General features: G+C 49.3%; 3 protein-coding genes and 6 long non-coding RNA genes across 21 annotated transcripts; 5 read left to right on the top strand and 4 right to left on the bottom strand.

Moving 5' to 3' along the window:
* Nucleotides 1-668: 668 nt before the first annotated feature.
* ING4 (inhibitor of growth family member 4) lies at nucleotides 669-14487 on the top strand. 4 transcript variants are annotated; one of them, XR_010356811.1, is made up of 10 exons: nucleotides 669-846; nucleotides 11302-11373; nucleotides 11568-11734; nucleotides 11974-12088; nucleotides 12409-12517; nucleotides 12816-12963; nucleotides 13341-13402; nucleotides 13620-13794; nucleotides 13888-13952; nucleotides 14101-14487. XR_010356811.1 is itself a non-coding variant. In XM_064410445.1 (8 exons), exons 1-8 carry the CDS (start codon nucleotides 684-686, stop codon nucleotides 13657-13659), a joined length of 876 nt encoding a protein of 291 aa, XP_064266515.1. In that variant the 5' UTR covers nucleotides 669-683; the 3' UTR covers nucleotides 13660-14487. The 4 variants fall into 4 exon arrangements, 1 of the variants encoding a protein (XP_064266515.1); XR_010356809.1 differs by having other exon boundaries at nucleotides 13888-14487; XR_010356810.1 differs by having other exon boundaries at nucleotides 13620-13952.
* Nucleotides 861-6494, top strand: LOC135294766 (uncharacterized). The gene is made up of 2 exons (XR_010356815.1): nucleotides 861-3691; nucleotides 4494-6494. It is a non-coding gene; the product is annotated as an uncharacterized LOC135294766 (long non-coding RNA).
* Nucleotides 14488-15593: 1106 nt separating the features above from the next.
* Nucleotides 15594-21299, bottom strand: LOC135294761 (uncharacterized). Its single transcript, XR_010356808.1, has 3 exons — nucleotides 18206-21299; nucleotides 17693-17744; nucleotides 15594-16610 (listed from the first exon to the last, which is right to left on the bottom strand). It is a non-coding gene; the product is annotated as an uncharacterized LOC135294761 (long non-coding RNA).
* An 853-nt stretch (nucleotides 21300-22152) lies between these two features.
* On the top strand, nucleotides 22153-33255 carry ACRBP (acrosin binding protein). Its single transcript, XM_064410422.1, has 10 exons — nucleotides 22153-22219; nucleotides 23044-23259; nucleotides 25821-25915; nucleotides 26025-26130; nucleotides 26348-26624; nucleotides 31719-31851; nucleotides 32029-32208; nucleotides 32316-32483; nucleotides 32558-32644; nucleotides 33108-33255. The coding sequence occupies exons 1-10, from the start codon at nucleotides 22174-22176 to the stop codon at nucleotides 33234-33236; spliced, it is 1437 nt and encodes a 478-aa protein (XP_064266492.1). The 5' UTR covers nucleotides 22153-22173; the 3' UTR covers nucleotides 33237-33255.
* Nucleotides 23378-25927, bottom strand: LOC135294759 (uncharacterized). Its single transcript, XR_010356806.1, has 2 exons — nucleotides 24521-25927; nucleotides 23378-24408 (listed from the first exon to the last, which is right to left on the bottom strand). It is a non-coding gene; the product is annotated as an uncharacterized LOC135294759 (long non-coding RNA).
* Nucleotides 33256-38371: 5116 nt separating the features above from the next.
* LPAR5 (lysophosphatidic acid receptor 5) lies at nucleotides 38372-48324 on the top strand. Of its 10 annotated transcripts, none has more exons than XM_064410426.1 (3): nucleotides 38372-38967; nucleotides 39475-39702; nucleotides 45644-48324. In XM_064410426.1, the coding sequence occupies exon 3, from the start codon at nucleotides 45947-45949 to the stop codon at nucleotides 47084-47086; it is 1140 nt and encodes a 379-aa protein (XP_064266496.1). In that variant the 5' UTR covers nucleotides 38372-38967; nucleotides 39475-39702; nucleotides 45644-45946; the 3' UTR covers nucleotides 47087-48324. The 10 variants fall into 10 exon arrangements, with proteins under 10 accessions (XP_064266496.1, XP_064266500.1, XP_064266498.1 ...); XM_064410432.1 differs by lacking the exons at nucleotides 38372-38967; nucleotides 39475-39702 and adding exons at nucleotides 44172-44189; nucleotides 44567-45129; XM_064410425.1 differs by lacking the exons at nucleotides 38372-38967; nucleotides 39475-39702 and adding exons at nucleotides 44199-44330; nucleotides 44567-45129.
* On the bottom strand, nucleotides 42796-44024 carry LOC135294760 (uncharacterized). Its single transcript, XR_010356807.1, has 2 exons — nucleotides 43951-44024; nucleotides 42796-43728 (listed from the first exon to the last, which is right to left on the bottom strand). It is a non-coding gene; the product is annotated as an uncharacterized LOC135294760 (long non-coding RNA).
* Nucleotides 48325-51785: 3461 nt separating the features above from the next.
* LOC135294757 (uncharacterized) lies at nucleotides 51786-56030 on the bottom strand. The gene is made up of 2 exons (XR_010356804.1): nucleotides 52744-56030; nucleotides 51786-52099 (listed from the first exon to the last, which is right to left on the bottom strand). It is a non-coding gene; the product is annotated as an uncharacterized LOC135294757 (long non-coding RNA).
* LOC135294758 (uncharacterized) lies at nucleotides 52412-58024 on the top strand. The gene is made up of 3 exons (XR_010356805.1): nucleotides 52412-52584; nucleotides 56026-56299; nucleotides 56804-58024. It is a non-coding gene; the product is annotated as an uncharacterized LOC135294758 (long non-coding RNA).
* The last annotated feature ends 1686 nt before the right edge of the window (nucleotides 58025-59710 follow it).

Below are 59710 nucleotides of genomic sequence, written 5' to 3'. Positions count from 1 at the left end.
AAAAGAGAGAAAAAGAAATCTAATCACTGCTCCTTGTGGCCAGAATCTGGAGCATTCAGTCCTGATCAATGGCTGTCTTTACATGGATTGCCAGGATAAAGCAGGATGCTGTAGGTGGCTAGGCAGGAGAAAGGTGGATGAAATGTAGTATTTACCAAACCTAGTGCCTCCCAAACTGTATAGGATGCTAAATAGGTGCTGACCTCTTGGAAAAAACAACCCTGCATGTCTTGGAAGCTAAGGACCAACAGAAGTGAGGTGATTTTGTCTCAGTTCCTCCACAATGACGTGTGACTTCACGACACCACACCGTGTGGTGCGCGTAGCAAAGGACGGCGGGGGACGGGCTCTAAACCTGCAAGTGGCTCTGGCACGATGAAGAGAAAGCGAGCAGGGCCGTGTGTTGGACTGGGGTGCCTTTGTTGGTCTGTGGGAAGAGTTTCCTGGTGCCCGTCCCGCACAGCACAGACCCTCCATCTATCTGTGTTATTGCTCATGTTCGGGTGGAACTTCCCGCGCCTCCGTTTCTGCCTAGGGCCTGGCACCGCCCAGGAGAGGCTCACGCTCTCCTTTTAGATGCTCGCAGACACGGACGGGGTCCCCTCTCAGTGTCCTGAGCCTCCAGGGCTGCAGAGCCCAGCTCGTGAGCCATTCCCCGCAGGAGCGATGTCGCAGGGCCCGAAATGGCGGCGGGCGCGGGGCGGAAGCGCCGGGGCAGGCGGGCGGAAGCGGCTTCGCGGCCGGGCAGCGCCGCTTCCGGGGCCCGCGCGCGGCCGGCCCCGCCGGAAGCGGCGGCGCGCGGGGCCAAGATGGCGGCGGGGATGTACCTGGAGCACTACCTGGACAGTAAGAGCCGCCGGGCGGGGCCGGGCCGGGGCCGAGCCGGCACGGGGGGCACGGGCGGGCCCAGGGGCGGGGCCCCGCGGCGCCGAGCGCTGCCCGCCCCTCGGGCGCTGCCCGGCCCGGGCCGTGGGGCAAGGCTCGGCTGCAGCGTCTGCGGGAGCCCCGAGAGCGCGGCTGGTTTGTCCCCTGAGAGAGGAGCCCGGGGCAGCCCCAGCTGCGGGAGCCTGGCTGGCTCTGGTTTCCCGGGAATGACATGGAGCCGCAGATAACTTGTGGATCTGTGCGGCGGTGGTTATGGTAGCTTTCCACGCTGTCAGTGTACAAATGCAGCCCTGATCTCTGGCCGAAGAGGAGCTCTGTACACGCTAATGGAGATGGCAGCGGTATCAGAGCCCTCCTATGATACCTCGTATTTTACCGTCCTGCCTTAAGGGGCTTAAAACTTGGTAAAACTGTGCCCTTTGGGGATGAGGCTTTCAGTGCGTGTTTTACCCACGCGTTCTTAGAATAGCCGAGCAGATCCATCGGAGGAGTTGCTCCCCAATGAGGGGGCTAATGAGTGAAGGTTGAATGAGCTGTTCTGTGGGGAATGCTGTTCTCTGTTTTCCTGCTGGTCAGGTGTGGGCACTAGAGCCAGGGCAGGAGTTCACGGGATGGTGTCTGTGAAGGTTCTGGTAGTGTGTCTTCTGCCTCGCTGCACCCAGCCAGCTAAATCCCTCCCTGTTTGCTTGCATATGCATGGAAAGCAAATGGAGTTTGGCTGCTGAGATGTCCTGCTGCACGGGGTTCTTCCAGCACAGCACTGACAGGGACACAGGTGTCTCGTTCCTCGTGTCCTCGGTGCTCCTTTTGTCTCTAGGAGAGGAAATGTCTCTAAGAATGTTCAAGAACCGCAGTAAATGTCAGTGAAAGCTGAAAAGAAGCTGCAGTTGAACAGGCAAGGTGCAAGGAAGGAGGCAGAAGCCAGGAAGAAGAGTTGGATGAGGAGGCAGGTTGGAGGGCAGCGAAGGTTTGTGTTCTTGTGCAGTTCTCAGTGCCTGGCAGAAGGCTGCAGTGACTGAGGCTCCTCTGCTGGGAGCGAGGAGAAGGAGGCAGATGGACCAGGAATAAGTGCACAGGGGCATGCAGGGTTTTCCTGCTGGGAGGGCAGAGATGTACTTCGGGTGAGAGCTGCAGGGCAGAGAGAGAGGAGCCAAAGCCTGGGATGTGCAGCTGGAGAGCAGGGAAGGCTGTGGCTGGAGAACGCTCCTGCCAAAGTCAGACACCTCTGGATCATGTCATCAGAGTCAAGTAAAATCAGCCAGCCTGGGAGCTCCTCTTCCTCTCCTGTACAGGCAGAGGAAATGCCAAAGACTCCTCCCTCAGCTGAGAGTTGTGGTCCTGCAGCTGGATTGGAGATTCCCGTCCTGTTGAAGGTGGATATTAATACAGGAGAGTCAGTGTTGTTGTTGAGGTGTCTTGCTTAAAAAAATAATGTGAAAGTGATGTGCACAATCTAAAAGTCCTTAAAACCATCTGGTTGCAAAGATTTTTAGGAAGAAGAAAACGTTCCTTGCTGTGATGGTTTGGCCTCTTTTGCTTGCCCTTAGATCTCTAAGGCCTTTTTCAGTTTTGTCTGTGTACATAACTTGCTGTTATTAGCTACTCATGAGACACTTGCTGTGCTTATTCTAGGTTTGTTTCAGGAAAGCAGGTATGCATTGTGAGCTTGGCATCAGAGAGCAGCCACCAGAGCCTTCAGTAGGCTAGGCTGCTGATAGGTAATAGCACACATTTCTAATTACCCATTTTGCTCTTCTCTGAGCCTGCCCTCCTCTCCTGGCCTTCTGCCTGACTCCTGGCTCTGGGAAATGCTTGCAGTGTTTTAGACACGAGTGTTCTTCTTGATGCTGACTGACTGACAGCATTCAGTTTCCTACTTGCTCCTCCCCTTTTTTTCCCACATTATTTCAGTGTTTTAAAAACATCCATTTCCATTTTAAAGTAGTTCACCAATATCCTGAAACTTCCTGAATTTTGATAGAAATAAGAAGTCCAGAACTTCTGGTCATCTCTCATAAAAAGTGTCTAATTCTTAATTTACATCTGTGTCTTGCAACAGGATTCTTTTAGTAGTATAGTGCTCTTGCAGACACAGTTTTCAGTTGAATGTCTTTGTCCTTCCCACAGAGATTCTCGTTCCTGTGGTTTTCTACCTGGATCTGCTCAGGGAGTGAATGAGGAATGTGTGATGAAAGAGGGCAGTTATTTGTAGGATCTCTTCATATCTTTGAATAAAGGAAGGTGTGTAAGGAATTATGTGAAAATTGTAGGAAGAAAAAAGGTGGCCTCCTGTTTGAAGCAACTGAATATCACTCTGCCAAAGTGAGTTTGGGGTGTTTTATGTCGTGAGTCCCACTTTATTCAGGTTTTCCTTGCTTGGATTGTGCTTCCCTCAGATTAAGAGTGGAAATTTTTAGCCAGAGGAGCAGATGTGCAGAACGCTCATAGCTGCAGCTGGAGTCTGCCTGGAACAGATAAATCTCAAAAGTCATGCTATGAAGCATTTTTTGCACTTTTCAAGAGGAGAGTTTGTAATTCACTGGCCTTTTGGCTTTAATCTCCTGGCCTCAGTAAATCTCGTGGCCTTCATTCTGTTGGTGAGGGAAATGGGCCACTCCACTGCAGCATTGTGACAACACTTCATTGTCACAACAGTGAACTCCTGGAAAAGCTGGTTACAAAGTCTGTTTTCACACTGAGCTCTGGGTCTGAGCATGTGACTCTGTGTTGAGCAAAGAGAATAAAATACAGCTTTGAATCAGTGCTCAGTCACTGGGGATGAGAAACACCTTGTATGAAACATCATGTGAGTAGGTGATTAAAAACTCTATGCTAAAATGCACGAGCAGTCTGACACAGTTAGGCATACAGCCCCAGCTGTTTCAGTTCATATATTTTGAGCCCTCTGCTTTAGGCATCTAAAGTTCTTTTCCATTATTTTTTGGTGGAACAGAAGAGTTCTCTTAGTAAAAGGTGTCTAGAAGCTTCTTAGGTCAGGTATTTCAGCAGCTTTCAAGTCTTGCTGTATTTGAAACTGGGTTTGGACCTAGGATTAGGCATGCCCTTTTCCTTGGCTTTAAGCTGTTAATTACAAAGTAAATCTCTCTGAGATGTGTTGTGCTCTTGGCAGATGCTTTTGCAGCAGAAAAATACACACATCCCTGCTGTGCTGAGCATCCTGACAGGGAAACTCCATATCTTGTCTACTCTGATCCCCTTCATTCCTTCATCCTGCTTACTGAGCCAGAGGATTCAGGGAATGGGACAAGAGGAATGTCTCTTGTTCCACTTTTCTTCCTGAGTGTTTTTCTCCAGTGGCTGAATTTAAACATAAAAAGATTTCCATGTTTTCAAATATTGTCCTCCTTCTGGTTTCTAAACTGTTTTATTCCTGGTTTTGAGGGGAGAAAGCAAGAAAAAAAGGGCTTTCCCTCAAGCAGAAACACAGTGCAGCTTTAGTAAGGAAAAACCTACGGGTGCAGAGGAGTTAGAGATGTAGAAATGAATGGAAGAAGGGAGAAAACAGTGTTTTGTGATTAAAAGATGGAATGTGCATAAAGACTCAAGAGTTTTGCTTGCTCGAGCTTGAGTTCCTGTGTTTGGCTCAGTGCTGGCCCTCAAACAAGGCTGGAAATGCTGTAGTGGAGGTGATGGAGGAGACCTCAGCTGGTAAGTTAACGTGGTACAATGCATCAATATTCCTTGGGTTTTTCCTCTTTGTTACCCTGGTCAGGGAGGCATCGGGTTTGCTTTTCTTCTTCTGTTTGCATTTGTCAGCAGGCACACAGAGATGCACCATCAGGGCTTCTCACTGCTGGAAGACTTGAGCCAGCATAAGCACAGAGCAATAGAAGCAGCACATGTCCTCATGGAAGTCTTCTTTCTCCCACAGCTGGCATGGGAATGTCCTTTCATTCCTTGATAACATTAGCTAACCTAGTAAAATAGGATTTTTCTTTCGGAATGGCTACATCTGCCTGGGTTTTCCTCTGTATGGATTCATCACATGAGGGTGTGATAAGTATTGCAATCTTAAAGCTCTTAGAGGACATGGGTGTGATGTTGGGAATTGCTGTAGGCGAGCCCTTGTTTCCTTCCCAGACCTGGCTGTGTTCCAATTTCCCCAGCAGTTCTTTTATCTCTTGCATTCCCTGCCTTCATTACTCTTATCCCTTCCCCAGTGTAGCATGCAGCCATACCCCTGTCCCTGCCTCTAGAGTTTCTCACATCATTCTTCAGAAACGCAAGCCTCTTAATAAATCATTTCTCTGCTTGTCACTGTTCTAGAGTAGTGAAAGATGCCTTTCACCTTACAGAGACTTTGCATTAGTTACACCTGTGATGCACCACACATGATCTATGGAAAATTACAAAACATTTCATGCAGGGGAGAGAATTTGGTGATTCATAGGCATCATTTGTTGCTGTGTGAAAGCTACTGGCACAGCCCACACTGAGCTGATACATTTAATGACCAATTCATTTAGAATTGGTTTTGTTGTTGGCTGATATTTTTATTGGAGCTGATACAAGATAGCTTTACATGGCAAAGCATGCTGTGTTTTCTCTGTGTTTCTTCACTTACCCAACTGCAAATCTGATGTCATTGTTTTGGCAAACAGCCCTGTGGTCTCTTTGGTGCTGTCCCTGCCTTTGGAGGTCTGGAGCAGGCTGGAAATGCCAGGGGTGTTGCGTGTCTTATTCACTGTGTCAGTCTTCCAAGCCCTCCAAGCTTTTCAAATCAAGGTTGATCTTTATTGTTAAACATCCCTTTTCTGACATTTAACAACATTCCCTGCTGTCTTGTCTGTGGATGCTGTAGCATTGAGCTGCTGTAGTAAGACAACAAAGAGTCCTCCCTTCCTCAGAAATGGGCCCCCATTTTGGGGAGTATTGGGTTTCCATGGCTGACTGGTGCCCAATGTTTTGGACAGTGTCTGAAGTAGATATGCAGTGCATTGCCCCAAAGCTTGGGATATGTGGTATGGCCACAGAACTCCTGGGTGGCTGTGGCTAAATCAGTCTGCCATGCAGCTAAGCTAACCCTCTTTGTAGGTAGGGTTATCCCTTCCAAGGTGTTGTGAGGATAATGGTACAGGTTGGGATTTTTTATTGCAGCAGGGCTGAGCCGTCTCTGAATAGAGGGAAAGGGATAGATTGTGCTCAGGCACCAATTTCAGTAAAGGTGCTTGTGTAAAAGCTTCAGTAAATACCTGCATAGGAAGGTGATTGATTACTTGAGAACACAGGACAGAGTAGAAGCAGTGGTGTAAGAGGGTGGTACACTCTGAAAGGAGGGATATAAAAGACACCCTGCCCCCTAATGAGGGAGCAAGGAAGCTCTCTGAGATTGCTGCAAGCCAGTTGTCCTGCAGTGTACTTCAAGTGCTGCAAAACTATGAGATTCATGGAGTACCAAAACGTCCATTGTGCTTCCCTGGCCAGATCCCAGCCAGTTTGCAGTCTTGGGGGGCAAAGAACTTACCCTCTCATTGTGGCAGTCCCTGGCACAAGCAGGAATTGTTTTAATTGCCCTCAGCAATGTCGTGTCTAAAGTGTTTGCTGAAATCTAAGCTGTTCAATAAAGCAACTGTGGTTATGTTTCAAAATGTCTTTTCCCATTTTTTAATAAAATTTCAACATGCATCTCAACGTGGTGGGTGAACAGATGTCTTGGGAAGGGTACTGTGTGTTTGGATGGTCCTTGGTGCTGCTGATCTGTTTTTAGGACTTTGGGCAGCACAAATCCATTGTTTGGCACAGCACAGACGTGCTGCAGAGGATTGAAGCACAATTGAAGTTATCAGGCTGTGTAGGCTTGCTCTCTGCATTTGTGTGTCACAGCTAACATCTGAGTTAAGGAGATGAAGTTTAAATATCAGTTGCCTGCACCTGACAGCCCACGTGTGTTTCTAAAAAGAAGTAAATAAAATAATAATTATTGGAGAGGGAAAAAAGTGGTGTTGGATTCTGATTTTTGGATAGAGAGTGCGTGGTTCTGAAGGGAGAAGACAGAATGGTCATGGATGCCTGTGGAAGAATGAACAGGGAAAAGAGTGACAAGGAAAGAGGAGAGTGAAAGAGACAAAAGAAGAATGGGCTTAGTGGGGGGATAACATTTGAGGAGAGAAAAGATGAAGGTAGGTAGAGAGACTTCAGCTTGTGATCAGAAATGAAAACAAGGTAAGAAAAGGAAGGGATGAAAAAAATTCACAGAGAGAGCTGCATTGGTAATTTTCAGGATAATCAGACCATGAGAGGAATCAGTAGGGCTGCACCAAGCTTCTGTATGGATCTGTGCAATGAGTCCAGTAGGAAAAGCCTTGCCAGCAGGTTGAGGCAGGAATTCTGCCCATCTGCTCAGCCCTGGAGAGGCTCCTCTGCAGTGCAGTGTCCAGTTCTGGGCTCCTCACTAAAGAGAGACCTGGAGCTCCTGGAGCCTGTCCAGCAGAGGGGAATGAGGATGATTTGGAGACTGGAGCATCTCTCTTGTGTGGAAAGGCTGAGGGAGCTGGGCCTGTTCAGCCTCCAGAAGGGATGTCTGAGAGGGGGCTCATCAGTGTCTAAGTACCTGCAGGGAGGTGTGGAGGGTGGATCCAGGCTCCTCTCAGGGGTGCCAGGCGCTAGGACACGGGGCAGTGGGCAGAAACTGATGCACAGGAAGTTCCATGAACTGAACATGAGGAAGAGCTTCTTTACTAAGTGGGTGACCAAGCACCAGAAGAGATTCCCCCACTAAGGTTGTGCTGTCTCCCTCTCTGGACATATTCCAGAGCTCTCTGGAGGCAATCCTGTGCCATGTGCTCTGGGATGAGCCGGGAGGTTGGAGCAGGTGACCCACTTGGTCCCTTCCAGCCTTGCCCATTCTGTGATTCTGTGACACTGTTGCATTAATGCCAGCCCATGCTTTGGGCCAGGCTGCTGGCCTTGCTAGCACTTTATTCCCTTTATGTTTTCACCATCCTGTTCCTCTCCTGCTGCTGTGCCGTTTGTGTGGAAAGAGGGTCTTGCTTTTCCTTATTTTTCTGTCTGTTGTTGCATATCATCACTCTTCTCTAGTGATCAAAGATGCCTCTAGGGTGTTCTTTCTTTACAATTATCAGTTTCATAATCTGAGAATTACGTGGGTATTTTATGATACATAGTATTTAGTCATCATGATTTTAAGTGAATCTTACTAAGATGAAAGAGCAAAATTAATTGTAGAGGGAAAAAAGGAGAAAAGCAGGAGGAAATGAAATTACATAAATAACATGAATATTTTTTTAGAAATAGTGAGGAAAAGTGTGGTGGTTGGAATGAGGAAATGGAGACTCAAATCTAATTTTTTTTTTAATGGCACTTAGAGAGTGATAATGTCTGGTAGCCAGCACAGCACAGGTCAAGCAATTTCTGCAAGTGTTCTGGCCCCTATGATAAATTCTGTGATGCAGAGAATCACTTCTGTTTAAGGCTATGCAAGAGCTTTGGAGTTAAGCTGCAGATAGTAGAAAACATCCCCACAGCTAGATTAAGTTATGTACCATACAAATAGTTTGTTGCTCAGTTATAACTTGCTTATCTGCAGCTTTATCTTGTTATGCTTTTTGTTATTGCCAGATTCTCTCTGGATCATAATTTGTAATGGTCTGCTCAGCTTCCTTCCACGTTCAGTTGAACAGATAAAGTATCTTTGTAGCAGTTCTGATTATAAAGTCACTGTACTGTCACTTGTTTCATTTTCTCCATTTATTGATGAAGCAGTGGCAGAACATTTGTCCAATAATAGATTTGCAGAGTGAAATGTTTTGCTGTGGTTTTAGGAAATCATTTTGCCGGTTTTAGCAGGGAAGGAATTCAACTGGCAGGGGTTTGTCTCGTCAGCCCCAGTGGAAGCCTGCCCAGCTAATGAGCCTCTGGAAGATCATGGCTCAGATGTGCATAAATGATCTGCCCGTGGTGCCTGAGCTGAGCATTTGCTCAGCCAGGACCAGAGGCAGGTGACAGCCCTCCCCACACTGCGAGTGCTGCCGGGAGCAGGGAGCTCTGCACATCTGGAGGCAGGAAAGCAGGCAGGGAATGAGGCAGGGGAGCCACTGAGGGGCTGGCACTGAGGGGAGCAGCCTCTGGGGAGAGAGGGGCTCTCGGGGTGGGGGCACAGGCTGAACAGACAAAGCACATTGAGGCAAAAGAAAGACAGACAGATGTCCAGATGAGGGCATGTGCTGGCATCAGTGGTGGTGGCAGATTTTTACAGTGATGGCTGTAAAAACTAGAGCACGGTTCTTTTCAGGTTGTGTAGCTGAATCAAACTCCTGCTTGAGTTTCTCCTGGTGCAAGAATATCACTGTGAAATGTGACCCTAACCTCATGGGGTTGTTCTGCCCTCATGGTAGCATCCTACTGGTTTTTGTGCTGGCTCAGGAGCTTGCTCTATCTAAAGGTTTCTAGCCCTGCTGAGGGAAAGCTGACAGTACCTGGTGGAATTTGTGCTTTTACCATCTGTCCTTTTCAGAAGAGAAAAAGAAATTACATTAATCTTTTCTAAAAACCACAAAGTCCAGAATTTAGAAGCTGTGATCTTCCAGGATTAATAAACTCAATATAAATTTGACATATTGTGTGCAGTGCAGGAAGAGCTTCTGTTTTCCTCTAGAGGATACCTGTCTTGTCTTCTGCAGCGGGCGCTTTGGAGAGGAATGAAAAGCAGCGTGCTGCAGTATGACCCGTGTTTCATTTGCTGTATAAATTGAAAGGTTTAGAGTTGATGAGGCTGGGGATTGCAGGAGGGAAGAAGGCATGGTCTCTAGATTCCCAAGCTGAATTTCATCCCTGCCATAAGCTCCCTCTATAAGCAATAATAATTTTCAGCATTGTGTCCCCGTCGTGTTCTGAGATGCTTTTTCGGACCACAGGGATGTAATCCGGTATCAGCTGCTTAAACCTTGTGTGAAGTCTGTCGTGCTGAACAAACATGGAAGTATCCAATTCGGGATGTGCCTACAGATTTAATTTTGCCACTTACTAATTTTTCAGAATTTGAATTTGCCCTGCTGACTGTCCTTGAATGCAGGGGTGATGTGTATGTGCTATGGATTATGTGTCTGGGTACTTAAGGACACCTACTGTCTGAGCATTTCTCAGGTAACTACGTCAGAAATGGCAACAGAAATCTGTTGAAGCAGCAGCTTGATTGCTCCTAAGTATTGTGCATGTAACTTCTTATAATGCTGTTTGGGCAAAAGTCTAAGTAAAAGTAACAGCTTCACTGCTCAGCAAGGCCCATAGTTGGCTTTATCTCTTATAGGAATTAATTTCACATCCTGTTATGTAGTACTTGTTAAAACTTGTTAAAACCTTCTTCTTGCCTACAGAACCTTCCCTGTCAACTGGTTGCTCTTCAGGGAAGTGGAAAGGCATTCATTGCTGTAGAAATATGTGCAGGGAAAATAGAGATTGCTGCCTGGACTGATGTGTTGGATGGCTTTGGTGATGCACTCCATGTGAGCTGCAGAGCGAGTTCAGGAAGCTGAGACGTGCTTCTGTTGTGTTTGTGAAGAGCTTTCCCCAAGACCTTCTTTTTTAAGCCTTCAAGAGAGATTTATTATTTTTATTAGCTATAAAGGTGACAATAATCAAGCTTAGACTTCAGGTTAATGCAGTGACACTAGATCTCATTTTGATTAGACAGGCATGGAAAAATGAGAATTGTTTTTACCAGCTTTGCCAGTTGAGCATCTGGTGATGCCTGGGGGGTGAGTAGCATAGTGCATTGAAAATTAATTGACTATCAACTTCACATTGCTCATTCAGAGCCCTACAAACATTTATTATTCACGTTGTGTGGCATCCTTCCAGGTGTTGGACACACCACACTGAGATGACAGTGCAGAAGGCACAACAAGTTACAAGTCACGAGGGGTTAAGACTGCTCTCTGTTCCCCATCCCATCTCAGACTTGATCTTTGCTCTGCCCAAAGTGTCTACGGACCCCTGTGTGTTACATGAATGCATTAAACAGAATCACTTTTCAGTGAATTAGCATTTGATCAACTTAATTTTTACTTCCTTGTGTAGAAGTAACTAAATAGCTTTATTTACCAGCTGTTGGGGTGGTTGGTTGGTTACTGAGTGGAGTTTTTGGATGGAGACGTTGTACTGTAATGATTGGCACTCATTACAGATTTTGGGTTTCTGCTTTCTTAGTGTGGACCTTTCTGCATGGCAGCAGTTTTCTGCTAACTAATATGTATTCTAGAACTATGCTTCTGCATTAAATATATCACGTTTTTGTAGTCTGTCTCCCTCGGGGCCAGCACCAAATGGAAGCAGGCTGATGTGCACCAGGGGGATGTGTATGTTATTGGTTAGCTTTGTTCCTGCCTTGGCATCGTGGACAAGAGCCTGATTTCTCCGTGTGTTGTCCTTTCTCTGCAGGTATTGAGAACCTGCCATTTGAATTACAGAGAAACTTCCAGCTCATGCGAGATCTGGATCAGAGGACAGAAGGTGAGCATCAGGGATGGTTTTGTTGGCAAGACAAGGAGTATGTGGCTTGACCAGCTTTGCTCTGCTTTGCCTTTGTCATGGGGATCTCCAGGCAGGGGAGGAGGCCTGGAGCTGCTCCAGCCATTCAGTCTCTCCTGGTGGAGGGCAGTGTGGTGTGCGTGGTGTTTGTGTAGTTAATGGCTCACTTGTTTCAGACCTCAAGTCAGAGATCGATAAGTTGGCCACGGAGTATATCAGCAATGCACGGACCTTGTCTTCAGAGGAAAAACTGGGGCTTCTCAAGCAAATCCAGGAGGCCTATGGAAAGTGCAAGGAGTTTGGGGACGACAAGGTTCAGCTGGCTATGCAGACCTACGAGATGGTATGAAGGGAAGTGTCTCGTGCTTATCATGTGAGCGCCCAAACTAAAGCCGCCCATCTCAGAAGGCCCTGATCTCTCACTTTTAGGCCCATGCCCACTCTTGCTCCTCGGCTCTTTAGTTGGCCTAAGTCTTTAGTGGGCTTAATAAGGGCCCCGTGCCCCTTTTTCCCCTCTTTGTGCTCTCTTTGCCTTCCTGGGCTCTGTCCTGTGGTAACCCCTGGGCTCTGCTGTCCCTGCAGGTCGATAAGCACATCCGGCGGCTGGACACAGACCTCGCCCGCTTTGAAGCAGACCTGAAGGAGAAGCAGATAGAGTCGAGTGACTATGACAGCTCTTCCAGCAAGGGCAAGAAGAGTGAGTACCACCACTGGGCTGCAGATTGATTCAGGAGGCAGCCGAGTGACTGTGGAAGTGGTGGGGATGAAGGCAGGCTCTGGAGTGGTGCAGATCAAAGACTGTTGCGCTGGAGTCTGAAGGACAGGTAAAAAGATGGTGACTGGGCTCTTCTTGTGTGAGCATATTCAAGGCCACTAGATAAATTCAGATGGGGTGCACGGCCCAAAGCCAGTATACATTCCAAAGCAGGAGTGTATTTTAGTGCTGCAGAGGTTGTCACTGTCAGGTGTCTGTTCTGGTGGGGTGACAGATGCAACACCTTTTTCTCTTCTTGCCAGAGGGCCGAGCCCAGAAAGAGAAAAAAGCTGCCCGCGCTCGCTCCAAAGGGAAAAACTCTGATGAGGAAGCACCAAAAACTGCCCAAAAGAAATTGAAGCTCGTCCGCACGTGAGTGTTTAAGTGACTTGAGGCAATGAGAAGCAGCACCAGAAATCAGACCAAGGCAGGCCTAGCCAGGCTTCCCTGAGATCCCCAGACTGGAACTGTGTGTCCTCTGTCCCTTCTTGGGAAGCAAGAGGAAGGAAACTTTCTCATTCTTTCAGGGGAGTGTGGGTTGAAGGGGAAAGCAGGTCCCCCTGGGTGTATGTACTTAACTAAGAGAAGTACCTGTCTCTGGCAGACAAGGGACACACGAAGGCTCTCAAAGCCAGTCACTTTGCTGATGTACTTTATTCCTGTCCTGCAGGAGCACAGAGTATGGGATGCCTTCTGTCACCTTTGGAAACGTGCACCCCTCGGATGTGCTGGATATGCCTGTGGACCCCAATGAGCCCACTTACTGCCTCTGCCACCAGGTCTCCTATGGGGAGATGATTGGCTGTGACAACCCAGATGTAAGAGCCTGCACATGGTGGTGGCAGTGGGGGGAACGGAGTGGAGATGAGTCTTGCATGGAAAGTCTTGTCCTGCTGGGGTGGGCCCTGGGACAGCAGGCAGTGACAAGGAGAGGTAGCTGGGATGGGCAGAGGTGTGGCTGGCAATGGCCTCTGAAGTGCCTCCCTCTTCAGGGCTTTCCTTAAATTGTTTTCTTGTCCCTAAACTTAGCATGGGAGAAGGGAAGTTCTCCTTGCTAACAGTGTGTAGGATGGGTGTGAATATCACTGCTAGGGATTTTGGAGTTTGTGATTAAATGCTGGGAAACTCTGGTAGCCCAAAAGCAACGACTTCAAAATGAAACTGCTCTTTAACTGGCTGCTCTTCGTCCCAACAGTGTTCCATTGAATGGTTTCATTTTGCCTGTGTGGGTCTGACAACAAAACCAAGAGGAAAATGGTGAGTGAAGCAGCCTGGGGGGCCCATTTGACCTTTGGAAAGGGGAGGCCCTTGGTGGCAGGGGGAAAAGTACTGTATATACACACTTAGAAGATACCATTAAAAGGAAAATTTGAATTTAGGCTTTGTCAGGGACCTTGGAAAAGGTCTTTTGGGACCATGCACTTGAGGCTCATGTCATGCCCTAAGTTTGGCTTTGTACTTCCCTTTCTAACAGGTTCTGCCCTCGCTGTTCCCAGGAGAGGAAGAAGAAGTAAATTCACATGAGACCTCAGTACTGCTGCAGGAGCTCTCTTCCCCCTGCCAGGGCCTCGTCCCAGTTCCCCCAGCCCTTGGGGCCATGGCTGAAGGGAAGTCTTGCCCTGTTTGTGGTTTGGGCCATCCCTGGAATGGTGTGTACCCTCACGGTGGTTCCTGTGTGTTCTGTATCCCTGGTTGCTTCTGAGTCCTTAAGGGAGGCCCTCTCTGTGTACTGTTCCAAACAGGTCTCTGAACCTCAAAGGGAATGAATGAGGGCACCAGGGTAGCCACCAGATTCCCAGGGATTCAGGTAGCCCCTGATTTTCCTTGGCTTTCCTTCAGCCTCCTCAGAGTTCATTGCCTGTTCTCTGCTTAGAGAACAAGGCTATGGGATGGGGGAAGGAAAGGAGGTAAGTCTTCGGCATTTTAGGTCATTCATTTTCCTGGATCTTTTTCAGGAGAGAGGGAGTAACCAGGCTACTTCTTAATCTAGTGGGCTGGTTGAGAGACTGAAAACCTGATGTGCTCCCTGTCTTTAACCATTCCACTGCTGGCATTGGGCAGCCTCTTTTGTTGGGGAGAGGAGGAGGCAGAGGGATGTTTAGAGCTAGCTTTGTCTCTCTTATTCCTGGGGTAAACCTGCTGGTCTGGGAAGCACACTGTGTGAAGGAGGAAGAATTTCTGACCACGTGGGGAGAAACAGCTTGGTCCAGTCTGTCTTCCGGCTTCAAAATTCTGCCTTCCTCTTGTGTAGCAGTGCTTCTCCATGACGTTGATGGTGGGAAGTTTGGGGATTCAGATCCCACTTGTATAATACAGAATGAAATAAAATTCATTGAAACCAATGCTCTGTTTGCCTTGATGTCACGTCCAAAATAAACTGCAGCAATTGGTCTCTCTAGTTTTTCTTTCTCTCTTCTATAAATGGTGAATGTGGTACAGCTTTTTCACGCAGCAGTCCTGTCCCTAAAAAGTGACATTCTGCATAAGTCAGGCTTGAAAATGTGCCTAACGTACTTGCAGAAAGATTCTGAGCTTTCTGGTGGCTGTGGAAAAGACCTGCCCCTGCAGTCAGGCCCTCACAGGAAGGTGAACATTTATTCCCACTATTGTTTGATCATTTACTTCATCAGTTGCCTTCTCTTAAATGAGGAGGAGTGGAGGTGGCAAAGGCCGACCCTCACTGTCTGTTGGGCAGCACAGCTGAGAAGATGAGCCATCAGGACAAACCTCGTGTCTCCAAGAAGGTGGATAGGTTTTCCAGATACACTGATAGCTTGCTTCCCAGAAGGTCACAATCACCCCACTGCCAGAAACTCTGCCTGCTGTTCCTAACATTAGGCTCCAAAACAATTCCAGAAATCTGCAGTCTGAAGGTCTGTAGTGTCTGCAGATAGCTGTGAGGAGATGGCCCACACTGAAGCTCCTCTTTATGAATTCCACTGGCACAGCCTGGAGACTGACAAACCAAGTCTTCCTCCTTGTGGTCTGCTCATCAGGAAGGTTTAAGCCTTTCACCTGAAACATGGAATGTTTTCCTCACCCAAATTACTTGTATGAGGATCCACGGAGGATTTTGCTGGTTTAGTTATGAAGCCAAAGCTCTGCTCGGGTTCAGAGGACAGTGTGGGTTAAGATCAGTGCTACTCCCACCATGTCACTGCACGGGGACCCTGCAGCCCTCAGCTCAGAAGCTGGTGTTATGTTCTGTTCAAGTGAGTTAGCACGGAGTGAGTCTCTGCTTTTGCCTCGAGAAGGGATGTTCATTCTGTTTTTCTGTTCATTCTGCACAGAAAAAAGGATGAGTTCTTCCCCGGGCTGTGGCTTACATGGTTTGTGGTACCCCTGCCACAGCCTGAATCTCAATCCCAGATTTTATTACACCACTTCCTGGGGCTTCCTTTCTTAAAAAGAGGTGAAGCAATTCTGGAAGGTGTTGGCTGTGTCTCTGGTATGGTTTTAGTAACAGGGAGACTCTGCCCTGATCCAGTGGGAGAGCAGGCTGTGGCAGAACTCATCTCTTCAGCTGGGGATACTCGGACATCCACTGGTGCTCAACTGACAGAAGAAACGGTGGATGAGGTGTGAATTGGAAAATGGGCTTTGGGCAGGGGTGATGAAGGGTGGAAACTGCTCCAAGCAGCTTGGTTTCCATGGATAGGACACGGGATTTAATGGCCAGCATTAGCAGCAAGCTCTCTAGGAACTGTGGGCCAGAGAGGGGTTTGAAGAACTAGCCAGCAGCCAGGAGCATTCCAGGGACTTCTGCTGCCACTGAGGGAATGCTCTGACTTGCACAGTGAGACAACTTCGACCAAAATTTGGATAAAACCTGGGCATTTTTTAATGGCTTGCAAGTATAAATGCAAATGAAAGCACATTAAAAGCTAACCTTGGAAGAGAGGGAATAAGGGCAATAGCTGTGCAATATTTAATCACCAGAGGAGGAAAAGAACCAGTAGAAGCTGGAAAATACAAAGTACAAAAATGAAGCCAGTAGGAACAAAGCCTGTAAGTGACAAGGCTGGAAACATGAGCAGCTTTTTTTAGAATGTCTTTTGTTTTTGATATAATTGAACATGGCACTTGTCCATTACTGACTGCAGATAGCAGAATTGTTTGTAATGAGAGGAGGGGAAGTGTTCTGTAAATATTTATTCTGTGTTGGTGCTGGTGTCATATGGGGATGGTGTACTTCCTAGGCAAACAGTAAAGAAGGGTTTTAAATGGCACCTCTTGGGGCAAAGACTTTTTTGATCACCAGTCCTCAATAAATGATGTTTGTCATCCTGTGGAAGCCACCCGGAGGCATCTGTGGGTTGATCTCTGTCAGACTCTGGTCTGCTCAGGAAAACCTATGAGGCTGGAAAAGGGCCAGCTCTTTTTTGGTCCTTAATGATGTCAAGAAGGCTGCCACAACAGTCCAGATGTGAAATACTGGAACAGCGGGGCAGTAAATTGCTTCTCTCTAAAACAAGCAAGAAATCCAGGTCAACAAAATAAAATCAGTTTGATGGGAAGTTGCCAAAAAAATCTGTCAAAAATTACTTGATTTTTTTTTTTAAGATCCTTGTTAATAGTTACCTGGATCACTGTAGTGGTAATGGGATCTGAGAAGTTTACTTCTCCTAGAATTGAAGTGCTTAAAGCAGGGATATACTCAGTTAAAGTAATCACGAACTCTGTTACAGAACTGGCTAGCTTGCAGATTTCCTGGAACAGCTGTCAGTGCAACATAAACACTTTCTAAAACGGTGCTGGAGAAATTGCCCTTTTAGAGTGATTGGAAATATCCTAGTTGATGAGTGAAGTCAAGTCTGAGTTTCAGGAGGCTGGAGCCATAGAGCGTGACAAGAGGGAAGAATTTTGCAGCCTTGTTAAGCCCATTTATTAATAATAATTGGTCCTGCACACAAACGACCGATTTATCTTGCCCAGTTTGATTGCCCCATCTGTGGGCATCTTTCCTGAGTAGCTGGGCAAATCTGCTGACGAGGACGTTCAGCAAAGTATTCCCCTTTCCAAGGAGCAGATGTGCTCCTCAGGCTCCCGTCCCTCAGGCTCTGCCACCACCATCTCCATGGCATGGAAGCCATCCCAGCCACAACTCAGTTTCCACCACCTTCCTCTCCTGCTTGTGAGTAAACTCACCCCAGAGCTCAGCAACACCCAGCCTCTCTTTAGGCACTCTTAAGGTACTACTGACCTAGCCAGCACCCAGGGCTGTGTGGTGGACACTGCCACTGTCACGTATACTCAAGTCAAATGTTGCCCAGAGGTCTCAAGTTGGCAGTGGAAGATGTTCCCAAGAGACAGCTTGCTCATACAGACTGAAAATAAGCCCATCTCATCTCAGACCTGCCTGGTTTGAAAAATTCTGAGCTGTTCTGCTTTTTATAATCAACCACAGCTCCACTTTCTCCCTGCCAGTGTGAAGACATTGAGAGCCTGAGTGGCAACATCTGCTCTAAAGATCTGGCTGTAGGCAAGGAAGAGTTTCTGCAGCACTGAAAGAGTTAAAGACTAATAGAAGGAAATGAAATGTCCTACCTTTCTTTCCAAAGACAACTGAAGGAAGTTTCTCCAACTCTGCTTCCTATTACTTACAGTATAAGAAGAAATAAAGCTGTTTTTATCCAATAAAATGAATTTCATTTATAAAAATAGTCAAACATCTTGATTAATGTATGCTAATTTATGTTTATTTTTCTGAATACATAAAAGAAACTAGGAGTGTTAGTTTTAGAAAAACACATTTGTGCCCAAGGCTTAAGGACAGGCAAAGCTGTGACAAACACTAAGCTCCTCTGTCTTGGTGTGATAGAAATGTTCAGCAAGGTGTCCCCTTCGGTCTGTTTTTGCAGGTGTGCAACTTAATTTCAGTGGGCTGGGTTGCTGCCACTGAAGAAACAACTCACTCAAAACTGAAACCCCATCTGGGAGTAGGAGAGGAATTATTTTTTACACACTGACAACAAGCAAGGAAAAGAAGTGTGAGACCTTGGCATTTCCTTGTTCTGAAAGCCTGAATGATGCAGTCATTGGAAGAACCCATTTACTCACCACAGAAAGACTGAGGTGGGAAGAAGCCTCTCTGGAGCTTTGTAGTCCAGGCCCCTGCTCACATTAGGGATAAAATTGTGGTTGGATCAGGTTGTTCTTGCATGAAACAAACCTGCCTAAAAAGGCTACAGCAGTTTGTTCAAGCAGGCTTTTATGTATCCACTCCATTTTAGTTTGTATTAATAATTCAAGAAACCATTTTTAAATGCTGTTTTTGCAATCAATTAAATATTCCATTTTCTAAATGTCAAGTAAAAAATGCTTCATTCACTATTTCCTAACAAAATAAAATGTAAATTAAGTATTTGAATTAATGCACGTTATAACTGTGCGGTGCTTGTACAAATGTGAATAGATTAACATATCTACCAGGTTAAAAAGAGTGCCAATTTTAATGTAAAGTCTATATTTATCAGCATATTCGCATAGGTCTCAGCCAATGACAGTAAACCCACCGAAATAAAGTACAAATGCAGAATGAAGATGATTTAACCTGTGAATAAAGTCAGCAATTTAGAGAATTTTGGTTTGAATCAGAACACTCCCAGGTGCTTTTGTCTGTGCAGATGGGCATCTGTGCCCTGCTCTGCAGGGGCTGGTACCTACAGCCCTTCCCACGGGGTGAAGGTGTCCAGCCCTGGCATCTTGGAGAAGTGTTTGGAAGAGTTAGTGCTGACTGGGAAGGGGCTCTCTGCCTGTCTGCTCTGCGCTGGCCTGGGGGCTCTTGGCAGGGCTGTCCCCTCTGCTGAGTGTCCTCAGACTGTGCAAATCCTTGTGTGAGCAGAGTGAGTGTCCCCCTTCTCTGCCTGCTCCCTCAGGTGTGTGTTTTAGGGAATGGAGGCACCACACCTTCCTTTGGTGCACTGCCAGGAATGCACAACCTGGCGTGTCCCGGGGGCTCTGTCCACCCTTCCTGAGACCACCCCAACATCGACACAAGCAGAGCTGCTCGTGGCCTCCTCCCTGAGCAGCCTGCTGTTTAATTTCTACCAACACACATCCAGCTGGGTTTGGAAGCATTTTTCTATCATCTCTGCTCACATTTGAAATTTAAGACACATGCTTTCTGGGGATGCTGCTTGACAAGCCACTGGAATGCACACCTAATCTTTGTGGCCTCCAGCTTTATGGGGTTTTCAGCTGACCAGACATCCTCTCCCTGCCCCAAACCCCCCGGTTTAACTCACTGTGCTGACACAAGCTCTGTGAGCCACAGTCCTGGAGTTTCCAAGAGGTTTTCAGTCATTGATGCTGCTGCTGGTGCAGCACAGAAAATGCTGAGAAATACCCAAAGCACTTGAGACAACAGCAAGGAAGAGAAACTCCTCTGCTGAAGGGTGGTCCCTCACAAACCAGACAGGCTCTCACAAAGCTCAGGGTTGACATGCACTTGGATATTAACATGGAAAACACCACTCCAGTGAGTTCTTGTCCCGCTGTTGCCCCTCCCTGCTGCTGGCTCAGGACTCCGTAGGCCTGGGGGTCACAGCTGTGTCCCTCAGCCCGCCGGCTCCCAGCTGGCACAGGAACACTGGCTGCAGGAAACTCTGCCGTGTGGCAGCCCTGAAAACAAGGGTGCAAATCTGCTTCACTGCAAAAATTACACAGCTTGTAATGCGCCATCGAGGGTACAGCCTTAAAGGTGCCAAGTGAGCCCTCAGAAATCAGAAACACTGGAATTAGCATCACCCCCGTGCTCCGCATTGCTGACAACTGTAATTGCTTGATGCAGCAGTAGGGAGTAGACTTCCCCCAGCCTGCAGCATTGATGCATCGTGTACAAGTTGCTGTTCCTCCCCTCCCCTTCCCTCCCCCAGAGATGACTTTGGTTTTGCAAAGACTTGAAATGCAGGTGCCCCACAGCCAGCTGGCACGCGCCTCATCAAACAGCACAGCAGTGCCTCCTGCTCTCGCAGCCTCCCAGCCCTGCTGGCTGCATGCCAGAGACTCACTGGCTTCTGTAGAGGCCACTTGTGGACTACGAGTTTTCTGAAGGATTCTGACAACCTGAACCAAGTCCAGGACGTGCCACAGTGCATGAGAAGTTCTGGGTAGCCAACATGTCCTCACATCCGTAACCACCTTTCCAAATAAACAGCAGCTCCCCACAGGCATTGCTGCCAGAGCACCAGCCAAGGGGCACTCCTTCTTTTGCCCCTTCTTTTGCATTCGTTCTTGCTTCCTGTTCTCAGGAAAATAAATCTCTTGCTGGCACGTGAAGACACAGGCAGAGTAACCAGCACCCGCCAGATATCAATAACACCGTGTGGCATTGCCCAGAGAAGTGTTGAATGCCCAATCCCTGGCAGGGTTCATGGCCAGGCTGGATGTGGCCCTGAGCAACCTGTTCTAGTGGGAGGTGTCCATGCCTGTGGCAGGGGGGTTGGAATTGGATGATCTTTAAGGTCCCTTCCAACCCAAACCATTCCATGATTCTGTGGCACGCCACATCAGTGTGCTTTCCTTAGTCCCACATTTCCATCAGCCAGTGAGGTCAGCACTGAACTTCTCTGGGAAGCTCCTCAATCAAGGTGACAGAGCTCAGCCTTGGCTCCTTCGTTGCAGAGAAGTGGAGGTGATTAACAGAGCTAGGGAGCTGAAGGCCCTGCAATTGTTTAAAATCAGCTAATAAGCAATATGTCTCAAGCTAAGTAATGGAAGGCTAGGAGCTGCCAAAAATATGCAAGCTCCAGCAGTGTTTCCTGTTTTAATATGGGTAGCAAGAGCTAGCTGGAAAAACTCTCCTGATCATTGTTTTCCTAAAGAGCTGCAAAAGCATTCAAAATTCAGAGTGCTGTTTTTAAATGGTCAGGCTTCCAGCTCCTCAGAAGCGCTACTTTCCACCAAGACACCTTAAAGCAAACCGCAGCTCGTCTCCTGCCAGGCCCCGCAGAGCTGTGTGCGGACAGCACACACCTTTTCACCAGACTGCTGGCTGCAGCGGTCTGAGCTGTCACCTCGCGGGCCCGAGTGGCCGCAGGGCTGCGGCAGGCGATGTGTCAGCCTGGCCACGGCAGCCGGAGCGTCCGCAGCGCCCTGCGGCTGCTCCGCACGGCAGAGCGGCCGGGACCCCCCGGACCTGCGGCACAGGCGGCTCCTGCAGCGGAGCCTGCAGCTGAGAGCTCTGCCCGCTTTGCCCGCAGCCCCTCCTCGGCTCCGCAGAGCCAGGGGTGACAGGCGGGGGCTGCTGTGCCAGCCTGGCTTCTGCTTACGCCTGCACTTCCCGGAGCTGCTGTGCCAAGCGTTTTCCTGCCAGCTGCTCAGCCGTGCTCTCTGCCCGCGGCACCGCAAGGTGCCCGGCCGTGAGGGCTGCGGTGTCCGCGCCTGCACCTCGGCTGTCCCGGCACCGAGGAACGGGCACGGCTCACAGTCAGTCCTCAGGCTCTGCGCTGGTGTCCCCAAACCCTTTTTGCCGGCAGCAATCCTCCTGCTTTTCCTGGGAAGGCTTTACTGTGCACACAGAGTGCTCAGGGCAGAAGCAGAGGGAGAGCGGCTGGTGCTCCCCGGGAGTTCAGCAAGTGGGAGAGATCAAGCCAGCTTCCCACCGCACCCTGAAGCAAGCTGGGACACTCCCGGGAAGGCACGGGCTGCTTCCCAAACCCCTGCGGATGGAACAGATACTGCCTCCTTTCCCCGCATAAAACAATCTGGGGTTTAAGGTACCCCACGGGTACCATTTTTGGGGCACCCTCAGCCTCAGGTTAGCCTGGCCAGGCCCCAAACGCTGTTGTGGGTCGTTCCCAGCCACCACGGTGCCCCCCAGCCTGGCTCCCGCTCCTCCCTGTCCCCAGGGGCCCGGCGTGTGCCCCGGGCCGCGGGCAGGCCGGCCCAGCCCCACACGGCGGGCCGGCTCCCATTGCGGGGCCGCGGCCCGGGAATGGTTCCACCGTTGCCAAGGGCAGAACCCGAGCGCTCGGAATTCCTGCGCGCTCTGAGTGACTCCCGCCTGGCCACCGAGCAGCTCCACGATGCCGAAGCGAGTGGCACACACCAAGTGGCTCCTCTGGCTACTGAGTAAGTGACTGCCCAGAGCCCGCGGCCGGAGCCCTGCTCCTGCTGCCGCTGGCCCAGCCCCTGGCTCACAAGACCACCCCCAGGCCATGTCCGCCCCAGCTCTGCCCGCCCGCGGCAGCTGCAGGCTCCTGTGGGGCCTTAGGGGGGGACAGAGGATGGTGCGGAGGCAGCAGGAGAGGGGACCCAGCCAGAGGCAGCAGGAGAGGGGAGGGAGGAGATGGAGGGAGTCGCCCTGGACAGGGATGTGCCCATAGCATGGTGCTGTAGGGGGCAGGGGAGCCTCCACCACTGTGGGTGCCTCTGCAGGCTGGGGCTTTTCAGGGGAAAAATAAAAAAAAGCACATCAACACCACCACCACCACCCCCCCCCCCAAAAAAAAAAACAACCCCACAAAAAAACCCCAAACAAACAAAAGCAAAAACAAAACCACACCAAAAAACTCAACCTCCCTCCACAAACACACACGCACATAAAAGGGAAACAACAAAACCAAAATCGAAACGCTTCCCCACTTCCCCCCAGTCCAAACCAAGCTCACAATAAAATCTGCCTTTTAAAGATTTTTGGGTTTTTCCCTTCCTTTTTATTCTTCATGGCCCCTTTTCCCTGGGGCTCCTGGTTACCCCAGCACCCTGCAGGCAGGGCTGATGGAGGGACACTTCAGGCCAGCATCTGAAGTGTTTGTCCCAGCACGCTGTGCCAGCGGACCGGAGCAGGCCAACCTGCCAGCTGCTCCTTCACCTCCAGCCGCCTGTCCCCGTCCCATCCCATGCCATGCCATGCCGTGCCATGCCGTGCCAGCCCAGGTGTGTTTGTCCCGCAGGCACACTGCTGGCCGTGCCACGGGCCGCAGTGGCAGCGCCGGCGGCGCCCGTGCCGGGCAGCGCGCTGTCGGACAGGGAGTACGAGCAGTTCTTCTCCAGGCTGCACCCGCCCTGGCAGGCCAACATGTTCTGCCTGCTGCGCCAGGCCTACGGCTGCCTCAGCCCCAGCATCCTGCACCTGGACCAGGCCGAGAACCACGGGGAAATCCCCGAAGGTAAGGCCATCACCCAGCCCCGGGCCCACAGGAGCACGCAGAAATAGCGTGGCTGTTTCTCTGCCCCAAAATGCCACAAGGCTGTGGGAATGGGATGGGTTGGTTTGGGCTCTACGGGCTCTCTGAGTGTCCCTTTCACTGCTGCACCACTTTCCTGGAGAAAAAAAACTTTTCCCAAAGGCCAGCCCTAACCTCCTAAGCAGGAATTCACATGTTTTTCCCGCTCTCCATTTCTTCCTCCTCTGCCCGGTCTGGCACCACCAAAAAGGGTTTGTCCTCTTGTAGGTTTCCTTCAAGCCCTTGTGGGCTGCTGTGACTCCTCCTCCTCACCCAGCTGAGCAAGCACTGCTGTCCCAGCCTTTCTTTCCAGGTCATGTAAAGCCAAAAAAGCCACAGCCACTTTGGTGGCCCTTCCTTTCTCCCCATCTCTGTTGGTGGGGTGGCAGGAGGAAAAAGTGGCCACAATTTTCTTAAACTCATTGTAGCTCCTCATCTCTTACCAGCTCCTTCCAGCTTCATCTGAGGGTTAATGCAGAATCTTGGCTCATGGGCTCTCGTAGGTCTTTAAGAAAACTTGAGATGATAAGCTGCCTTTTTAAGTGTTTAACATTTCAGGAGCCAAGAAACATCCCAGTTCAGAAAGCACCATAGCAACAGCACCCTTCAGATCTCTGCAGTCATATTTTCCCTGCACCCCTGCATCAGAGAATTTAAGTGGTATAATTATATCTGTGCAGCTGAAAAACTTGGGACTACTTCTGTTGTATTTTTCTTCAGAGGAAAAAAAATAGGAGCAATTTTCTCATAAAAAAATATGTCTTTATATTTAGATATGAACGTCAATGAGCTGAATGATCAGCCAACTGTGCTTATTTGGACTGCAGCTTGAGGGCAACTATTTCTTGCTGGTTTCTGCAGCTGTGTTGGGGGAACGAGTCCCACCCCACATCTCCAGACCCAGGGATGGGTCCTGTGCTCCTCACTCACTTTTGGGCCCCTGCAATCCACTGTGCCCTGGTGCTTTGTGCACTCAGGGTCTGTCCCTGGCTCTCTTCGTGGTGCCCAATTCCCCAGCACTGCTCTTTGTCATGTCCAGCCACACTCCCACTGCTGCTGCCTTCAGAGATCAGTTCTCAAGAATAGAAACATCTGGAAATGCCAGAAGATGGGACAGTTTTGCAGGTTGCCCTCTTTACCTTCTTTTCTCCCATCCCTCAGCCTAACACACCTATCCAGCAGAATTTATCCCCCTTTGTGTTACCTTTTTTCCAGTTTGGGGGCTATTTTGGCATGTTTCAGCCAGGCTGAGAGGTGGAACAGATGTGGCAGAGTGTGTGCCCTCTGATGTTTAGCCTCTGCTGTCCTCACAGAGTGTGGCAGTGCTGTCTACACCCAGATATCCATGAGCATTGACTGTGCCCATCCAGGTGTGGTGCTGAGGAAGGCAGTCACCTTGTGCTCTAAACAAAGCACAGTGTGAGGATCTGGAGTGCTCCCTGCAACACCTTGTGCTTTAAGCAAGGGATGGGGTGGGGTTCTGGAGTTTTCCCTACAAGCTGGGCGTTTTTCTGGGCTGGGATCCTGGTGTGTGTCTGAAATTCTACTTTTGATGGTGCAGCTGTTTGCTCAGCACAAGAAGGGAGCACAGGGTAAAGGGTGGTGCATGAGCAACATCAGGAGAGCAGTGCAATTTCACTGCTAATGCCCTCCCTCTCAGCCAGCACTCCCCCTCTTCTCACAGGGCTGGCTGTGCCAGCCAGGCCATGCACTCCTAGAGAAGAGGGAGCACAAGATCAGCCAATTCTTCAGGGTTTTCTGCTCTCCTGCACGCCCTTGGCTTTCCTGCAATCACTGCAGGAGCTGCAGCTCTGGATTCAGTGTGCTGGCAGTGCTGGTCAAACTGCAGTTTATGTGTTTGGCACAGGCTTTGCCAGCAGCATCCTGGCCCTATGGAACCTCCTCCATCCCCTGCAAGGCTGGAATCAATGTCAATTTATATTGCCCTGAAGAATTTGTCTCCTCTGGAGCCATCTGCCTGAAGAAGCTGTCGCAGCCCCATCCCTGACCCAAGAAGACCAGGCTGGATGGGTCTTTGAACAACCTGGTCCTGTGGAAGGGGTCCCTGCCCACGGCAGGGGACTTGGAACTTGATGCTCTATAAGGACCCTTCCAAACCAAACCATTCTCTGATTCTCTGGTGTTCCCAGGCTGGTCTGGTCATCTTTATAACCTATTATATCATTACTTAACTTTTTTCTCTTTTTCAAACCCAGCAAGGACTAATAACAGAAGCATCAGATCCTGGAAACAGGAAATTTGTGTATCTGTCATAGGGAAGGTAACTGTGTGAAAAAGGGCAGAAGGACACAGTGAAACCCTCAGGGGGCTGGAGGGAAATGGGATGTGGTGCCTGGAATTGGGACCTCTGACAGCCCAAGGCTGTGATCGCCACCTTGGGGCACAGAGCTTGGACCTTCCCTGCATCCACAAGCTGCCACCTGAGAGGGTCCCCATCTCTTGGTGCACCCAGGCCTGCCTCCATCCCACATCTCTGTCTCTAGGGCCAGTCTGCTCTGAATTTCCAGAGGTAGTGCAGTTCCAGACCTTCTGCCAGTTCGCCCAGTACCGCTGCCTCAAACAGCAGTTCTTCATCAAGGTAAGGAGTGGGCTGTGGGATGGGTGGGGTGAGTATGCCCTGGGAAATGGAAGGCTGAGGAGGAAGGGAAGATAACACAGTGAGAGTTGTGTTTGTCCCCTCCACGCAGCGAGTCCCATGTTTGAGCGAGTCTCTAGAGCCTCCACCTCCCCCAGTGGAGCCATCCAGCACCGTGATGCCCTCGATAGAGGGCAGAGCCTCCCCTGTCACACAAGGTACGGCTGCACCGAGCTGTGCTGGGCACCCCTGCTCACCTGCTGGTCTCCTGTAGCTGCTCTGCACCCCTGCAGCTTTCTGTCTGGCCTCCAAAAGCCGCCCTTGGCCGCTCCATGCCTCATGTCAGCACCCAGGAGCAGGCTGTTCTGTCACCTGCTGATGCCCTGCTGCAGGACAGCGTGGCAGAGCTTCTCAAGTTCTCTCCTGCACTGTTAGCTCAGGAACCGTGGCCGACGAAGCACCCCACAGCCACGCCACAGGTGCCCACGCCCTGGCAGGAGAGCAGGAATGTGCACACACCAAATCTCTGGGCTGCCACCTCACCTTCCAGGACGGAATCCCCTGACGAACAAAGCCTGAGAAAAAGCATCTGGCAGCTGATCCATTCGGCCCTCTCCTTGGATGCATCCTTGGACACCAAGGCCGCCTCTTGGAACTTCACCAGCCCGAGCCCAGGACACACATCAGAGCAGGGAATTCCCCCCCGAGGCAGGTGAGGGGAAGTCTGCTCTTTCTGGGTACCAAACACCACCCGTGCAGGGCTGTCCTCGTGCACAGCAGCCCCAGGGCATCCATGTCCCTGCTCGGAGCAGCTGGTGAGTGTGGGCAAGTGTTCTGGAGCAAGCTGTCCCATCCAGAGCAGGATGGTGCCTGGGGTCTCCCTCACTCCAGCACAAAGTGAGCAGGGAGAGAGTGATCCAGCACTGTTAGTGCCTGAAAACAGCACTGTCCTTGTATCCTGGGCAAACTGAGTTCAGTCTGGGCCTGAGCTGCAGGCAGGGCTTTGTGCCATGCCTTTGTTTCCCCACACTGTGGCCATCTGCACTAAACAATCGTCTCTGCACTCGTCCTCCTCCAAACACATTCCCAGGAGTCTGGGTGATGTGCAGAAACAGTGTCCTTGCAAACACAGGTCCTTGGGATGTGTCTTGCTGTGCTCCTTGTCTCTTGGTGTGCAAGGCAAAGCAGATGTTTCTTAAAGCAGCCTGACCTGAGGAACCCTCCCAGGAGTGTTCTGTCCTCACCCAAGGGGAGCTACAGCAGCCCTGGACTAGGAAACAGCCAGGAGCCCAAAGCTGTGCAGAGCCACGCTTCTCCTTGAGCATGTGCACCTCTGTGCACTCTGGATGTGTGCACAGCTCTTCCTGGCATGTTTCTGGTTCCCCATTCTGGTTTTGGAGGCAGCATGACAGCAGTACAACACGGGGCTCTGCACCAGGACAGCTTGCTGCAGCCTGTCACACACCCGCCCCAGCTCCTCTGGCCTCTGGATGTATTAGGAGCTCATGGAGCACATTCAGCTCTTCTCAGCTGGTCTGCCAGGATCCGTTTGCCTCTGACCTCAGGTACCTGGGGCTGATGACAGAGCAAAAACCTGCAAAAGGGTATTATGCTTTCACTCAAAGTCACTTTTTGATCCTTTGGTACCTTGTGGCTGAGGACCATTTGCTTTGACTGACATGCAAATATTATTTTGCTTACCAAGAGGGAAAAAAAAAAGGTGTCTAGATGTGGTTTTCATGGAGAAGTCATTTTGGTTTCGTGCTCTTGCAGGCTGGTGATGTTCCTGTAAGCACACAGATTTTGTGCCTCATTGCATATCTGTGGTTTCTCTTGAGCACGCTGCACACCACTGCCACAGCGCAGCCAGAGATTCACTTCTGCATGTAAAGATGAACTGCCTCGTGTTGTTAAAGCCATAACTGTCTTCTTGCAAGCCTCTAACATATGTCATCCTCCTTCCTAATATCGTAGGAGGCTTTCACAGCCTGGCAAAAGTTTTCCTGGTGTATGTGCTCTCAGGCAAAATGGTGTTTCATTGAGGATTTCGTTCCCCCTGCCTCTGAAACTGAGCCTTGCTGTGACAGAGTTCTGTTGGGATTACTGGGGGACTGCTGTGATGGCAGATGACACTCGCTGCTCTGCTGCGGAGTTTCTCAAAGACACTAATGCTGACTGTGTGTCTGTAACTGGCAGCCGAGCCCCATCAATCATGCTAAGCAAAGCTTAAACCCCCACTGAAGGATAAAAAGGCGAGATAGACCGCGCCTGTCGGCTTTGCAGCTCGCCACATCCCGCCTCCTCTCAGAGGGACTTCAAAGCATGACCTAAAAAAGGGGCAAAATGCCTGGAGGCACTTCCATTCCAGCAAGAGGAGCATTGCTGGGTGGGACTGGTCGTTGTGCACAGGTGCCACTAAGCATCTACTTTAACACAAGGTGGGCAGGGCTGTGATGGACACAGATCCCAGCGCTGCAAGTCTTCCCTAGGGTCTTATGCCCAGCAGGACATCCATCCTTCTTATTCATCCCCTGTGGCTTGTGGCAGCTGCTCTGGCAGCTATTCCAGTTTTCATAGCGCCTGATGAGGCCAGCTGTGATCTGTAGAGGGAGACAGGGCAGGGGTAGTAACACAAGAAGAATCTGCAGCACTTTCCTGTGGTCTTGCTGGTAGCAGTGAATCATTGGGCGGGAGAGGGAAATGAAAATTGTTGCACCTATTTGCTATTTTTAGTCCTTATTGTGCTTTCTGCCTTATTTCCCAGTATATCCTCTCCTCAGAGTTAACTCTAAACCATGATTCAGTCTTGCAATAAGCTAAAGAGAGCTCTGTAGCCCTTACCTTGTAAAGCCCATGCAGCTCTCATTGTCTGCAGCAACTTTCAGTGTCCCTTCAAAACATGCCCATGTTCCAGCTCTGGGCACACTACCCAGTGATGGGATTCAGCATTTGGGTACATGGAAAGACATCAGCCTCCCTTCTCTGCTTTTCTGTTTGCGGGAAGAATTGCACTTGCCTTTTTTTCCCAGAGCTTCCCACTGTTGTGTCATTTGTCACCTACAACCCCTGCACCCCTTTCAGCACCACAGCTGTCCTGGATCCAGATCTCATTCTGTTGCTATTCACATGTGGATGCTCGCCTGTGGTTCACGTGAGCCCAGCTTCCCCAGCAAGGCTGCTCTGAGCCTTCTCAGAACCCCAGGACTGTTAGGGTTGGAGATCATTCTGTCCAATTCCTGCCAAGGAAGGGTCACCTGGAGCAGGTGACAAAGGAACATGTCCGGGTGGGTTTTGATTGTCTGGAGAGGGAGACTCCATCACCTCCCTGGATATCCTGTTCCACTGCTTTGCCACCCTCAATGTAAAGAAGTTCTTCCTGATGTTGAGGTGGAACTCTTTGTGTTTTAGTTTATGGCCACTGCTCCTCATCCTGTGGCCAGTAACCACTGTAAAGAGTCTGGAACTATCCTCTTGACACCCACCCTTGAGATAGTTATGTGCAGTGAGAGATACACACACTCCTGGTGACTCCCCCCCCCTCCTCCTCCTGCTTTACCCCTCCAAACAGTCCTTGTGGTGCTTATCTACTTCAACCCCAGAGGCTTTCATTTTAAGGCCAGACCCTTCATTAAAAATACCATCCCGAGGAAAAAAAAAAATCTTTTTGATGATCCCAGTCCTGGGATGCAGTCAAAGATTTTTGTTCCTCTTTCTGAAGCTGTTAAAAGTGGCTTTTTCATAACCGGTTTTAGTTTCCTGCAGCAACCCCCCTAAATCAGAATTTACCAGGTGCTGGAAAGCTGCTGTTCTCTCCTTATCTTCTTTTCTGCTCGCCTCAGGTGCTCCCTGCACCTCAGCCAGGCAGTATCAGGAAGGCTCAGCAGCCGAAAGCTAATGGCCCAAATCCTTGTCATTACGTGGCGGGAGAGGCGGATGCTGCTCCCCAGCACTCTTCAGAGATACCACTGAAGCAGGCTCTGTGTGTCCTTCCACATCCTGAGATGATGAAGTATGATAAGCTGGTACCTGAAGTTTTCTCTTTTCCCTTGGATCAGCTGTTGATCTCGGCCCACAGATTCTTCTTAATCTTGGTTTGGTTTTTTTCCACATTTTCTTTGGATCTTTGCTTCACAGGACCCGTTAGGCTTTTTCCAGGGCAGTGGTTAGGACAATAACAGGCAGAGGTACTAATCTGGGGAGGGATTTGCATTAGGAACTTGCTTTAGATAGACCCATCCCTTTCCCTGAAGCATGGTGAAACCTCTGTGCATCCACAAACAGCTCAGCAGCGTGTCAATGAGTGGAGAGAGCCAGCAGCAGTGCTGTTATACTCACCCAGAGGTGGTAAATCAGCTCATAAATTTGCAACTGTGAAGCCAGAAAACTTCACAGCAGAGATAGATGGAGAGCAGAGATAGAGCAGGAAAAGGATGTGACAGAGAGCACAGCAGAATTTCTTGGTAAAATTAGGCAGTGTGGCACAACTCAGTTTTCTGTGAAGCTCATTACTTTTAACATTCATGTCTAGGAATTGCCCTGACCTTCCTGCTCAGCACAGGACATGAGTCATGTCTGGTGAGCCTCAAAGAAGACAACAGTGCTGTGTGGTTGAGCCCAAGACTCCACTCCTAACAGAAGTTTGGGATATCTTTTTGAAGTCTCTGAGCTGTGGGGGAAGCACCCATCAGCTGCTCCCATGCTAAACACCCATGGTGTCAGGAAGATGTAGTTTGTTTCTGGTTTGAATGGATCACGCCCCAAATTCTAGTCACCAAATGTCTTTACTCTTCCACCTGCTGACAAGGAGAGTTTTCCAGCTGAAGCCCTCCTTGGCAGAAGGGCTGACTGACTGAGTGGAAACCACTGGTGTCTTTGCTCAGCTGAGTGAAGCTTTGCTAGCTTCTACCTCTAGGTGAAAGTTTTCCAGGCCTTAGGAAATCTCATCTTCATGACCTTCCTTCAGATCCTCCACCTCTTCTTAATTTTTAAATTTTAATGCTATTCTGAAAGTCTCAAAGAAGTTTCAAATATTCTCAGGAAAACTCGGCCATACATGTTAGCCCATGCATGGATTTTAAGAGCATTTTAAGCAGCTGCTGCTCTTCTTTACTCTCTGTCAGATCAAAGTTTGTTTATTTATCACTGGCTTTGTTTCCAGACACAAGAGGCAAATATCTAATGAGCATGTTTACCTCTTCTGCATCATTGATGATGATTGAAACCAACCATCCCTGTCTGCTAACAGTTCTGTACCATGTTTACAAATTCCACTGTTCCTAAGAGATGCCAAATATTCTCATTGCTCTCATCCCATTGTCCTTAAGTTTTCTACTTTTAGCTACCCATGTCAGTTTGGATGAACAGTAAGTTCATGGTTAACAAGTTTTTCTCCGTTTCTGTCAAATACTTGGGAGGGAGGTTTAATATGTAACATCCTCCAGACCCAAATGGGGCTGCCTGATGTTCAACACTCAGCAGACATCTAACAAACATCTCCTCACTGTGCACTCAGATGGATGAAATTAGGCAGCAGCTGCTGCAGGGGCCCTGGGAAAGCTCTTTGAGCTGTGCTTCTCATCCAGTCCCTCTCACATGCCCCCGAATGCACAGCAACCCCCCTGCAGCCTCAGTGTCACACAGGCATGTGTGCAGACCCTGCAGAGAGCAGTTTAGCCAAGAGCCCAAGGTTTCTTTGGGAAGGGAATTTTTACTTTGTTTTGGGGTTGTTTTCAGTTTCTAGCTAAAGATGCATCTCTTCAGTTTGTGCAAGGAATGAGATGGCTCCCTCCTTCCCTTTCCCTGTCAGCCTTCTGGCCCTGCAGAACGATGAGGCAGTGCTGATCCTGTGCTACGCAGTGCTGGAGGGAAATTGCCTCTCATCGATGCTCACCATGGCCTGGAAGGAGATGGAAAAAAGAGTCCTTGGGTTCGGAGACTCGGTAAAGACACCAGTGTCCACCTCTGGCCCCCATTGTGCGCAGCCACCTCCTGAGAGCAGCTGACCTGGGCGACCAGGGAGGCAGGCTCCAAGCCAGGAATATGGGAACTCCCCAGCCTCCTCTTTGGGGAGGTTCTGAGTCTCCTTTTCTCCCGACTCCCCGCTGGATCCACCCCAGGTGTGTGACAACCTTGGGCGGCACCACGTGGACCTGTGCCCCGACTGCGCGTTCTGCTCGCTGAAGAGGGAGCAGTGCCAGAACATCGAGACCCTGAACCGCGTCCACTGCGACTCAGACAGCTTTGTCACCTACATCAACCCCGAGATCTCAGCCCAGCAGGGGCACACAGAGGGCAAGGTACCCAGCGAGCTCTGTGTCCTGCTGCCCTCGCAGGAGGAGCCTGGACGGGGAGCTGGGGGGAGGGGAGGAAGAAGCATGGCTCACTTTATCCCACCCCTTTGCAGTCCAGGTCCTCACAGACCCTGGAGGACTACAACATGGACTTTTTGAGAGGGATGAGGATGGAGTACTGGTGCAGCCGGATGGCCGTCTATGGCTGTAAGGACCCTGCTGTGACCCTCTGGCTGAAGACAGAGTATGACACCTTCCCAGACGTGGATGGCTCGGGAAAGGTGCGTGACCATCAGTGGATGTCCCATCCCTCCTTCTCCTCTTTTTTCTCTGACCTTCATTCTCCTGTCACCAGATCTGTGACTCAAGCGGGGTTCAGCATCCCAGCTACTGCATGTTCAAGAGCTACCAGTGCCTCCTGAAGAGCATCTACAACGAGAGGGTGAGAAGCAGCTACGCTGCCTTTTGCACAGCCTGCTCTTCCATGGCTGGCCCCTCCACAGCCAGCCCCGAGCCCCTGCTGGACTCACTGGCCCACTGCTTTTCCTTCCAGGAGGACAGAATTGGGTGTGTTTGAGGGAGGTGGGGAGATAAATATACAACTGGGGAGTCATTGCTGGGTGAGATTTGCACAGACAACATGAGGGATGGTATCCCTCTATATCCCTGAAGGGCAGGATCTCCATCTGCTAAGCAGTAGCAAAATCCCAAATCACCAGAGCAGGACAGAGGACTGGCCTGTATCCTAGCAAATGCACAGTTCAGCTGTCAGTTCAGCTGGTCCTCCCCTCTTCCCCTGGTGCTCCCATCATCCCAGCCTCCAGGTGCCATCCACCATGGAGGTCTCTTTCCTTGGGAAAGGGTGGGCAGTGGTACCACCCCACGAAGCCAGGCTCTCCTTGCAGGTGTTTCGCGTGGAATGCAGGCCTAACAAGACCTACCGGGTGCTGAGTGCGAGGGAGGGACGCAAGGAGGTGCAGCTGTGGCAAGAGAAGTTCCAGAGCCTCTCCAGGAAGCAATCAAAAAATGATTAAAGTTTGTAAAGACCTGCAAGATAGTCAAGGCCTTTCACCAAATACCACCATGCCCTCTAAACCATATTGCAAAGCGCCACTTGTTTTCTGAACACTTCCAGGATGGTGATTCCACCACTTCCCTGGGGAGCCTGTTCCAATGCCTGACCACCCTTTCAGTGAAGAAACTTTTTTCCTAATATCTGCCTGAACCTCCCCTGGCGCAGCTTGAAGCCATTTCCTCTTGTCCTGTCGCTGGTTGCCTGAGAGAAGAGACCAACTCCCACCTGGCTGCAGCCTCCTTTCAGGGAGTTCTAGAGAGTGATCAGGGCTCCCACTGAGCCTCCTTTTCTCCAGGCTAAACAACCCCATCTCCTTTTGCCACTCCAGACCCTTCACAGGCTTTGTTGCCCTTCTCTGGACACACTCCAGTACCTCAGTATCTTTATGGAAGTGAAGAGCCCAGAACTGGACACAGCACTCGAGGTGTGGCCTCACCAGTGCAGAACACAAGAAGACAATCCCTGCCCTGCTCCTGCTGCCACACCATTGCTGATCCAGGCCAGGTGCCATTGGCTCTTTTGGCCACCTGGGCACGGCTGGCTCATGTTCAGCTGCTGTCACCAGCACCCCCAGGTCCTTTTCCTCTGGGCAGCTTCCCAGCCACTCTGCTCCCAGCCTGTGCTGCTGCCTGGGGTTGTTGTGACTGACAAGCAGAACCTGGAACTTGGCCTTACTGAACCTCACACAATTGGCCTCAGCCCATCAATCCAGCCTGTCCAGACCCTCGGAAGAACCTTCCTGCCCTCCAGCAACCAACACTCCCACCCAGGTTGGTGTGTCCTGCAAACTGACTGAGGGAGCCCTGAATCCCCTCATCCAGATCATTGCTAAAGTTTTCACACAGGACTGGGAGCCCTGGGGAGCCCCACTGGTGACCAGCTGGATGCAACTCCACCCTCCACCGCTCTCTGGGCTCAGCCACACAGCCAGTTCTTAGCCCAGCAAAGAATGCACTGCTCAGGCCCTGGGCTGCCAGCTTCTCCAGGAGAATGCTGTGGGAACTGGGTGCCAAAGGCTTTACTGAAGTCCAGGTAGAAGATAACAGGCACAGCCCTTCCCTCATCCCTAGGCGGATCACCTGGTCATAAAAGGAGACCAGGTTGGTCAAGCAGGACCTGCCTTTTATGAGCCCATCCAGGCTAGGGCCGATTCCCTGGTAGTGCTGTGTGATTGCACTTAGGATAGCTTGTTCCATAACATTCCCTGGCACTGAGATCAGACTGAATGAGGGGAGCCTCACTGTGGCAGCTGCTGGAACTCCTCTTGGAAACATGTCTCCAGCCAAAGGAGCAGCTGAGCGCTGGAAAAGGCATTTATTGCATGTCCAGAGACTGGGGAGGGACCAGAGACAGGGACTGTCCTGGTCCCAAACACAGCATGTGAGCAAGAAGCTTTTGTGTGCCCATCAATCCAGCCTGTCCAGACCCTCGGAAGAACCTTCCTGCCCTCCAGCACCTCCCATGTGCTGATGTTCCCCCAACACCGCCCATGGGGCTGGAGATCGGGGCCGGAAAGGGGAAAGGAAAGGGCAAAAGTGTCTTTTTAATCCAGCCCATTATGGACAGAAGGAGATGCACTCTGTGGGAAACAAGATGGTTTGGGTCTGTTAGATACAGAGAGAGGGATGGGGAGCTGTTCTGACCTGGAGGGCTGTGGGGAGGGGAACAGATCTGGCCAGAGTGGAGGATGTTCAAGGGACCAGATCTGACTGTGGCCCTGCAGATGTCTGCCTTTATTGAAGCGAGGCTGGAGGGGCAGGGAAGCCCTTCAGAACAGAACACAGTAAATTGTTTCCTGACTCATAGCTGGGATCTATGCAGAAAAGGAGACTGCACAGAATTGAGTAGGGGAGGCTGGGACTCCCCTCCACACAGGCAGGAGCCGGCTCAGGGTGATCAGCACAGTGCTGGGCTAGGAAAGGCAGCAGGATGCAGACTGCTCTGGGAGCCCCTGGCTGCCCTGAGGTGCCTGTTGGGGTGCGGGGCTGGACTGAGCTCTGCTGAGCCAGGGAGAAGCCCTGCAGCCAGCCCGTGTTCCTGCCCGTACCTTCCTCCCTCATTGCTGGGCAGGTTCATGAGCGCTCGGCTGGAGGAGACACCGCGGCTCCTCTCAGGGATGTCCACGAAGGCCTGAGAGAAGGCAATCCTATAAAACAGGTTCTCATCAGAGCAGCCTGACCACTGGAAACCTGCAGAGGGAAGGCAGCCTTGTGACAAGGAAAGAGAAGCCCTGAGAGGGTCTCCCAAAGCCCTGTGGAGAATGAAAGCGTCTCCTTTTCCGGCCTGTCTCCCCCAGCTGCAGGCACGGCTCACGGCAAAAGCAATGCCAGCAGCCGGGATGGCGTGGATGAAAGCAGACCCCCGTGTGCCCGCAGTGGGACAAGAAGTGGCACCAGTCTGCAGAGGGCAAAGGCACTTATGGGGCAGAGTGTGGGAAAAGAGGCTGTCACTGCATGCAGGAAGGATGGAGACTGCTCGGGAGAAATACATGTCAGGATGTTCACACCCAGTGCAGCTGTTCCCAAGGCTGGGAGTCAGTAAGTGCCATGGCTCTGTGGCAGGGTCATTGAAAAATTTACCAGTCTGCAGAGCTGGCAGCCAGGATGGTCCAATGGGACCAAAAAGCCAAATGTGGCCAAACGGGAAGAAGTTTCTCCGGAATGCTAATGTGTGTGAGAGCATTCAGTTGAGTTTGCTCTGTTCTGATACTTTAGTACGTGGAAGCAGGCACTGGCCACTCTGGGGATGGGTCCAGTGCAGCCCTTGCACACTAGCCCAGAAAGGCTGATGTGTCAAGGGGACAGTGGGCATACTGGAGGGACACCATGCCAAGCCTGCCCTCGCTGACCTTGGACGGTGGCCTTGCCGAAGACCTGCAGCCCCTGCAGGGTGGAGCAGTTCCAGCAGTGAGAGGGAAACTGGCACTGGCGCTCGAGGACAGCCAGCTCCACACCTCGCTTCGCCGCCTCCATGGTTTCCACTGCCACCAGCAAACACGGACATGCTCTTCCTCCAGCCCCATCAGGCCACCACAGCCCCTTCCTGCAGGGAAGTCTGCTTGGCCAGGGACCTGTGGGGCAGGGCAGAGGTTCAGTTGCAGATGGGCTAGAGCCAGAGCCTCACCTCTGCAGCACTAACCCTCTCTAGCCATGTCTTAGAGCAGAAATGGTGCAGGGAAGGGGGCTGTGGCCACGTTGTCTGTGAATTGGACATTCCTGCTGCCCATTCTGGTCTGCACCTCTTCAGCCTTACCATCCCTCTCCCTCCATTCTCCCAGAGATGCCCCTTCAGCTTTTTGGTTGCCCAGATTCCTTCTTCCACCCTGTTCTCACCCTATTTTCTAGGAGACAGCACCTCCCTAGGTGGCTGTCCAAACCAGACAATACATGCACAAAGCATACTTACAGCCAGGTCACAGCAGTGATGTGCTGCACGTGGATCAGCATCAGATGCAGCCACACCAGCCAAAACTTCACCACCTTCAACTCCAGAGCTGCAGCTGCGTGAATCCCCTTCTGTGGCTTTCCACAGCCTCTGCCCAACAGTGGCTTTCACATCAGCTCCAGCCCAGCACTGCAAAGCAGGAGGAGCCCCAGCCCTTGGCAGTGACCGTGGGCTGTCCAGGTGTGCCTGCCAGCATCAGAGACCCTGCAGCCTGCAGAACCCTGCTGGGCTGGCCCTGCGAGGTCACCCACACCAGTGCCACAGCTTGGGCAGCATGGTGGGAGAGCTCTGAGCTAGGCTCTGGGGTGGGCATCCATCACAGGGAGCTCACACGGCTGGGGAGGGGACAGCGTCTGTGTCACACCCTCTCCTGTGCCATCCTGTCAGGAGATGTGTGGTTGCCTTCCTCCACAGTCCAGTCACTTCCTCAGCAGGAGGCAGCCCAAGACCTGCTCAGCAGCAGACAGAGCCTTCCACACAAGAACAGCCAGAAGCACCAAGCAGCTGCTGCCAGACCCACCAGCTCTTCACTGCTTTGTCACCAGACCTTTTTGGGGACACAGAGAGTTTCCCTGCAGTGACAGCTCATGGGAGCAGAGAGGGGAAGACCTGCTGCCTCCCTCATCCACATCCACTGTTCTTGAAGACACTCCCTCATCTGCCTCCTCCAGGCTGGAGATTGTTCTTTTCTACCCTGCAGCCCACGTAGCTGCAGCAAACAGACACAGCCCAGCTGCTCCCTGCCTCTCTTAACTCTTTCCCTGGCAGGTCTCCCTTCACCTCCCTCATTTTCTTCCCCATGGTCTGTCCTTCCCCATGATCAGCCCTTGACCTTCTCCTAGGAGGCACAACAGAGTGGCTGCCCCCTTCTCATTGGGCAACCCTTTCCTAAGAGCCCCTGGGAGCCCAGGAAAATGTGAGCTGTGTGACCAGGGAGCTGAAATGTCCCGGGACAAAGGACTGCCATTTTCCCCAGCCAACCTGGGAAGTCCCAGGTGTTCCCACCACCTTGGAAGGTAAAACTCCTCTGCAGCCACAAGTTTCTGCTTTTCCTGTCTGAATCATTCAGAAAGTGAAGCAGGGCTTCCATAAAGGGATTCACCCCTTTGCTCTCCCATATTTTGCTGCACAAAGAAGTCTGAAGAGCACTGTGGTTCATCAGTCATCCTTTCAGACCTGAGCAGCCTCTCTCTTGTAGCGTGCATTTCACCTCTTTCCTTGCCTTCCCAGCTGCCTGCATCCCTTCTCCTGCTGGGTTCCTTGCTCCTACTTTCTGGAGCCCGCACTGCGGGGTGGCAGGCATGTTGGGATTTGCAGCATCAGGGTGTAGCCTCCAACACACACCCCAGTAATCTGGTCTTACCTGCTGCTCGCTCAGACAGCGGTGAGGAAACGCCGGGGGTTGAGCTGCTCTTCCCCACGAGCTGAGGCTCCAAGAGACAGCGAGGGGCTGATGTGTGAGCCCACCCGGCTGAGGGGACACAGAGTTCCTGGGCTGGGGCTCCGAGATCCGGGGAGGTGAGTGAACTTGGCTGGGTGAGGATGCTGTGGGGCTCATGGGCTGGGCTGGCTGCCATTGTGTCCTTGTCTTCTCACACATGGAAAAGCCAGGACTGCCGGGCTCAGCCAGGTGTGTGCTCATGTGTGTGAGGGGTGAGGGCTGCAGGGGGAGGGGGGAGTTCCTAGAGGATGTGTCAGACACTCCTTAGGCAAAGGACACCCCCTGTGGCATATCTGCAAGCTTTTATCAGTAACAACACCTTGATGGGAACTGAAAAGACACAAAAAGCCATGAGAACAAAGATCCCAGCAACTAGCAAGTGAGAAAAGGGGTCTGGTTAAAAAAGAGAGGCACTGAGAAGAAGCAGGGTGAGCTCAGTGGTTCGGGTGCTATTGTGCCCTCCAAGGATTTATGATCAGCAGGAGCATATATATCCCTTGGTGTGTCATTCCCTGAATGGGGAGTCGGTAACAGCAGAACAAGGGAGGCAGGGAATGAGAAAATCAAACACCAGCAGGCAAGGGCTGCAGAGAAAGGGAGCCCACAGCAGCTTCCCAGGGCAGCTGTTCTTGGGGCAGGATGACAGTGGGATTAGGAGTGTCGCCATGACTTGTGTCTTCTTCCAGGTGTGCTGAGACTGGCAAAGCAGAAATAGGACTCGAAGCAACAGAGTGCCAGATGGGCTCTGCACAAGGGCAGCTCCCTTCCCAGCTACACGTGGCAGTGCCAGGTCACAGATGTGCTGGTAAATCAGCCCTTGTACTTTCATAGCACTCTGCCTCCTGTAGCCTTGAACACCAGGGACTGAGGTTCGTGGTAAACATGCCTTTGCTTGCCACAGATAATGACACCTCTCCGGAGCCTGGTTCTTTTTGGGATCCTGCCACATGCCAGCGATGCACAGCTGGGCCCCCGGGCAGGAGTTCAATCCCAAAGCCCCCTAGACCACGGGAGTGACAGGACTCCAAGTCTTTGTGCAGGCTAGCAATTAAATCAACTTGGCTCTCGCTTCCCATTTTTCACTTCTACCTCCTGTTTAGCAATATTTTGGGGAGAGGGACGTTTTATTTCCCCTCTGTCAGTCCTGGGGGTGGCTGAGTTAGCAAGACAAGCACATATTTGGCACTATGACCCAGAGCAGGTATTCTCAGTTGCAAGGACACCTGGGTACTGCTTCTTTCATGATTGCGTTTGCTCTTGTAGGATGTGGTTTAGCTTATCAGCCCTTGATAACAAAGTTCATGCTTTGTAGCCAGGCAGAAGTGCATCAGGAAGTGAGAAAGGAGAAGAGACATACTGCAGCATGCCAGATGTAGAATCAGCCGCAGCACGGTAGGGGACAGCTGTGATTTGGATGAAGAGCCCGCCTGGTTCTGTTTCAGTCCAAGGTGCTTTGTGGGTTTGGGGCCCGGATCGAGACCTCTGCACAAGGAGCAGCAAGCCAGCCAGCATCCACACTTGGCTCTTCTCCAGCAGTGAGGTAAGGCAGCGGGCACATCTGGAAGCCGGATGGTCTGGCACCTTGGGCAGCGGTCCCCGAGCGCTGCTGCCCTGTGCTGCCAGGCACTGCGGCACATCTGCCCCCGGTCAGTGGCCCCGTGGACCTAGGGGTGCAAGGCACATCTCTGTATTTGCTCAGACTGAGGCTTTCCTTGGGATCCTGTGATACTGAAAGCACGGGCAGCCTGCAGAGCTTACTTGCCAAGGTGCCCACCGTGGCAGCCCTCTTCCACGGGACCCTCAGGAGGTGAAGAGGGGTAGCATCTCTAAGGAGGAGGCAATAGCAGTGTGATCAAACCTCATGAGTTAAATACAAAGGTCTCAGCTTTTATATCATGTGTCTCTCTTTAACAACAAGCCATCCTAAGGCTTTAATGTCTTCGCAAAATCTAACCAAATCCTCACAAAAAACTAATTTCTTGCGTAGAAAAACACATGAAAAGTGGGGCTTGAATATCACCTACAACAGGTAAAAGGCACCCACATTTATTAAAAAAAAAATATCTCCAATTTCTAGAGTAAAGTCGGGTATGTTTTCTGAGGTTTGACACATTTTTGTTGTTTCCTCTTTGATTTCAGAACGAGTAAGCGAGCTCATGCAGTTTGTGTTTTAAGTTCTGCACCCCAATGCCACATTTGCTCTCTGCATTCTCACAGGAGCCACAAAACTCCCCATGGTTTTAGTGGAAAGCCACTAACAAGAAACACTGACCCTGCAGCATCCTCATTAGTATTTTTTCATCTCTCTTTTTCCACCTCATTTTTCAGTCCCATACTCAGATTCTTCATCATTTTTGTAGTGCTTGGAGGCCATGACTCCTAGTGAGACAGGAGAGAGAGGATTCTCAGGACCAGGCAGCAAGGTGCCAGGCACACATCCCATGTCAGGGCATGCCTGCCTGTCCTAGACCTAAAGTATATTTAGGGCTTCTCACCCAACAAATGAAAAAAATCAAAATCCCACTAATTTTGGAAGTCACAGTCTTGGAAGTTGATGGTATTCAGGGGCTCAAATAAGAGGGAAAATATGCTTTTTCTACCTCCTGGGACACATAAGGTCAGTCACCAAAGAGAAAGTTTCTTCAGGATTTAAATAGGGCATCTTGTTGTGAGGAGGGGGGTTATTCAGCTGTGGTACCACTGCCTCCTTACACAGAGGGTGGCTTGAGATCTCTTGGCAGCTTTTGTGCAGAGCAATGAGTACTTGGGGTTCTTTTGGAGGCAGCCACAAGGAACATGCCTTTTGACTCTCAGACATTAACCAGCAAGGATAATCAGTCTCCCTGCTGCCAGCCTGCTTTACCTACCCTAGCTTTCCTTTTCAGAGAGGGACAGTCAAGGCAGAACCTCCAAAGCTCACTGGTTAAACTCTCCACACCTACAACTTTATCTTTGCAATGACTGTGTCTGCATACATCTCCTTTCTCATGTGTCTTGGTCACTGTATCTGTTATGGCAAGTCTGGGACTATGAGCTCAACTTCCATACCAGGACCACAGCAGACTCTTTCTTCTGTGTTTCCATCTACCCACTAGAAAAAATCCTCTCAAAACCCCAGTCTATTTTCTGCTCTCAGTGATCTTTGCTGCCAGTTCAGAACTGTTGAAGGCTGAAAGTTTAGAGTATGTAAGGCAAGACCACTCAGAAAAGAAAGAAAACCTGATGGAGGGTAAAACAATGAAGAGGTCTCTTTCATTGGTATTTATGTAGTTATGAAAGCCTGGGAGATTTCCATAGCAGAAACTTTCTTTATGGGAAATTCATAAAAGGACTGTGTCTGGTCAAAACAGTAGTAGGATCAACCACGGAGCAGCAAGATGAAGGAAAGAGTGTCTAAAACCACACGGCTCCTACCACAGAGGTCAAAAATAACTGAAGGGTGGAAGACCTGACTAATTGTGCCAGAGAAATCTTTGCTTAAAACAGCTCTTAAAGGCAGACTCAATTTAAGAAAAGGCTCTTGGGGGGTTTCAGACCAGGGAGCTTGATGGTTTTGCTGAACAAATTAGTAGAAGCTATAATAAAGAAAAAAATCAATTGGCATGCGGTCACATCTAATTACTGGGGAAAAGTCATCATGCCTTTTATAAAGAGATGCTGTTCCCACAGTTCTTCCTTAAAGGGCTCAATAAGCATGTGAACAGTGGCCCATGTGGATTTCCAGAAGGCTTTCAAAGGCGGTCTCACCAATGGTACTTAAAAAAAATGTAAAGAAAATGTTCCTGCCTGGATAAAAAGTGCCTAAAAGAAGGGACAGAGAATGAAGGTTGTTTTTCTCAGTGGAGTTGTCAGACACCTGTGCTGGGGCTTGGACTGTTTGACTTATTCATGAGGGATGAATAATAAAATAACAAATCTATTGGAGACATAAAATTATTCAAGTTTAAAAAGATGAAGTTTGGCTGCGAAAAACTGCAGAGCTTAAGAGAAGTGTGAGTGACTGGACTTAAACTAACAGCTGAAATTTTATCTAGTGAAGTGATGGGAAAAAGCAAACTGAACTGGCCATTACCACTTGCAAATGAGATCTACACCTACGCAGCTCAGTGCATCCACACTATCAGCACTGCATGTTTTCAGCACCCCAGCACAGGCTCACAAAGGCTGCAGCAGAAGTGGAAAAGTGCTGAGAAGGGCAACAAGGATGTTCAAAAGTACAGAACAGCTTCTCTACAAGGAAAAACTATGAAGACAAGGACCCTTTAGCCTAAAAAAAAAAAAAAACCAAAACAAACAAACAAACAAAACAAAACAAAAAAAAAGTTGCTGAGTGGGAATGTGGTAGATATTTACAATATTATCAGCCATGAAATGAAGGTGGATAGGGATGGGTTTTGCCCTGTCTGTTCCAGCACTAAAGCTAATAATTGAATCTAGCAGATGATGAATCAGAGATGGTTATATGGAAGTGATTCTTCATCTGGGGCACAAGTAAGCTGGGGAACTCCTTGGCACTCCTGGCACTGGATAATATAGATGGTAAATTTTACATCAACTCAAAAAAATGACTGAAAAAACCACAATGAAATAGAAGTTCCCTGAGGCCTACTGAGTACAACTAGGTCACCTGTGGCTCAAGAAATTCCTGGGCTACAATTTGTTCTGGAAGCAGGAAGACAACTTGAGGCAGTGTAACTGCATGATTGTACTGTTGTTAACATAATCCCTTCACCCTCACAGTTTGAGATGGAATATTAGTGGTAGAAAGCCTGACACAGCATGGACTGTGCTTACATATTATAATCTCTAGATCTGTTAATTGAGTACCTCAGGAAAGCTTGAAAAAAAACACATTGTCTGTAGAGATAAGTCCTTTTCACCTGACATCTGGCTTGTCTGAGTACATGTGTTACAGCAGGTCATGGTCACTCACTAAATCACAGTCTCAATAACTTTGTTTCCATCAGGATAAAGGTCTGACCAGTCTGCTATTCATTTCAGGGTGTTTGCTCCAGCAAAAGCTGACATATTCTCCTAGAATTACAGAATCACAGAATATACTGATTTGGAAGGGACCCATGAGGATCATCAAGGATCATCAAGCGCAACTCCTGGCCCTGCACAGGACATCCCAAGAATCATACCCTGTGCTTGAGAGCGTTGTCCAAACACTTCTTGAACTCTGTCAGGCCTGGTGCTGTGACCACTGCCCTGGGGAGCCTGTTCCAGTGCTCAGCCACCCTCTGGGTGATGAACCTTCTTCTAATATTGAACCCAAATCTCCCCTGATAAAACTCCAGGCCATTCCTTTGGAACCTGTCACTGGTCAGCACAGAGATCAGTGCCTTCCCCTCCTCTTCCCCTCTTGAGGAAGTTGTAGACCACAATGAGCTCTCCCCTCAGTCTCCTCTTCTCCAAGCAAACAGACCAAGTGACCTCAGCTGCCCCTCGCACAGTTTCTCCTCAAAGTCCTTCACCATCCTCATGGCCCTCCTTTGCACAGTCTCTAAATGTCTCTTTTATAGTGCCCAAAACTGCACACAGGACTCCAGGTGAGGCTGCACCACTGCAAAGCAGAGCAGGACAGTCATCTCCTTTGACCACTGATGATGCTCCTCCTTGAGATTTTTTGAAGCATGAAACCAACAACATTCTTGCACTTTTGCCTTGTCAGCTTATCTTATACTCCAAACTTGCACAAGAATTCATGCAAAGTATTCATCCACCAGGAAGGGTAGAATCCACTCAGATATAGTTTGATAAACCAGTAGAAGTTTCCCTAAGAAACCTGTTTTGGTGATGGACCTGCACAACAACACAAAAGGATGGGCAAGTTGGTAGCTGTCTACACTCTTGTATTAGGTTTCCACTTCCATTGTTTAACATGTTGTTAGCAGAATGATTCTCTTCCTCTCTGTGAGGTCAGCACACGGTTCTGTGTGCAGCAGATTCTCTCTGGATCTGTGCCTTGACACACAATGCCATCCAGAAGGTCTGACATGCATGACATGCCTGTCAAGTTGCCGAGTAATATCAACTTCATGTAAAGATGTTCTCTAGACAGAAAATTCCACTTTCCTTCTGAAGTAAATCACAGTCTACATGGACTCTTATGAGGGTCCCTGCAAACAGCTGTGGGGAACTGTGTAACCCAATCCCTGCTCCAGTGTGAGTCCCCTCCACGAGTGCAGTCCTTCAGGAACAGAGTGCTCCAGCATGGGTTGACCATGGTCTTCTCCAGGGGCAACAGGGGAATCTTTGCTCAGGTGCCTGGAGCACCTCATTCCCCTCCTTCTTCACTGACCTTGGTGTCTGCAGCAGGGCTGTTTCTATCACATATCTCACTTTCCTTCACTGCCTGCAATTGCTGCCTCACAGTAGCTTTTTCCCTTTCATTTTCCCAGAGGTGCTACCACCATCACGGATGGGCTCAGCCTTGGCCAGGAGCAGGTCCCTCCTGGCACTGGCTATATCAGACACAGAAGAAATTCCTAGCACACTCTCACAGAACCACACCTATAGCTCTCCCAGCTGCCAAAACCTTGCCGTGCAAACTCCAGTGCTGCTGTTATATCACCTGGAGCCTTCTCTTGTCCAGCTGAACAAGGCCAGTTCCCTCAGCAGCTCCTCATGGCACAAGTGCTCCAGCCCCCAGACCATTTTGGTGGCCTTCCACTGGGCTCACTCCAGCTGATCAGTGTTTGGACAGCGCTGCTTGTTAGTACCCAGAGTGGTTACTAGCCTCACACTGCTTTGAAGTTTGTCCACATGAATCCCATGGCACATCCTTTTTTATTGTGTTTCCCTCTGTGGCTGTGCTGCTCTCTTTCTGGGATATGGGCTGCTTCAAGCAGCAGAATGAGGACATACAATCCAAATAAGCACCACTGGTCCCATGCAAGTAAGGACACCAAAGGAACTGTATGAATGTAAGAAACATAAGGACCTTGGAGTCACTGGAACTGAGGTCTGTGTGTGTTGTTTTACGTAAGAAAAGGAGCTTGGGTGGAGTCAGGTCTAACTGTACTGTAATTTTTTTTATCTGAAGTGGATGTACAAAGTCCTTTTTCTCTGATATAAAACAGTATTGTGCTATTTTTATTTCAAGTTCCTTCCAGTCAGCATTTTTCCTTCAAAACACTGCTCTCTTCTTTTTCTTTCTCTTTCTCTGGAGCTGCCTCAACTGCTTCCCGTGTGTGCTTGTGGTGTCCCTTTCTTGTATTCATGTGCTCTCAGCAGTGATCAAAGCCAAGTGCATTTTCTGGGGCTGAGTGATAAATGATTCTGTACAACAACCACCTTCTCTGTGCTCTGTCTTCTTCTGCCATGTAATTATTCACATTTCTAGTGTCCATTTTCCCTCATCCTCTGGTTTCTTTGTGAGTTCTTACTGCAGAAGCCACCATGGTGGGATTTTAACATTTCAAGAGATTTCCTCCTCTAACTTAAACTCTTTTGTTTTGGTCTCCCACTCTGACCAGGAATTGTACTGACAGCTGGCAATGATCCTCCATCGCCTTGTCACCTCATAACCACTGGAAAGAATTGCTGAACTGGGGGCAGAAGCAGACTTCACATTACCATCCGTGCCAGATGACCACAGACCAGCAATCCAAAGCAGTGCCAGCCAAGAGAGATATTGCTCATCTACCTCCCAGCAGCAGGTGACAGGAATGACCTGCCCGTGGCTCCTCAGAGGGGAACGACTTCCCTCAGCACTTTTCTTTGTGCCTCCTTAGCCCATCACCAGGCTCAGCCATCTCTGTGAGAGCATTCCCTGACCCATGCTGGGCATGTCAGCATCCAATACATCCAATACATCCAATACATCACAGACATGCAAGGATTACACCTTCAACCACCACCTCCTCATGCCTGGCTACACCCTGATATTCATCACAGGTTTGATACTCAATGTGGTAGCCCTGTGGATATTTGTCCGATACCTGCGCCTGAAGTCTGTAGTGATGATCTACATGTTGAACCTGGCCATAAGTGACCTCAGCTTCACACTTTCTCTGCCCATGCGACTCTACTACTATTCCAACCACCACTGGCCCTTTGGTAGCTTCCTGTGCCAGGTCTCTGGCTCAGTCTTCCAGATCAACATGTACGGTAGCTGCCTCTTCCTCATGTGCGTCAACCTGGATCGCTTCGTTGCCATTGTTCACCCGCTTCGCTGGCGGCACCTGCGGCGCCCCAAGGTGGCCAAGCTCCTCTGCTTCATCGTCTGGGTTGTGATCTTCATGGGCTCCATCCCCACAGCCATAGTCCACAAGCAAAACCACTGTAAAGTAAAAAACCAGACCATTTATCTGTGCTTTGAAAGCTTTAGCGACAACATGTGGCAGAATAACCTCTTCCCCCTGGTAATCCTGGCTGAAATCTTGGGGTTTCTCCTGCCTCTCAGCTCTGTGACATACTGCTCAATCCGCATCTTTCAGGAGCTCTGCCAGCCCAGCCAGACAAAGACCCTGCGACAGCGGAAGACCGTCCGTCTCCTCCTGGTCAATCTGGTCATCTTCATCATCTGCTTCGTGCCCTACAACACTACCCTGGCGGTTTATGGGATGATCAAGGCCCGGGTGATGAAGGTCGAGGAACAAACGCAGGCCTCGGTGCGCCAGGCGTTAATTATAACGATGATGTTTGCCAGCATGAACTGCATGCTGGACCCCTTGGTCTACTACTTCAGCACTGAGGGCTTCCGTAACACCTTCAAGAAATTGCGGCGGGGACAAGCCTGGGACTCAGAGATGGGAACGCTTAAGCATCAGATTGTGGAGTGTAAGTCAGCCCGAAACCATGCTGTGTCTAAAGTAAAACTGTTCCCATCTGAGAACTTTATCCGTCCCAATGAATCCTCACCATCACTTCCTACTGCAATGTTCCTGAATGGCCCCATTGAGGACTCGGAGATTTAAGCCCAGGAAAGCCATACCATTGCAGAGTCACACATGCAATAACTACAGCAAGCCTGTGGGATGCAGCAAACTGTTTGAGGGAGCACAGCAGACTCTCTGTGGGTGAACGTGATGATGCAAAGCTGAAGGATGAAAGGTTGTTTTGAATAAACAGAGGTGCCTTCGTGACATGGTCATACCTGACTCTTTTGGTACAGGAAACAGAGTGGGGAACAAGGATTTGAAACAAACTTAGTGTGTCTAGGTCTGGCCAGCATGAATTCCTGTAGCAAGCCCATCCTGACTGAGTAGCTCCTGGCTGCACTATGGCCTGAGGCAGTTCTGGGGATCAACAGAACACAGATACAGTACTCACTGCTGACAAAGTGAATTTAGCTGTGACTGAGGAAAACCTTTGACCAGCTGTTTCAATCTGAGTCACAGGTCCAGCACAGGACACCTAAATGAGTATCTTAATTTTCCAAAAGAACTGAAGCGTTTAGTAAGCTTTGTTGAGGTCAAGGAGAATAGCTGAGTTTTCAGTAATCTTGCAGAAAATAGGTTCCTAATTATATAGAAAATCACAGACCTTAGCAAAACAATCTTCAGGAGGTATGTCAAATCTGCAGCTGTAAACACACGCACATGGCACAATGGCTATACATTTACCTAAAGCAAAATGGCTTGGGAAACACTAGCATGCTTTAAAAAACTACATTCCCAATGGCCCCAGAACAAAAGAGAGGATACCAATATTGTCATCGTGTCAGAAGCTCATGCTGATGTTAGTGCTTTGCACTCTCTTGTTGCTGGCCCCTATATAGGATGACTGATTTCGGGTCTGTGTGATTTTCACTGTTGAAAAGGAATGATGTCAGAGAATGAAGCTGTGGTGAGATGTATTTGCTTGCACTGTTTGTACATGCTTTTCCAGGCTGCACTGTATGTGAAAGCCCTATAAATCTCCCCAGAAGCAAGATCAGGCTGTACACAGGCAGTGCCAGAAGCCCCAGTTTTTCACTCCTGCTGATGGCCAAGGGTTGCCTTTCCAATTGCACTACAAAACAGCCTCTCTGTGGCTTCCAGCAGGTCTCAGGCTATTCTGGAGTGGATTCATTACAGTGGTTTGGTTCTGTTTTTCTTAATGTTAAAGGAAAGGTCAGGGAAAGTGACAAGAAATGTAGTCCAGACTGCTAAGGTTTATAGTTTTTAGACTTCTCAATAAGCAATAAATCTGGTTTCAAGTTCCTACCTCATGACTGCTGTGGGAATAAATGTATTGTAATACATCACGGGTTGGTGTTAGGAGATACCATGTTTTAAATCCACTTTTGCAGTCTGCCTTGAAGACCCTCTCTTTTATGAGAGATGACTGCAGAAGCAGGTCTTCAGGAAGACCTGTAGAAGATGACGAGCCTCTCCGCAGAGACATCCTTGTGCCACCCCCTGCCTGTGAGACATATTCCCTGTGTGAGCCAGCTCTGTCCCCTTGCTCAGCCCATGCATCACCAGCACAGCAGCCTTGAAATCCATTGCAGATGAAGAACATTTAATGGTGCCCAAGAGATGCAGGGAGAAAGGTGGAAGAGGGCTTGCAGGGCAGTAGATATTCCTATTTTAAAGGACTGCCATGAATGTGACACAGTGACACAGTGTAACTGGAGAGGAAACAGAGCTGTGTGCATCTCTTCTGCGACCCTTTTGTCCTGGGATTTATGGGATAACGGAGTGATATTACAGCAGATGCACTGCTGCCCATTTTCAAACCTTCTGCCACCTTCATTCTTTTTAGACCCCTTTCCTTGTCCCTGTCCCTCTGGTTCTTTCTCCTTTCCCTGGTGTAATGCACCTGCACCATCAATGCAATGGCTTCAGAGCTATGATTTCTTCCCTGCACAGAGAAGTTACTTTTTTCTTTCCTTTTAACTTGGCTGGAGTGCTGTTACAAGTTCACAGAAAGATTTGGGTGGGAAGGGACCTCTGGAGGTCTCTACTGAGGCTGCCTGCTCACAGCAGGCTGCTGGGGGAGGTGAGGGCTGGCAGCTCCCTGAAGGAATACAAGAGCTGAGATCCAGGCATGTAACAAGGCAGGCAGGGGAAGAGGCTTAGCCAGCAAGGGAAGGAGACAAAGGCAGGTATAGACAGACAGCCAGGTTCAGCTGGGAATCCAGATCATCACACAAGCTTGTGGTGATGGGGCAGGTCCAAGGTCAAAGTAAGAAGTCAAGTCAGCATCAGGATTGGGTCTGGAGGCAGGAACCAAGGCAAGCCACAGTCCAGATTGCCTGATGAGTCCATCATGACAAGGCAGGTCTTGGGTCAAGCCAAGAAGCCTATCCATGGGTCTAGATCCACAGATTGCATGGTCAGGCACCAGCCAGACTCCTCAGACAGGAGCCAAGGGCAAGTGCACCAGCCTAAAAGCATCTCCTGGGGCAGGGGGCCAGTCCTGGCTGAGGCTCCAGCAGAGCTTTCTGGAAACTCTCCCCAAAGTCATCAGAGGGAAGAGGCTGCTAGCTCCACTGCCTCTGACCTGTCCCCAGGGTCACACAGCCAAAGCCAGGAGCAGAGAGGATGCACGTGGGACCCAAAGGCAGTTCAGGTTTCTCAGAGCCTTGCCCAGGTGAACTCTGAGTACCTCCAAGGATGAGGATTCCTCAGCTTGCTGAGGTACCCACGGCAGTGCTGAAACGTGCCCTGGGGAGAGGCTTTTCCTAATGCTCACCAGGACTGTTGCAAGTCATGGCTGTTGTGCCTTCTCAGGGCCACTATGAGCAGAGTGTGGCTCTGTCTTCTCTTGGCAAGCTTGCCAAGAATGAATGAAAAACAGCTGGCAGATGCCACACCTTTGGAAGAGGCCGCTCCTCTGCTGAAATTACAGTATCCTCCACAGCACACAACTTCTCAAAAAGCACACCAGAAAACATGATCTTTTCTTGTAGCTTCACTCCTGAAAATAGTGGAACTATTTTTACCTGGAACATTTAATAAATATTCCACCTCCAGCAGAGGAAATTTTAGCTCAAATATTTTGACTAAATTATAAATGACTGCAAAGCTGATCTCCTAATGAATCTCATCAACCGGTTTAACAATAAAGAGGGCTGCTGGTCATGTTACACGCAGCAGAAAAGTTCCTGACTTTGGGGTTCTGAAGGTTTTCCTTAATTGTTACATATAGATAGCTGTGGGCCCAGTGTGGGCTGTTGTGTTTTGCCCTTTGGGTATTCAATCTTTTTCAGCTTGCATTAGTTTTGGTTTTGAGGATTCTAGTCACATGTAATTGCTTTGGATTCTAGAGGGGATTTGGGATATTTTTCATGTTTGACAGAGAGAATGGGTGTTAGCTAAGTTTCTGCTTCCGCATTTTTGCTTTGTAAGCTTCAGGAGTTTTTTATTCCATCACATGGTGATAAGGAATAGCACATGTATGTGCTGTCTTTTAGTGAAATGAGTCATTCCACCCTTATCTTGCTTTATGGCTTCTTTTTAGTCAGTGTATAAAAAAACCCAGACAAACAAATCTGAAAGTTCTAGGGTATGATGGATACAAAACAGAACCACTTGAAAGCTTCTGTTCAGAACAACAGGAGCTATGTGAAGCAATGGTATTCAAGAAGGGAGAAAATTAAATGGGAATATAAGCTTAGCAAAGTATTTTCAACCTGTATAGGTGACCCTCTACATCCTACTGTGATAGCTCTTGAATTAGTATTCCTGTTAAGTATGTCAGAGGTAAAAGGTGCCATTCACTACTTCCCTGTACTTCGTGTCATTTGCAGATGTGAACATTAAACAAATGTCTCCTGATCAAGTAAGACTAAACAAGTGAAAGGTCAGAGAGATGGCAAAGGTGCACAGAACACTCCTTCTGTATGATCAGACAGTATCTGCCAAAATGTACAAATACATTAGGATTTCAACTCTTTTGACTTCCAGAATGGATATGGCCTATGCTTCTGGAAATGGTTCCCTACTTGGTTAATATATAAAAGTATTGTTATGACTATTAATCCTGACTATTATTATTAAAATGTATTTTATACTTTCTAGAAACCCTCTGATACTCTGAGTTCTGTAAATTGGCTTGAAAAGATGTTTCAGAAGTCCCAGAACAAGCCAGACTTTATCTTCAAATTGCTTTTATTACTGTTTTTATTCCTTCCACTGTGTACTGGCTGTGTGCCTCCCACCACTAGATGTATCCCTACAACAAAACATGTATTTTGTATTACAAATGCCCTGAGCAACTTCAGCTGTGCCTGCTTTGAGCTTGGGAGGTACATCCTGCCTTCCACTCCCCCCCACCATTGCTGGGAGTTGAAACGGATGTCCTCCAGAGGTCCTTCCAGCCTAAATAATTGTATGGCTCCCTGACCTTGTGTTTTAGATGCTGATCTGTCATCCCAGGCATTTTTTTTATTATCCTTCCCTCCCGGAGCTGTTCTTGCTCGGATTACATTTTGCATACCCTGCTTGCCTTTCAGCTGCAGAGTCCTTGATCCTGTGGCTGAGTGAAGCGAAAGCTTCACGTTTTGTGTGTTGCTTTTGAAGCCTTTTTTGCGAACTCGTGTGTTCTGCAGTGCTAACAGCATCTCGGCAGAGGCCAGGCTGCCGCTGCGCTGCTGCTGCTGCTGTACATCCTGCTGACCAAACCCGGCTCAGGGTCTCTTATTGTTTCCCACATTCCCACTGTCTCTGCTCTTACACTGGAGAGATCTTTAGGCATGGATCGTTTTTTTTTTTTGTTTGGTTGGTTTGCACAGCATCTTGAGCAGCGAGATCGCGATCAGTGACGGCTCCCAAGCAAAATAAGAAGAAATAATGTAATATCACTGAAGAACCTGCTGTGCTGGTGATTTTGTTCGAGGTTATCTGGGAGTCTGCAAGTACTAAAGTCAGGCATAGCTGTCACTGCTTTTACCTGTTTCAGACAGTGACAGCGACAAAGCTCCGATGGCAGCTGAAAACCTCCCTGCGCTGCATCCGCTGTCCCCTGAAGCACGGGCAGCCAGCCCTCCTCCACTGGAGCCCCTGAAACACAAAGGAACAAGGAAGAACTTTTCTCCCAAGGAGGGCGAGGGGTAGAGGGAGAGGATCAAATTTTTCACCTCCGGGTGATGATGAAAGAGGTTTTCTAACACCATGTGGGAAAAAAAAAAAAAAAAAAAAAAAAAAAAAAAAAAAAAAAAAAAAAAAAAGGAAAGAAAAAAAATAAAAGGGGGGGGCGGGGAGGGAGGCGGTGCTGCGGCGGCCGGAGGCGGCTCCGCTCCCGCCCCGCTCCCCGCCCGCCCCGCGCTCTCCGCGGCCAACAGCGGCCCCCGGCGGCGCCCCGGGCCGGGCCGGGCCGGCGGCACCCCCAAGGGGCTCCGGGCACACGGACCGGGGTGTCCGCTCCCCCAGCACCGGCCCCCTCCGAGATGCACCGGGGCAAAGCAGCTCCGCACAGCTTGCGGGAGAAAAGCAATTTGGAAAGAAAAAAAGAAATGTTAATAAAGGCAAGAAGCTGTAAAGCTGAGGTAAGTAAATGTGTGAGAGCTTCTTCGCTGGGAGCAAGGAGAGAAAACGAGTTAATTTTGTTGTAAGGATAGTAACATCCCCGTAAGGCGTTAAGAACAGAATTAAAAAAACATCTGGAAGTAATCTAGCCCGTGGCACGGTCTTCCTGAGAGTTTTACCTGATCCGAACCTGGGAAATGTTGAACTCACACATTCAGGGAGCACTTCAGTAAATGAAAGCACAATCCCACAGAAGGTGTCGCATGCCAGCCTGACTTTTCCCCTCCTGGACTCCTTGTGCGTAGGTGCCACGGTTGTCCTTCGTTACGTAATGACAGATTGTTTTCCCCTCGATGTCCCTTCTTTGTTCACCAGGTAGGAAGAACATCGGTCATAGAGAGAAAAAAAGAGTGGCCTTTTACTTTTTATCCCCTTCTTTGTTTTTTTGTTGTTTTTTTTTTCATATGCTGTATACAAATCCATCAGCTGTCTATCACACATATGTGAGCTCCAGTCTGCAAACAGGGCTCCTGGTCTTCTCCTTTCTTCTTCTCCTTTTCTGTAGTGTTTACCATCCCCACTTCCAGTGGCTTTATAAATTTGAATTAACGTCATTCTCAGGAGGCCCTTTAGCTGATAAGGTATTATTAACTATTTTATGGGCAGGAAACTTAGTAGCTAAAATGTATCTTCTGAACTACGGATGCCACTTTCTGGAGTGCTGTATAGCACATACCCATCGTGTCACTCCTGTTGATTTAAGTCATAAACACAAGACCTAAGTGAATCAAACACCAAAGCCTCATGATAAGGCTTCCTTCCTCTATGGGAAGGAGCAAAGGAGTGGTGGTTTTGGGGACAGTTTGGTGCATGTGCTTGTACCCGGTATCACCTGGGGGTCCTGGGGCAAAGGCAGGAGCTGTGAAGGTGGTGGCAAGGGGTTCACAAATACTGTGTTATGAGGAGATTAATTTTTTCAGATGCTTCTATATCAGTGTGTGACATCTAGATAATGAGCAAGGGGAATTAGACATTCTCATTGATGAGCATGCATTTGATATAATTAGCATTACAAAAAACCCGGTGGGATGATTTGCATAATTTCAGTGTGCTTGAGTCCCCAGTTACAGCCTATTCAGAGGCGGCAGGGAGGTTAAAAAAAAGAAAAAAGAGAGAGAAGTGTTGGGGAAACATGCTGCTACGGCTGAGGGACAGCAGTCCCTGCAGTACAGCTGCTGAGAGCAGCACTGTGTGCCCAGGATACGGAGCCAGGGGGTGGCACACATGCCATGGGAGACCTGCAGCTGGGAAACATGGGGGAGATATTTTGCAGTAATGATGCCTCATTAGCACTTGCCAAAATTATTGGTGACAATCTGTAGGCAGGGAAAGGACCTGTGCTGCCACAAGCCAATTTGTTTGGGGTCATGCTGCAAAGGGTGGCAAGGCGTTTGTTGTTGGCCTGGGAAGTGGAGGTTGTCTTCTTGACCAGGTCGCCTTATTTGCACATCTGGAATGTAACCTGAACCACCAAGGAGCACACTTGGTGCTCCAAAAGAACCTGCCTCCAGAGGAGGGAAGTGATGTGGGGAATTATTCAGGAAGAAATACAGTGAGAGAAAAACATCAGTGGATCTTGTGGCTGGTTACATGAAGTTTATTATCTAGTGAAAGAGCCCACAGCTGTAATCAAGGGGGAAATGCCATCTTAGTCAGAGGTAATGTGATTGAGGAATTTAGAAAGTAAAAGGATGAGGCAGACAAAAATTGACATAGGCCATTCTGTCATCCTGCATTTTGTACTTTCTAATGGTGAGGGAGTTATGGCAATGGGTGAGACACCGTGACTTACTGGACAAGGAAGAATTAAATATAGGAGAAGCAATAGGAAAATTCTCTGGCTACTTAATTTAGAAATGGTATTTATTGACTTTAGTTTCAGAGTAACTGCCAGTAGCAATATATCGTCAGTCTGGTAAGTGGATCATGGCCACAGGCAGGGTGACATCAATGCTTCAAAGGGAAATGGTCAGGCTCATCACTTGAGCTATTTTTGAAGCTTTGGAGGGCCCTGTCATAGATACAATTCTCTGTTTCACTTTCTTCCAACTTGACCCTGTGCTCTCTGTTCCCTCCATGCTGTCCTTCGTCATGCCATTTTCTGGACATGCAATCTGAAAGTACTAAGAAAAACTACTCTTGCAAAAACCTGAGGGACTCTCCACCAAAAATGTCATTCAGCTGGGAGAGCAATTTCCCAAGGACACCGAAACACGGGAGGAAGCTGATTGTGCCTGCCTTTTTCACCCTTTTATTTCTGTCGTTGGGTTGACTTCCGCAGCCCTCTATAGGGGGTAGCCTTCACCAACTTAAGAAAATAAAAAAATAATTTAATTTTTAAAAAGCGTTTCTCTACATACTGGCTTGTGTTTAGTACAGGGGGTGGTAGTAGTGATCCTGAGAAACAACTTCCTCAGCGCTGATGGTTTGATCTGCCTGAGCTTTGTAGTGCTTTTCCTGCCTGTCAGGGTGAGCAGGGTGGTGGGTGTGGATCTCGGAGTCTGACAGACAGCTCTTCCCCATGCCAAGCTCCTGGAAGCAGCAGAGCACTGCAGAGGGTAGTTGTCCTGGTTTATGTTTCAAATTGCCAAGGCTGCCTATGAGACATCAGGCTGCAACAAAGCCTGAAAAAAATGGGAAAGGCTCTGAGAGCTATTGGAGAAGATGCTTGTGCTCTTTACCAGAGGAGTATTTTGAGAAATCGACAGCACAGTGACCCTACCAAGAACACAGGATCTTCATAGCACGGGCTCTGTGCTTGCATGCCACGGCAAATGTCCAGAATGGCCTTTTGTCTCATCTCCTTGGACTCATGCCACAGTGATGGATGCTTTTGGAAGCGGATGGGGCCTTGCTTGTGTCTGAACCTGCAGCCATTTGGAGCTTACAGCCTGCTGATCTTGTGTCGCTCCTGGCTGCAGTTGTGTCTCACTGTCCTGCACCAAGCCTGCATCAAATCCATCTCAAATTTCTTTCCCAGACAGATGAGGGAATTATTTCCAGGGTATAATTTTGAAGAGAAGGCTGGTCAAGGAAAGTCAGCATCTCTTTCTTATATTTTGTTGCTCCCACAGCTTCTCCAGGAAGAGAGGAGGTGGGGGAGAGGGGAGGGACAGGGAGAGGGGAAGAAAATGCTTGAGCATCCATAAAAGGGGTCAAATTACAAAAAGAGAGGTTCCACTTGCCTGCACATGCAACTAGGGCAGGGTAAACTGGAAACTTTGTTGGTAAGGTGCAATGTCTTTGTTTTGGGTATCTGGTGGAGTATATTTGGCTGTTGACTAAAGAATTGTTTTTAAAAATATGATAACACAAGACTTGAAGAACAACTTTAACACCTGGCATTGCCCCTATGTGCTGCTCTGGGAAGTTTCTTAATGTCATTCTTGTTTCTGCTTCAGGTCTAGGTGACTGCATCTGTCAGCAAACATACCAGGTGTTGTTGTAGAGACAGACAAATGTCTGGGAATGGCACACCTCATGGGCTCAGTCACTCTCAGCCTGTCCCACTTCACCCTCTGTGGCTTCATGGATTTTGAAAAAGATGGGTAAAGGAGAAGAATCTCACAGCCTTCAACAAACTTTGGATGAACCACATCCAGATCTGTCTCCTGCCCATCAGCAAGTCTGGTGAAACCCCCTACAGCCTGGGCAGCAAGCAAGTGTGAAGGGCAGGTATGGAAACTTTAAGTGGAAGTGAGCAGAGCACATAGGAATTAGGAAGAGGTAGAGCACAGATGCTGGGAGCACCTTATCCGTTTTATATATAAAGAGCTTTCTATCAGGTCTGCTTACTCAACCCCTCCTAAAAAACAAAAAAACAAACAAAAAAAAAAAGAAAAAAAAAAGAAAAAAACAAACAAAACAACAAAAAAAGCACCAGGATTTGTGGATTTGTTAGGCACAGACTTTAAAATAGACAGTCCTCATTCATTTGGTCCAGTCTCTGTGACATTACCAAGGAGTCTGGAAGGGAAGCAAATGAGGATGTTGGGACCAGGAGGGATGCTTTTGCCCCTAAGATGGTCTCAGGATGTCATATATGGGCCAGTGAAGGAATCAGATCTTTTTTAGGATTAACTGATTAGTGTTTTTTTCCTGTGGAGAATGACAGCTTGGAATCTGTTGTAGGATCCCCTCTGTCTTACTTTTTTTTTTTTCTCTCCTTCAACATTTCAGGATAGAAGTGCTGCCAGCCTCAGGATTCCTGAATCATGACTCAACAATGAGGAGATGCAAGAACCTAAAGGTTTGCTTGTGCCCCTAGAAGAAGATGGACAATAGTACTTGTTTGGCCAGCTCCTTGCCCACCCCCCTGCCTCAAGTCTCCTTGTTCTGTTATCTGAATGCTCTTCCTGCTCTTTGGTTCCTTAATGAGCCTGGCACAGCTGGTTCTTTCCTATCTCCACATCCAGCACCCAGTGTTGTTACACCCCTCCTACCATTTTTAGCTCCTCTTTTGCTCCTCGTTTCACTGGCTCCAATGCTGCTGCTCTCTCCACAGCTCCCAAGACTAGCTGCTTGCTTTTTCAAATAGTCTTCCCTCTCTCTAGGCCCTGCTTCCACTACAGCAATCACTCTTGACTTCTATAATCCCATGCACTCTGATTTTCCATCTAGTCATGTTATTCAGCCAGTCAAGGTTCTTTCCTCCCACTTCCATCCTTTTGTTTTCCAGTAACTCCTGGCTTTATCCTCACAACAGACAGTATCATAAAGCTCCTGGCCCTGATCTGTTCTCCATGTTTCCCTTCCCCAAGGGACTTGCTGTTCTCCTTTCACTCAGCTGCTCCTCCTTCCCCTGCCTGGCCCAGAGCAGTCACCAGAGGCTGGGTCCTTACACAAGATGGCTGGCACTCACAAAACCTTATGCCACCTTTGTGACACAGTGTTGACAGCAGATCTTGGAAGAACTACACAGGGAAAATCTCAAATGTCCCTACAGAGCATGTGTGAAATGGATTTTTTTTTTTTTAAGGCTTATCATTGATCAAAATTTGGCATGGATTTTTATGGGGATAGTGAGTAGTGTAGCTCTGACGTAAGGACAGCTCTCCTTCATAGGTTTCAGCTTCCTCCTCCAAAGCAGTTGAGCAAAAGACTGTTCTTTTTAACGTACACTTTAACACTCAAATCCAAAATGTTTTGCTCTGCCTTTTTTTATTTCTCCCTGAGTAGATTTAATGTACAGGCTGAAGCCATATTTAAAAAGAAAACAAAAATTATAAAAAAATCAGATGTAGGCAGACAGCCAGAATAGAACATTTCAGCTCCAATCATAAAAATTACAAGCAACTGAATGGTTTAGAGTAGGAATGCCCAGTCTGTCTAATTCCATCTCTGCTGGTAAATTTCTCCTTGCTAAAACCTGCACTTTGAACTTGCCACTCTGGGATCAATCACATTGCTGTCCCTAGCAGCTTCAGAATCAGGCAGGAATACAGGACTTGCTTTGCCATAGATCAGGGCTGCTCAGAAGCTTTGTCTGAATTGTGAGGCAGGTGGGGAAATGAGGCCTGATAGCTGGAAACAAATTCACACACAAAGCCTAAAATATTTCTGTGGAAAGAGAGAAGGTCAAACGCAAAAGCTGGGGCTTTTCATAACGTGGTTGGCCTGTTAGCAATGTCACCAGTGTAAATCAATCCATTTAAAAACAGTCTTATCACACCTCCATAAACGGCTAATGTGGACATGTTCAAAGCCTCACCTAAGACAGAACATTTTGAAGTGGTATAATTAAATCTGGTGTATTCTTAAAGGATGAGGCACCTGTTCTCTGAGAGTGCAATCAAACTGAGAGCCTGCAGGCTGGCATGGCTCGCTGCCCGGGACGCCGATGCCGTTCCTGTGCCCGCTTGCAGCTCACAGACGCTGGGTGGCAACTCTCGCTCCTGCAGAAACGCGGCTCCTGCTCCCGGGGCAGCAGCCGGGCTGCAGCACTCACCCTGTCTGCCTGTGAGAGGTGCAAGACGGGAAAGGCTGCACGCACAGGACCTGACATGGTGGCTGAGGAGAACAGGAGAGAGGAGGAAATGGCTGCTGGCACGGCAGGCAGGCCCTGACAAGTGGGACGCTCCAGCAGGGTCTGTACACGGCCACTGCAGTCAGAACGGCCCTCCTCCTGCAGCTGCTGTGCCATGAAAAGCTGGACTTCCCACTGCAGCAGGCACTGAGCAGGCACATCTGCTCTGTTGCCAGAGCCAAGAAAGGAGCAACATCTACTGCAGGAGCCAGGGGACAGGAGCACCCAAATGTGACGGATTTCCACTAAGCAAGTGTGTGCCCAAACCACAGATTTATCCAATTAAAAGCCAGGCTTGGAGCAGTTTAAGTTTGTCCTCTGCATTAGGCATTCCTGATGTTTTACTAAACAGATGTAAAGTTGCTTTAAACATCACGTGCAAATGGTGTGGTATGGACTATACACTGCAAACTGGAGCTCTTTGTTAACTCAAACTGGCATGACCTCACTTGGCCCTTCAGCTACTCTCCAGGTAAAAAAAGAAGGCAAAACCAGGTATATTCCCAAGGAGGCAGGCTGGAGACCAGCTTAATAGGTGCCCAAGAGCACAGAAACCTCCAAAAAAGCGAGTGGGAAGAATTGTCAGAAGGACTCAGGGCTTCCATTCTCTGAGTCCAGAGCTCCCTCTCCAAGACACTGGAGTGCTGCGTGTGTCTGCTCGCTTGTTTCTCACAGATGCCAGAGGATCATCTGCAAACAAAACGTACGACAGGCAGAATAAAACGGGCAGCAATTTGCAGACTCCATCCTCGACCGCCTGACGCTCCCCTGCAGTCGCTCTCCCTGTAAAACAGATCCGCCACAGGGGGACTCCCTGTAAAACACGGAGTTTGCAAAGGGGGCTCCTGCGTTTGCTGCCGGAAAGCCAACAGACAAAGGGACCACACCTCAGCGGCGGCACCGGTGGGCACGCAGCCACGGGCGTGCTCCTGGCAGACCCCTTCTCTGGTTTCACCGGGACGAGGCCCCACGGAGCACCTTCCCCCATGGAAGCAGCAGCAGCAGCCGTGGGTTCCTCACAGGGAAAAGAGAACGCTTCCTGCCTTTCCTTGCAGCAGCAT

The sequence above is a fragment of the Passer domesticus genome, chromosome 2 (assembly GCF_036417665.1).
Source record: "Passer domesticus isolate bPasDom1 chromosome 2, bPasDom1.hap1, whole genome shotgun sequence".
Taxonomy (NCBI): Eukaryota; Metazoa; Chordata; class Aves; order Passeriformes; family Passeridae; genus Passer; species Passer domesticus.
This window is presented reverse-complemented; position numbering and strand designations above follow the sequence as displayed.

Excerpts from the sequence above, each read along its gene's own strand:
- ACRBP (XM_064410422.1), top strand. The coding sequence starts at position 22,174 with ATGCCGAAGCGAGTGGCACACACCAAGTGGCTCCTCTGGCTACTGA. Across the intron at positions 26,131-26,347 it reads AGCCTCCCCTGTCACACAAG|CTCAGGAACCGTGGCCGACG; the intron begins GTACGGCTGCAC and ends CTGCACTGTTAG. Across the intron at positions 32,209-32,315 it reads AGGGGCACACAGAGGGCAAG|TCCAGGTCCTCACAGACCCT; the intron begins GTACCCAGCGAG and ends ACCCCTTTGCAG.
- ING4 (XM_064410445.1), top strand. The coding sequence starts at position 684 with ATGGCGGCGGGCGCGGGGCGGAAGCGCCGGGGCAGGCGGGCGGAAGCG. Across the intron at positions 12,089-12,408 it reads TTCCAGCAAGGGCAAGAAGA|AGGGCCGAGCCCAGAAAGAG; the intron begins GTGAGTACCACC and ends TCTTCTTGCCAG. Across the intron at positions 13,403-13,619 it reads ACAAAACCAAGAGGAAAATG|GTTCTGCCCTCGCTGTTCCC; the intron begins GTGAGTGAAGCA and ends CCTTTCTAACAG.
- LPAR5 (XM_064410426.1), top strand. The coding sequence starts at position 45,947 with ATGCTGGGCATGTCAGCATCCAATACATCCAATACATCCAATACATCA.